Source organism: Euprymna scolopes, chromosome 8, assembly GCF_053919585.1.
Source record: "Euprymna scolopes isolate OS-2025 chromosome 8, ASM5391958v1, whole genome shotgun sequence".
NCBI classification, from domain to species: domain Eukaryota; kingdom Metazoa; phylum Mollusca; class Cephalopoda; order Sepiida; family Sepiolidae; genus Euprymna; species Euprymna scolopes.
The window spans coordinates 111,078,912-111,151,000 of NC_136489.1; positions in this window are offsets into that span (position 1 = coordinate 111,078,912).

Consider the following 72,089-nt stretch of genomic DNA (forward strand, 5'->3'; position numbering starts at 1 on the left):
AAAATCTGGAAGAAATTTAAAACAGTAAACCGAATTCTAACAACGTACTGCTAAGATTAAGTCAGCCTAAATCTTACCATATGTTTGAGAATGCAGAAACTAAGATAGATAAGCAACAGACCCGACTAAGCCGAAGATAATTCGAAATATAAATCAAACACTTTCTAAAAGACGTCACATTAACCTAAAGGAATTGAAGCTGACAGAAAATCAATAAACTGATCTCTGTCTTAAAAAAAGAGTGTATACTTTCACACAGATGAGGTTGCAACAATCGAAGTTAGTATCACTGAAATTGTCCATAAGGCCTCCGTGAGGATTGATGACCCGATGGGGGAAAATATCATCATAACATCCCCTCAGAATTATGGGGAGTAAACTGCAGCATCGGAAAGACTTGTCGACACTCAAATACACGAAAAGACCAAAGAGCGGGAGACCAATAGTAACTGACTGTTTTGATGATGCAAAATTATATGCAACTTCTATCGACTCGAGCGAAGACGTCTGTGAATCTGTGAAAACTTGTTGACACTTAGATTTTAGAGAACACTGGTGTTTTTTTCAATAAACAATAATTGATAATGGCATGTCATGGAATGTGAATAATAATAATAATAATAATAATAATAATAATAATAATAATAATAATAATTCTGATTTCATTTATAAACGTCTCCTCTAAAGAGATGGGGTTAATTTCTAGAGGACTCCCCTCAATCCCGGCTTCAAACCAGGAGCTTCATAGATCAAGGGTCTTCCTAGGGATGTTGTTGGTACCTAAATAGCTGAGGTCTGAAAGCGGCCTAAAACATCGGTGATTCGTAGTTGTTTATAATTGTCCTTCCATACGACTTGATACTAATGCTAGCGCACTAACTACGACCGGGATTATTTGTGTTAAAACCTCGCGTATCCGCCTTATCTTCAAGGCCAATGGAACATTTCTCGTTCTCCTTCTCTCTAACGTTCCTGTCTCAGGGTAATTAGTGTCTACAATTTGTTAGTTTTTTGAGACCTTGTCAATGACGATCAAATGCGGATGATTATGTTCCAATTGCTTGGTCGTTATGACACTTTATCATAACTGTACATTAGCATACTCACTTGTTCTCACTTCATCAGGCATCTCCTCAAACTACTTTCTTAGTACACTTCACCCTAACCATCTTACAGACCTCCCAATATACCCGAACTCCATGCGATCGTTTCTTTTGTAGTACTCTCTCTGGGCCAATCCACTACACTCTGATGAAGGGTGCGCAATTGAATCTGAGGCCTTACCACCTATGCGGCCTTTTCAGCAACTTCCTTCTAGACCAACTTTTTGAACAGTCGTGTGTCTAATGCCTGTTCTTGTGCTGCACAAACAAACGCTTCAGTAGCCTTAGCCAGATACACAGCTCTAAGCCATTGCCACGATCTTTCATCAGGCACATCTGCTACATCCTGGAAGACCTTTTTGTGCATTTTCTTCCTGGCCAGTTCCTCTGCCCTTTCTCTGTCCATACGTTTCACATACTCAGCCTTAGTCTTACATAACTCATTGGCCACAATCTTGAGCATCCTCTCTTCATTCTAACCACCTGCTCCTTCAACGACATCTCCTCGGTTCTAACACAATTTTTTACACTTTTCACTCTTCTTCCATCGTCTCTTTTGATCCAGCCTAGCTACGCTACTTCTAATGTCGAATATACCAAACATTGCTAAAACTGTCCTTGTTTTGATATCCATGGCATACAAATCCTGGTCAGATTATTCTAAAATTCCCGCACTGTATCTCAAAACATTGACTGTACATGCATTCATCGCTTTCATTAGGTTTCCTCCATAGAATTCGACTTCGCAGTTAGTTTTACTTCTTCCTGACCTTCTCTTTCATCTCTCTGTTCATGATGACTACACCGTCTAGCACACCCAAATACTTATACCTTGAATCTTCTATTTCTTTCATAATTTCTTCATTTGGCATCACTCCTTCATCAATGAAACCTTACTCCCTTTTCATCACCAGCACCGCGCATTTACTTATCTCAAACTCCATCTCGAGGTCTTCCGAGTATGTCCCGATGAGTTCTACCTATCTCTCCATTTCCTTCTCATTTCTACCGAATATCTTCAAATCATCTATAAATAGTAAATGGTCGAGGCGTCTGCCACCAGATCCAAAGTTAAACCCCAGCTTTTCTCTCCTCAAGAGGACGCTCAGGCATCATTATCATTACAAAAACGAATCTCCTTGGAATTTTCTGCGTTTAATGCCAACCTGCCTCGACACCTCTCTGTTTGCTGTCAGCACCGTTTTCCAATAGGTCATACTTGTCTCCAAAAGCGCTATCATAAATAATTTCATAAGAAACTAAGTATTGTACTTATACAAGTACAATACTTAGTTTTTTTATGAAATTATTTTTTTTTCTTTCATGAATTTTTTTCTGTGTGTCTTTTTTCTGTTCATATCTTTTATGCCTGTGTGATAGTGTACGATACCTCTCATATGCATGAAAGATATACAGTATATTTGCGTCAGAACGTCAGGTGAAACAATTATGGGCCCGGTGTTGCCACAAGCACTACAACATGAAAAATGTCTAATACAAATCACACAGACCGTGGAACCCAGAAGAAAGATCTGAGTGTCATGATCGGCAAGTGTTCCCTCAGGGGCCAGCATGGGGGATCTGGTCGTCATCCTGCGAATGTTGGCCCACTTCCTTATTTCAGAAACACAGATAACGCGGACGATGGATAGGTAAGTAAAATCTCCAATTCCAGGGACCAAAATGATACTAACCAAAAAGAACACAGGCAAGATAACCAACAAAAACTAACCCGAAATAAGAGATGGAAATGAAAGAGAATTGTCTCGTAATGGAATGCTATTATAGAAGCTATCCCAAATATTGATGTGGAGGTTATAGAAAATAAAAATACCATACAACAGAACAAAGGATTGCGGACCAAGCAAGGGTGATACTCAAGAGAGGTTGGATCTCAAAACTGGAAGTAACGGAAATACAGCGGAAAATAAACAAAGAAAATGAGCATGCAGCATCCCCCACTGGAATAGCAGGTGTAAACGCCTTACAAGGAGAAACAGCAAAAGTGGTTGACCTACAAATACTAGACGCTACAAACGAGGAAATCGTGAACAATGAAACAGAAGGTAAATGAGAAGAATTAGAAAAAAATGAAACACGTTATGAGCAACGAAAAAACAATGCTTAAGGAACCAAGAACAGAAGGAATTTAAAACGAAAACAGAGAAAGTTTACAAGCTCACCCCACACATCACAACTGACCTAAACAATTTAATCTACGTAGGCGCCAATATAGTAAGTATGACGTTCAAATAAGAAAAAGACCTAGAGGATAATGGATCGACAAAACTTGGATGGAAAATAAGGCTAGAAAGCCAAACCAATAAACATAAAAAGACGCCAAAACGATAAACAGGAAAAAAGCGACGTAGAGAAAATTGTAATTTGGAACTGTGAACAGAGGATAGAGTCTAAACAAGAAACACGAAGATTGGAACCAAATAATAGCAGCAAAAGAAGGAAGACCAAGACGATCTAAATACAAATCTGAATAAAGCAAGCAAAACAGGACATTTGAAAACAATAAAAGCCAATTCTATCAAAACTTGAACGGAGGACAAACAAAAAAAGAACGACCAAACACAACAGAAACAAAACTCTATTGCAGAAAAGATATGGGAAGAACGACAGAAACATAACAAAAATGCCGAATGGCGTAAAGACATGAAAGAAGAGTTACAACATATCGAAGAAATAGCAGTGAATGGAATCAGTTAGGAAACCCTAAAGAAAACCATAGGAAAAATGACAAACTGGAGAGCACCAGGACATGACGGGATACATGCGTACTGTTTCAAAAAAATCACAGTACTACACGAAAGACTAGACCAAAGCATGAGAAGATGTATACAGGAAGCAACCGTACAAGCTTGGATGACAAAAGGCAAAACCACTCTGATACAGAAGGATACAGGGAAATAAACCACCCTCAGCAACTATAGGCCTTTAACATGCTTACTTACTATGTGGAAAATATTAACAGCACAATTAAGGGAACAAATCTACCACTCCCTTAATAATCGTAGACTTCTCCCGGAGGAACAGAAAGGATACCAGAAAGGAAAGAGAGGAACACATGATCTGCTATGGCATGGGTCGACTATAAAATAGCATACGAGAGGATCCCGCAAACATGGACAATAGAATGTCTAAAAATGTATAAAACACCACGCAAGATTACCAACTTAATAGAAAACGCAATGAGAACTTTGGGGCTGGAATTGACGGCTGAAGGACAACACATAACAGAAATTAACATACAAAGATGCATCTTCCAAGGAGATTCACTATCACCATTGCTGTTTATAATAGCCATGATACCCCTGAATAGTATACTGAGAAAGTGCCAAGCTGGATACAATTTCTCTAATACAGAAAAAAGAAATGAACCACCTAGTATGCATAGACAACCTAAATCTTTTTGCAAGGACCTAAAACGAACTAGAGTCACTAATAAACACTACCAAAATCTTCAGCCATGATATATAAATGGGGTTTGGTATGGAAAAGTGCTCACTATTAGTTATAAGAAAGGGAAAACTAGAGACAACAGGGGGCATGGAACTACCCAACCAAACGAAGAGGAGGACCCTAGGGGAAAACTACCCTTATAAATACCTGGGTGTTCTGGAAGTAGGCACCATCAAAGCCACAGAAATGAAAGACAGGAGAATAAGAAAACTTCTAGAAACTAAATTATATAGCAGAAAACTAATAAAAGATATAAATATATAGGCAGTATAACTAATAAGGTACTCGGGACCGTTCATAGGATGGACTAAAGAAGAGCTTAATCAGAATACCAGGAAACTCATGACCATACGCAATACATTACATCCAAAGGACGATGTTGACCGACTATGTAAAAGGAAAATAATGCGACAGAGGGCTAGTTAGTACAGAAAACCGTGTGCATGACACAAAAAAAAGAATAAAAAAACATAACGCAAAACACGGAAAAGATAATCATGGCAGCGAGAAACGGTGAAAAAATTGACAAAACAGAAAACAGAGAGATAAAGAATAAGACGAGAAAAAAAAAACGAGAAGAAAAACAACTGCATGGAAGATTCATAAGGATGACAAAAGATAAGAATAACTAAAACACTTGGACGTGGATGCGAAAATGACACATAAGCCGGAAAACTGAATCCCTAATAACCGCAGATAAGATAACTCGATAAGAACTTACTACATCAAAGCAAAGATCGATAAAAACAAGAAAACAGTAAATGCAGACACTGCGGACAAAGAGACGAAACGATAAACTATATATTAACTGAATGCAGCACAGTGGCCCAAAATGAATACAAGAACAGACACGACCAAGTGGGATGGGCAGTACACTTGGAATAATGCAAATAACTACAGCTCGTATGCACAGACAAGTGGTACAAATATAAGCCGACAACAGTACTTGAAAATGAGAATCACAAAATCCTATGGAACATGTACATACTAACTAATAAACCCATCCAAGCAAGAAGACCAGATGTCGTAATAATTAACAACAAAGAAAAATCCTGTAAAATCCTAGACTTTGCTGTTTCAGCTGACCACAGGGTAAATATAAAACCAAAGGAGAAACGGAGCAAATACACAGAGCTAGCCAGAGAGCTAAAAGGGATATAAAAGATGAAGAAAATCAAAATAATACCTATAATAGTAGAAGCACTAGGAACAAGCTCGAAAAACTTTGAAAAAGAATGGGAGAAACTGGAATCAAAGGAATGACTGGAAAAATACAACGACCAACAATAATGAAAACAGCTGTAATATTAAGAAAAACCTTGAATGTGGAGACTAGCGCACACGAACCAAAAGCGTAGACCAAACCGCTACAGATATAAAACATGAAGCGCTACTTGGAACCAAGAACATTGAAGCTACATAGCTATAATTTCTCTACCTCCATCACCCTTTTACTACACCACTGACCCTCCCCCCCCCAAAAAAAATGAGTGAAACCAAATAGTAAAGGAGGAAGGAAATACCGAGGAGAGAGCACTGACCATACCTCCACTATATAAGTGCGAATAGAACTGGGACCCTGAGGAGGCTTATTGCCACTCAAATTCCAGTAAAGACTAATGACCGCTGCCAACGAGAAATAAATGGCAAGCAGCTGTGTGAATAATGCAAATTTATTTGCAAATGGCATCGAAAGATGTGCAGAGGTCTGAAAATCGGGGGACACTTGTTGACACTCAGCTTTCAGGGAACACCATAGGCTGTAATCAATGAGATCTTTGATAACCTGTGTGAAAGATCTTTGTGAGTCCATAACAATTAAAACGGTAGAAATATTTAGGATAACACTGAAATGCAGATACTAATACACATGAGCTACATGCGGAAGCTGGGCATATAGAAACTGCTACAGATGTAAAACATAGAGAAAACTACATCGAATCATAAAATCTGAAACTGTATCAGTATAAGTTAACACACCTGCGTTTTTACTGCCCCAAAAGAAGTGTCATCATTTAATAGTGTAACGTTGTTCACGGATCAACACATATTCTGTGCAGCTTCAGTCGCAAGGAGACCAAAACAAAGAATAAAAAAATAACTCTAACTCGCTTGTGTTTTTAGCAGCAACATTTTTTTTTCATTGGTACAGCCGTGACGTCACCTACGTTATCTACAACGGTCTCCATCTGTTTCACGTTCTTGAACGTTATCTCGTCTCTCTCGTGATCGTTTTTTCTCTTTTTTTATAGTCCTTATTATTATCTGCGCAATGTTACACTGGCGCCACAATAAATAATTGAGTGGTCGATCAAGAGGGATGGAAAGATCGACGAAATAAAACACTGATCAGATCTCGTCTCGGTGAGTGCGAAGATGATTGGAATCTTAAGGAGGCTTATTGCCAGATAAATTCCAATGAAGACTAACGCCTGCTACAAACGAGAAATTAATAGTAAACGGCTATTGCGATAACGCAAACTAATTTGCAAAAGTTATCGGAAAAGGTGGTGAGTATTGAAGATCTGTGGAGACTTGTTGCCACTCAGGATTCGGGGAACACTACAGGTTGTTTACAAAGAGTATTTTTGATGACAGCCAGTGTGAAAACTCCAAGTGAGTAATAAGAATGCATGTCTTTAGATAATGTATAAACGACTGCACTTTAAAGAAGTAAACTAAACATACGGATATAAAACCCGATAAAGTAATGAAAATGAGAAAAAGTAAAAATACGCTTACAATCGGACAAACTAACCCAACTGATAACACTGGATGAGAAAAGGGTTCCGAATCGTAAAATTCAATGACTTAACACTAAACTGAATGAAAGTAAATGATACTGTGGCGTGACTTCCTCTGGGAGCGGTAGAGCTCCCCACTGGAGGGAGAGTAAGACTCCCGAAACACTGAAGAAAGCCGGGCAACTATGCTTGTATTAACTGTTAAGCCTTATTTCGTTCCCGGGCAGCGACGGCCAACCTCGCCGAAAGGAAGAGTTAAGTTATGAATTTTATTGTTTTTATGAAATTTTATTGTTTGGTGGAAAACTGGCAACATATGTCACCTTGCGAATTGATAACGGAAATTCGGGTTATGAGCTTAACTTCTCTTGACCGTGAGAACCGACACTACGACCATTCGCAGAATCACCAGTACACACGTAGGGAAATTGAAAATTCCCCTGGGATGATACTTATTGGCGATTGGTCTAGTGAGCGACCATACCTACCCTATCACCTCCCAATATTAGCGAATACCCGCGCCAAAATCAGTGAGTTTGAGAGTTGAAGCTGGGTTTTGAGATTATCTAACACTAATCGAAGAGTCGTCTCGCCCCTTCCCCGACCGCCGCCACCGCAAAAAAAGAGAGCAAGATTCAATAGTGTTTTGAAGAAATCAATATTGGGCATTTGTGTATAAGTGTATAGTATATTTTGTAAATTTGAGTTGAATTAATTCATAGAATAGAGAAATCTGAGTTTGTCTTTCTTTTGTGTGCATGAAAATCTATTCACTTCCAGCATGATATGTCATGTCGACTCGAAGGTGAAATCAATGCTGAAACCGACCAACAGATCCTGCTACGCCGAGAGAACTTGCGGAGAATTCCCTGTGAAAAACGATCACGACGCGTGTGTGAGGGTTAACACCTGTTACTAATGACCTGGAAAGGTCACAATTGGTGATCTGTGATCAGAGCCCGTTTACAACATGGAAAAGCTTCCAGAAACATCCAATTGTAAACACGGCTGCTGAGAGAATAAGATCATTTCAAATAAGAATCGAATTCATCCTAGTCCCGGAAATAAGCCAGCGTGTTTTTTTTTATCTAGTTAGCCACCATAGCTAATGTTTTGCATGACGACCTAACACAATAATGATAACTAGCAGAACTTATCGAAATTGCACGGTGGTTGAACATTTTTAAACACATAAATAGCATGAATAATAAAATAAAGTAAATCAAATAAGGACGAATTGAAAACAATTTTAGCAAACTTTTTTAATCTTTTAAAGCTAAAAAGAATTGATTTTAAAATGTAGATTTTTTTTCAATGAAAATTCAACACACTTCACAGTTTTTTTTCTGAATAATTGTATATAAATTATAAAGGAACAGGTGTCGATTCACTTGCACATTTATTTAAAATTAACAAAAAACTATTAAAAAATACTTAGTCTCCTCTCAACATGACTTTTTTTAATTATAAAACAAAATAGCCAATTTGAAACCATAAACAGATAGCCGTATTTTATTTTTAAATTTTTGAAGAGAAAATGGTATTGATGATGTTGAACTTATAAAAGGCGACTACAAAGGGACGTAATTCGTTTCTCATTAATTTATGTTTGCGATTATGATGTATTTGTGTGGCACTGTACGTACGGACGGGTGAAATAAGATTTAGATAAATAGCAGCAGCAGTAGTAGCAGTAGTAGCAGCAGCAGTAGTAGTAGCAACAGAAGACTGAGAAGCAAATATACCAACTCAGAAAAACTAAAAAAAAATAAAATATCACAAGATCCACACGAAACTTTAAAAACAGACTTATCAGAAAAAAAAGCATTCAAATATACGATACAAAAAAAGCAGTAAATAAAAATTAATACTGAATTGTAAGGAAAAAACAGCGTGGAGCAAGAAATGTGAATTCGATGAAAAGGGTGATATATAGTTGAAAACAGCAGGGCAATGAAAAAAACTAGAAATATCTGATGCAAAAAAATTAACGAATATAATAGAAAGATAACAAATATATATATATATATATATATATATATATATATATATATATATATATATATATATATAGACAGAAACTGTAACAAATATGCAGCAACAAAATGGATGACGAAAAAAATGTTCACTGCTAAAAAATAACGGTCGATTTGAAGATGTCAAAAAGATTTTAAACGCGATAAACTTTGCCTGAAAAGTGACAGGAAATGCAGGTGTCGACTGGAATTAAGAATTACGCCATAGGAAGGCGGGATCAAAATGACGCAGAGAATATTTGTCAAAAAGACTTTCAAATATAAATATAGTGAAATAAATTAGGGAGTAAAGACAAATATAGACTTCCAAATAAAACACCTTTGTAAAAATGAATTTTATTGAATTCAACTGAATTCAAAACGGTAGTTATTATGCTAAGACATTTAAATTTCGTTAAAATAGGTAAGACATGATTCTTGTAATATGAACACCGCCATTTTGAATATACCAAACGTTTATGCAATTTCAGTAAGTTTTAAAAAAGTAGTTGTAAACGAAAACTGAAGAATTGTTTGATAAATATGCATAGAAGAATCTGTGCAACGTTGGACTATTCAATCAATATATATTTTCCGTTTGTTTAATTCCCATTCTTTCTCTTACTACACACAGACAGAAAAAGAGTAGACTCTAAGATAAATATTTTTTCCGAAGATTAATATAAGCTTATTTATTTTATTTATACAGATAAGAATAGTGCTGAAATAAGAGTAGCTCATGAAAACTGCATCTAACAACATTGAGACATGTACTGAACCAAAAGAACCATCAGCTTTATAAGAATTTCTGCGAGGATAAATCGTTGATAAACATGAAGGTAGACTTAGTCAACACAAAATAGCAGGAAATATTTCATTACTCCTTTCTACGTTAATAGAGAGATCGTACAATACATAAAGAGAAGGCAAATAGTGCACAAAATATCAGCCCCCCCAGGTTCTCTTAAATAACTTTGCGTCTTGTGAAAAGAAATGCTGAAGAGGATCCTCGGTGCAAAGTCTCTGACATTGCAACACAAGCTGGTGTCAGTCCGAGAACAGCTGTCAAGTATTATCGCAAGCTGTACTACTATGTGAAAGCTGCGAGAAGGAAACCTCTTAATCATTCTTCCAACATCAAGCGCAGAAAACATTGGGATCGTGACATGATGATGAGACCTATGACCTTTTGGACTAATGTGATTTTCTCTGATGAGTTGCGATTTATAGTATTGTCTGACGGTGGGGGAGTATGGGTATGGAGGCTCTCTCAACAAAGTTTGACTTGAAAAGACTGCAACCAACGCTGAAACATGGAAGTTTGTCGGGTATGATATGAGATGCAATTTGGAATGATGGGGCCTGATAGAGTGCGAAGAAAATACAAATTCTGCTAAATATCTTTCAATATTACATGGGAGAATCCTACCAATATTCTCGGGCGATAAAATGAACCAAGGTAACTCCCTATTTATTGAAGACTGGAGCTCCTTGTCACGCTGCTAGGGCGACAGAACATTGATTGAGACAAAATGAGATGAATAAACTTCCATGGACAAGTCGGTCCCCGAACATGAGCTTAATTGAAATATTTAGCCGGAACTTTCGCAATAAGAAAAGAAAGCCATCCTCTTAGCCTGAACTTGAAACATAATTGCGTCAGACATGGCAAGAAATTCCTCAAGAGGATCAACTGTCAAATGCCATGCCTATAAGAGTCCTATCATTAAAAACAGCAAATGGAATGTAACCCAAGCATTAGTTATTAAATTTGTTTAATTTATTAATGATTTTGTTATATAAATATGTTTATTGAAATAAACTGTTTCTATAGGTGTCTATTTTTTCTGTCATGTCTGCATATATATATATATATATATATATATATATATATATATATATATATATATATATATATATATATAGGGTAAACACATTAAATTGTGGTCCTAAAAAAGAAATACTACAGCTTTATTTTTCAACACTTATTAAAACAACTCCATTCAGGTTACTTGACTGGATCGCAGAGGTAACATCTATTTGATATATCTGCTTCTATTCTCATTCACGGCCTCAATACAGGTCCGGATTCAGTTGCATGTCTTTTCAACAAGCGCCGGCTTGAACTCAGCGAATACTCGGCAGATGCCGGTGATCAGACAGGATTTGGTGTTGTGGGAGTCGTAATACCCCTTCTGAAGCCAAGCTTATGCCTCTTTGGACTTGTAAGCCGGCGTTGAGCCATGCTGCTACACTCAAGTCTACCAGCGACCACAGGATTCCACAAGGGGATCAGCACACTCTTCAGCACATTAAGATACACTTTGGTGTTGACTTTCAAGCTGTTTTCGAAGATGTGAGGTGGCATGATGTGACCCTCACTTAAAGCCACACTATAAACCATAAACGCAGGTCGTTCGATGCGTTGAACCGCGACCTGAAGCATTGAACCGTCCGGATTTGCATTTTAAGGGTGTTGGCAATGATCCTGTTGTCATAACTTAGATCAATAGAGAGATTAAGTTGCTCGTCGAACACTGTGTCACATTCAGACATGGAATGGCTTCTTACCGCGCTTGGGATTTGTACACAACCGGCTAACTAGTAAATGGTCTGAACAAAAAATGAAAACTGTTTTTTTTTTAAATGGAAATGAATCATGTCATCATTTCTAGTGCGACAAATTTATTGTTCAACGTTGTATATATATATATATATATATATATAGTCATCGCCATACAGTACTGTTTCGCTGAATCACAGCTCATCAGTGCGTATAGACATAATATAACTTCAAAACTTATAAATATAAAGACGGTTTAAACGAGCTTTTTCTACCACACCTCTTGTTTCACACCCTTTTGTCTAATTTATGTTTTTTAACATTGGATTAGAGCTAAAGACAAAAAGGAAGAATATACATGGCTTTTGGCTTCCTTACTTACTTTATAGTACAGACCGATTTTCTTTAATCATTATCAATTTAAAATATAATTGAAAAACTAGCTCTTACCTCCCTCAAGAGAGCAAAAATCGAGGTGAATTACGATTAAGAAAAAATATATGAGATAGCACCCACACTTACAAAGCTATTTAAGCGTTGCTTTTAAACACCACGAAAACCTCATTAGTATGCCGGTATTTAAAAAAAAATCAGGTGATCGGTCATCTCCTTCTCAATACAGATCAATATTTTTTTTTATTTGTAGCAAATTCTAGCATTGCTACAAATATAATTTGGTGATTTCCTTATTTCCTCTGATGAGAAGAATTACAAGAATAGCATTCTTTGAGACTCCGCGGAATAAAGTCTTTGTAAATTGCTTTTTGGAGTATTCAGTCGAACAATAAATTTTGATTGTAAAGTTCAACTTACAGATTAAATTTTCTTCTCTTATATATATATATATATATATATATATATATATATGTGTGTGTGTGTGTGTGTGTGTGTGTATGTATGTATATATATATATGTATGTACATATATATATACATATATAGTTCTATTATTTATTAAGGTGTGACTCACCCATTTATGAATGTATCAAATTAATATTATTTTGACCCCAGCGATTGGTATAGTTCTTTTTATTTTTGGTGTTCAGTTAGTTGAGTTGTCATTATTTAATATTTGCTTTTATTTTTCTTGTTATTATTAATTAAAGTTTATTCTGCCTATGCAGTTGTTATCTTAGCCCCTTCTATATTTTCCTATGTTTCAAGCTTCTTCAACGTTTAAACATCTTATGCATAGGTCACTCTTTACCCAACTAGGAAATAAAGGTCACATAACACGATTTTGATAACATTCTTTTGAATAGAGGCCAACTAGCATTCGTTGTAAAGTAAAACTTTTTCAAAGTTTTAAATCAAACGGAATCCAAACGGTCCTCTAAATTTCTTTATATAATGGTCTGTTGTACTCCTTTCCTCTCGATTATTTTTTAGTCTTTGCTCTATTTGAGCTCCTAGTAATGAGTCTCTAATGCTGTTTTTATAGTACAACCAATGAAAACGCATTCAGAAAAAATCACACCAAAAGTCGAATATATACAGTATTAACAAGTGCAGGATAGCAATGATCTTCGTCAGGCTAAATATGACAACACTATTTCATACATAGTTTATATAACACTGAGTAACAAATCTTTACTTTCTGAATGTTGTCTAGATTTCTCCAGCTTATTTAGAGTATTTTGTCACTGCTGAATTAGGAAATGCTATTAGTTCCTCTCAATCAGGCCAGGCTTCCTGTGCTTTGAAAATAAAATCAGATCTAGTGACAATGCTTACATTAATATCAGCTGGTTTTTGTCAATACATATTATAAATATATTTTTAAATAAGAAATAGTTTTGCCAAGAATATATACGTATTGATTCCTGATGGAAACATCGATTAATGTAAACTGAATGCAGGGCATTTGTACACGTAAACAGCATATCGTTTCACCATTATTCAACTTCAGCACTTGAACTTCCGGTTGTTCGCACTCCTGGAATATTCAGTAGCTGGGAGATCTTTCTTCAGATTCCAACAGTAGTCCGCCATCATGGTTGCGTCTTAGCTATTCTGATACCAAGTGTCCATCTTACTCAGGTCCTGATGAAATTTTCCTCCGTCCTGATTACGCATTGAACCCAGCTTCATAGGAAATTAGTTCAAATAGGCAGTGCATCTTGGCGCTCATGCTGCAGCCTAGATTTCTGAAAGCAGTAAGCATATTGTCGACATGTTTTATGTGGGTTTGTTGCCAAAAATGTTCTCCAGGAGTAGAACAAATGTCTTTCACGCTTCCAGTTCCTGTTCTATTATTGAGTTTTCGAACTTTGAATCTTTAACGAGCTGCCAAATCTGAGACCATCAAATCTGCGAGCTTTCAGCCTGGCTCACGTAACTGAAGCAGACACATACTTGTCCAGAGCCTTGTGGAACTACTTGATTAAGTCGAGCTTAGTGTGCAGCGGTGGAGAGAGTATTCTGTCTCTGCTCATCAAAGTGCCGTTATGACGTTACTTTCTTTGCAAGTTATCGATTCTTAAAACATTGGTCAATACTCCTTCGTGTTTACTAAGTATCAATGTTTTGAAGATTTCGAAGTTTGTTCTTGCTTAAAACTGACTCCTTTTAGACATAATAACCCAGAATTCTCGGATCTACATATGTCTTCTCATTAAAAAACAACCATTTCCAATTAAAACACGTATTCGACATGCCATTTTACTCCCAGCAGCTTCTTGTCAAATGCTCCGCAAATGCATGCATGTGAACAAAAGTGTAAAAAAAAAACTATATTTGTGAATAGCTTAACAACGTGTGTAAAACAACTGTGATTGTTGGATAAAGCGCATAAGATTTGCTCTGAATCAGCTGTAAAAATGCAGACAACTAATTTGTTGTTGATCAGTGTAGTAGATTTGTACCGAGAGCAGATATCATTAGCTGTTATAAAGTGTTTACTGCGATAGATAGTATTTACGTATGAGCGTAATTCTTTTTCTATGTGTGTGATAGAGCGAAAGAGATATCTCTGATAAATACATATGACGATTATATACCCAAGTACAAGCAGGATCGATCAGTCATTGCCTGCTTAAAATTCTACAAAACACAAAGACTGGACTGAGGTTTAAAATCATTCAAAATCTAAAACCTCATCCTATTTTTCCTCAATTTCTTCATTCAATTAGATATGGATGAATACACCATCGTAACGCGTGTATTACTATTATATTTCATCGGTGGCTGCTCGGATAAAACAGAAACCTTTTCGACCTCACGTCTCTAACATCTACTTCGAGAAAATAGATGGATCTTGTTTCAGCTTTGGTCGTTATCGTCTGCTTTTCTTTTTCTCTATGTCATGATCTCTTTCTGACGTCCTCTTACGTAGATCTACGCCCTGGGCGTCCTTTGATCAGTTATACCACAATTATGCGCATGCGCAACGATGTCAACTAACCTTTTTGATTTGCAAACAAGAGACGAGTGATGTCGTCGGTTTGTGAGTGGAGAAACGTTCTTTCTGTGACATGAAGACATGTGAAAAATGTTTTCGCTAAGCAAACTTTTCAACTGTCAACAATGACTATTCATTGGTGTTTTTTTCTGCAGGCAAATAAGTCAAATAAACCATTGTATAAAATATTATCGGTTTCTTGAAATGTGCAATGGCTGAAGAACCATTCCACTATAATAAAAGCATTCTTTCGAAACATATGTACAAATATTTTGGCTGTCATCATACAAATCTTGAAAAATCATACAGTATGTACCAAAATGTTCGCGCTGTATATATATATATATATATATATATATATATATATATATATATATATATATATATATATATATAAATGCGAGCATAAAAAGTAAGACGATTAAGCTTATACATGGAAAAGTAAAGGATTAGTTGTAAAAATTGGAAAAGAAAATTACACGTTTCTCTGGTAAAAAATATAATACATTTATACTTTAAAATACTGCAGCATTAAGAATCGATTATGTAATGTTATAAATTGAATTTATAAAGAATTCTTAATGCTGCACAATTTTAAGTTATAAATTTATTATATTTTTATTAGAATATCTTGTCCTTTTATTTTTCTAGTTTTAACAAATAGTCCTTTACTTTTCCATGTTTAAACAACCATATTACTTCTCATGCTCGCATTTTGTTATTGTAATCCATAATTTTTTCCAGGCTTCTAGTAAATTCACTTGTTCTCTGTTTAATTTCAATCTTATTTTTTGTCCCATAAACATAACATACACATATGTAAAATTACAATGTATTACACTAGCTTGCTTTCAATAAAATCCCTATATTCTTTCATTCTCCCTGTTTCACTTGGTACTTCTCTTTTAGCGAGAGCGGTGAATTTGTAGCTGAAGTGACGTGGTTGTTATGGAAACCAGTCATAAAAATGTCGCTCACCTCCTTACGTTTTTTGTACGATTTTCAACACCAGTAAGTTCATCATAATTTTTGTTTTACTGAATGAAAATCGAAAGTTATTCTTTACAATATGGCTGAGAATGTGGTTTATAAACTGTAATTGATTGAAATTTGGTCGAACAATGAGTGAGCGTGAAGGTTTAAAGCAGTTCTAAATGACTAAAACTGCCACTTAACCATATATTCAAACAATATCGTGTTTTAATGATATATATATATATGTGTGTGTGTGTGTGTGTGTGTGTGTGTGTGTGTGTGTGTGTGTGTGTGTGTGTGTGTGTGTGTGATTATAGACAAAACAAATTTCATATATTGGTGTACACTGATTTATTTTTTATGTAACAAGGAAAAGCTAAATTGGGGGTTATATTCTTTTTATATTAAGGTAATTCGAAGCCTAATGCTCCTCATCAAATTAGGGGTTGTGGACTACGTTGACAATATTTCAATGCGATTCTAGCTAAGATATTCTAGCTAAGACTTCTAGCTAAGACATTAATCTGGCCAATATTAAGGCACCTAGTATATAGAAGAGTGATGAATGAAGCGTGTGCAAGGTATCTAGGGAGGGTAGACTAATGTAGGTGAATTTAAGCTTACTGAAGAGAAATTTGGGGCTACAAGAAATAGTTTATATGAGAAATAGGTTGATAATATAATATATGGGCCTTTAAAGAGAGTTTAAACTCAACAAATATATACATATATATATATATATATATATATATATATATATATATATATATATATACAGTATAACTCCTATAATTTGAACATCCGCTTCGTTCAAATTAGAGGAGGCTGTTCAAGTTTCGTGATAAAAAATGTGCTGCAGTTAACTTTAATTTTCTTAGAATTAAGAAATTATAAATGAAATTCGTTGCTATATGATACTTCAAGTATATATTGCAAGTAAGAATTGTTAAATATTATTACCAGGGACAAAAACATTGAAAATAAATTAAATCTACTCTTACTTGTTAGGTATTTATTACCTAACTTATCATCTACAGAAATCATACATTTATGTAAAATACAGTCTTTTTTATTTATTCATTGAAAAAGTCTCATTGCAGTTTCTATTTTCATCGATTGAGCTCTCGGGCGCACCCATTGTATTCCGTAACGATCACGAAAATCTACAATTTCTTAGTTCTGTAGCTTCTTTATGATTATATCTCTTCGGAGTGGCATTGCTTGCAAAACATAGTTGTCACTAAAGTAAGGACTTTTTTCTAGAAATTTTATAACCGTCTCCATAGATTTTTTTTTTTTGCATCATCCCATGATATTGCTTCATCAGAGTGTTTTTAGTTATTTACATTAGGGTCAAGAGAATAGGAGCTGTTGCTATTTTCATCACCATTACTGCCTTCAGGATATTGATCAGTAGGTTCCTCATCTTGTTGCACCCACATATCAACATCATTTCCATTAAGTGATTTAAGAACAGCGTAATTGGTCGGTAACCGTTTGGTTTCAAGAATTTTTTCTAGACCAGACGTATTCTCTGATTCTTTTAGTTCAAAAGCTTTTGGTGCTGGGCATAATTTACCCCATGCTTTTGTTTACAGTTAGTGTAAATTAATTATCAATAGCTAATCTAATTAATTACATAGTGCCAATATTAACATTTCTGCGAAATATCTGACTAAACCATGTAAACAGTTTTACTGCAACTCCGCTAAAACAAATATGCTAAAACAAGTTCAATGACAAGACAGTTCAAGTTTAGACAAAGTCCCGGTCTAGAAGAAGTCCAAATAAGAGGAAGTCCAAATTTAGAGGAAGTTCAAATTAAAGGAGTTTTACTGTATATATATATATTTAATTATTGTATCGCTGTAGTTTTTATGTAAGCTACCGAAACTCCCCTGTATATAAAACAGTACTAAATGACAAACAGAGTGTAATATGGTGTTTTTTATTTATGCAAACATTATTCTCTACATATGTCCATAGATGTTTCCGCTGCTGTCTGTTTAGAGGAGCATCATTTTAAATGGACGTTCATAATAAATATCATTTCTGAAATGGGCGTATCTAATGAATATCGTTTCTAAAATAAACGTTCTTTAAAATACAATTTCTGAAATAGACATATATTATGAATAACACTTCGAAAATAGACATTATGAATATTTTAATGGAGGTGTATTATGAATATAATATATTAAATGGACATATCTGATGGATATTTTTTTTCTGTAAATAGACTTATCAGCTAATGAGCATTATCTTGAATATACATAGTTTATGAATACACTTACATTGTTATTCTGACGTTTAATTTTGAATTCTCCAGTTAGAGAACTGCAACAGGGGTGACATATATTTAATCTAATTATGTATATGATAAGATATCTCTTCACAAAGAAGGCATCAAAGCAATGATAAAAGTAATTGAGTGAAGGATCCTTTTCAACAGAGGGATTTAAAAATGGCTGATTGCACAATATGTATATCAATTTTAAGAAAGAATGTAAACGCTTGAGACTGTTTTAACTATCGTATCATATACAATTCTTGTAATGACTTCCTTCTTGTTAAGAGCAGTTTATTGTTAACCTTGTCACATTCTAGGTCGTCTACCCTTTTTGATGCTTTGAGAAAATGTCTGTTAATTGGTAATTGCGTGAGGCACACCTAAGGGGGAATGCCGCCGGGGTTGTTTAGGCATCTTCTGTAAGTCAGTGATTCCCCCAGAGGCGCTGACTTTTCAATCCCAGTTTCCTACCCACGTTTCTCATTTTCCACTGTGGAAGTGATATGTATACATTAATTGGAACACGGCGGATTCAGAGGAGTTTAAACTCAAGAAAAACACCTCGGTTCCTTACGGATATTGTAGTTCCTGTGGCGATCCTTCATTAAAACTAACAAAGCCAAAACGATCACATCAGAAGGCAATGTGCATTGTTTCAGTTACAGACGAACAATAATGCAGCTACAATAGTCACGCACAATGGCAGTTTATAGAAGGAATTATTTAAGATTACGCAAGAAGAATGTTGGAACTAATTGGTAAATTTGTTACATCAATATGCTATTAAAATTAATGAGTGCAGATAACGGGCACGTATTATGAGAAAACATAATGCGTACCTATGAAGTACTAGCAGGGTGACTCGACGTTACCCGGGATTGAATGATGATCAACGAATGTTTTACACGCCTATATTTTTTATTCACATGGAAATCGGTGAAATCGCCCATTTTTAATCAAATCAATTGGCTGCTCTAGTTGGGGACTCATCGCGGTACACCAGGAGAAAGCTAACATGTCTTTCGCAATGACTTAGTTCACAACAAATCGCAGTTTACGTTGCACTATAGAGAATTTGCTGTTGATTTTATAAAATGATTATTTATATATAATGGTTTGAATGAAAGTTTAAAATACAAAATACAAGTATCATATTTCAGTTGTGCTCTAAAAAGAAACATTTGCTTTGAACGCGCCCTTGTTATATCAAAGAATATACTGTAGATTTTATGTGTCGATCCTTTCGGCTTGTGTGGAAATAAAACTTATCAAATCTACTTGTACTGTTAGGCTGTGTAAGGTGTTAACTTTCGGCAAAATTGCTTGTTACTTCTACCATCGGACTTTTCGATTATCGATACATATCGAAGATATTCCGATAAAAAAAACATATTAAAGAAAACCGTCAGGCACGTAAAGTGCCTTCCTGTCATATTTCATAAAAAATGGGTCCAGCTATTTTCTAGTCTACAGAGAACAAACTCACAGATACGCAAACACGCAAAGTTCCTTTGATATAATAGTAAAGATAAATGTAATTCTCCATCTCATTTGAATAAAAAAAAATATTCTGGCAATTTTAAATGCATAATAAAATTAAAGAATTATTTCTATTGAGTAATATACGAGAGTCGTCTTACTCATGATAAATTTTATTCGAACGAAACTAGTTTTTAGTCCCCCGACAAAAGGAGAAAGGGCCTGTAAATTCAGCCTTGTCCTTCGTTCGTTCATCTCTCCGCACTTTTCTAAATAACTGCTCCTTGGAATCTTTTGAAATTTTGCACAACGTTAAACATTATATGAGTAAAAAGTAACAGAATGTATTTTACGAGAAAACTCTGGTTATCCTCCTAGGGGTACCTTTCAAGTTGAAATGGTTAAAATTGACACTTTTTTGCTTATTAACAAAAATTGATGCCTTCGATTTTTATAAAACTTTCTGAAAAGTTGTAACTAGCTGATTTCTATATAATTTTGTTTGCCTATACTTCTCCATAACTCTGGGGTGTGCCCCAAGTGCTCATTTAGGGCTAATAAAAGCACTTAATTTGGGGGAATCTTTTACCAGATTTGTCCAATTTTTTTTCTATTTATCGGTTTTGCATGGTGCTGAACTCAAATTTAAATATCTTAAGGCTTGAGGTCTTTCGGGGCTATATAGGAGGTGGTGGAATGATGGACTTTTTTTTGCATTGTTCAGAACTCAAATTTACATAAGTTAATGCCAGAAAACAGCATTGTTTGTTCATTTTTACAAGGATTTGACGTCCCCTGTGAATTTTGGGGACAAAATGGGAGGGGTGCAATGCTGACCTTATATATATATATATATATATATATATATATATATATATATATATATATATATATATAATTTTTATCCCTCGTTCACTGTGCACTCACGAGGGACCATGCATGCTTCACTTGTTCAATATGATTCGAGTTAAGAACGTCGAAATACAAGATGTGTAGGTAGTCACCATTCAACGACGTGTGTGCTAAAATTATGTATCAGTACAATAACTGATTCTTAATAGGTGACAAACACACGTTACTTAATGCTGTTATATCAATGTACTTGGTTCAACAGTGATAAATTATTGTCATTTCATCACGTAATCGGTCAGTCTAATAATCATAACAGTATTGATGATCCCATTATTATCTTTAAAAAAAACAGTGATGACTTGAGTTTAGTAAACAGCAAGGGGCGTGATAGAGTTTTATGTTTGAAGTAGTGGAACATAAATGAAAGCCCCAGGTGACATCTTCAATGACTTAATTTTTAGAAAACATGAGTTTGTTATCCTGGATAAAATAAGATGCCAGTATCAATCATTTGTGTAGAATAAGCTCGTATTATGATATAACCTTTTTAATGCTTTGCGTGGACTAATATTCTCGAATGCAGATTACAATTCTCTACGTGTATTTGAACAGTTGATCACATTCCACTCGTAGTTGGTTTCCCAGATCAGATTATAAGATCATTCGTCGATATTTATGCAGATGACACAGCTATCTATCGCAACACTTCGAAGCGCATTAATGATTAAGATATTTCTGATTCTGTATCTTCTGACCTAGAATATAATGATATCTATCCCAGACCCATTCTACAACTTTCGCTAATGTCATCAACTGTTTATCAGACCTAATAAATCCCTGCATCCAGCAAGATTCTATCTAAAACTGAGGTTAAAAGGTTCTTATTTCCAAGTAATATATATATAAAATTATTAAATAGGTCTATCCTTTTCTTGTGGTATGGAATTGATCTCACTTGTAATGTTACAATAAGAGGCTCCAAAGCTTAAATCTATTCTTACCGGAGCAATGGATCATGCGAAGAGACTTGATTCTGGTGTACAGCATCATCAACAGTTATTTTACTCTACCTTTTGATTATTAAAGTCATTTATTATTGAAGTCATTATTAAAGGGCTCCTTCAGTCTTTGACAGACTATGGATACCCACGAAGGGGTGCCTGCGCGTGAAATTTTTGTGATAGGGGGTGCGCAATCTCTAACCACACATCTCCTTAGTCGACATTGTTTAATACCAGTGGCCAGTGAAGTGTGTATAAGACGACTGGAAACAAATGACGAGATAAGCGAAGAGCTTATACAACGCCTAAAATTCCAAATGGTTACCCATCTGGTACGAACCAGGCTCGACGTTGCTTATTTCGGTGATCTGAAGAGAACCGGTGTGCTAACGCGATTATGCCGTATATAAAAGTTATCATTAGGGCTATGACAACAGCATATTCTCTTCGTTGTCTTCACTGTCGAGTATATATCCGATACAACTAGATTCAGTTAATAAACTGAGAAGCACATCACTCTATAAAAAAAGCATATGAGCTATCAACGGATATACACTCGAGAGTCAAAACAATGAAAAGAATATGGTGATGCCCTAGCCCTAGATTTCATATAGCGCTAATTCTTAGTCTCAACATCAGTGGAAAAAAGATGTACAATCGTTAATTTAGGCTCAATAGAACAGAAAGCAGCATTCTGTGCCCGTGCTTCTGCACCGTGGACGAATCAACCAAATGAGGTCTTGACAAGGTTTACCATATTCACGTGTAAACCAGCTATGTACAAGCATATAGTCTGTACGTCGATGGAAATAGCTCTCATCGATCTCTTTAAAAGACATCTTTCATGTTGCTATTTTTGGAGGAAATGAATTTGATTTGAAATTCGCGTAACTAAAGATATAAATCAATTTACACTTTTGTTTCTTGTTAAAGTAGATTTATTACACTTAAATCTAATGGAAAAGGCTACATTTAAATCAAAATAATAGTTTTCCTTTCCGTCTGGCTCTTTTCTCAGATGAACGCACAGTACCCGTAAATTCTAACTTCTCCATTTTGACTGTCTCTCGGTAAAATGCATTTCTGTTTTCAAACCACCGTTTTTTTCTGTCATATAATATTTGTTTGTCTTATACATATTGCCGTTTGGGTTTGGTTCAAATTGTAGACCAAATTAATGTTTTTAAAATAGTTATTCTATAGTCTGTTTCTTCAATTTACTTACGTCACTGATATAGGATTTTTACGATCTTCAATCCCTTCTGAAAAATTAGCAGCATCGTTTTTTTTTTTGTCGTTTTAGATAAATTGTTATAATAATAATAGACTGGCACTTGGAATAGGCTAAATTTCAACCAAATCCCCGTGAAGATCAATAGTGGCTGTCAGCAAGGAATCAATTGAAAGCAACTGTTCGATAACGCATAGTCATCTCTAAAGTTTATCGAAGGAAGTGGAGCCTAATTAAAAATTTGGGGAGATTTGTTGTCAGCCAGACAGTTTATATCGGTGAGTAATATATGATGATAATCTTAGTACAGCATAATTATAAAACCATAGGCACCATAGATTTATTTATTGAAAAAATAACCGGTAAGCTCCGGTAAGAAGCAAAACTTTGTAATAATTTGATCGGAGGTTTGAATTGTCCGAACAGCAGATGGGATAACGACATCATAAAGACCATTGTTTTTTGCTGCTGAGAAATCAATATTAAGCGACTGGTGCAATGACGCAAATTAATTTGTAAAGGTGTTAAGAAAAGGTGGAGAGAAGTTGAAATCTGAAAAGATTTGTTGTCACACAGACTGCAGGGAACACATCTGGTTATTACCAGTAAGTAATCTAGTATGATGACCTGTGTGAGAACAAGTGAGCACAATTAATAATAATAATAATAATAATAATAATAATAATAATAATTATTATTATTATTATTATTATTATTATTATTATTATTTAGTTTGATAATACTTTCATGAATACGAATGGGATTCATTCTCAGAAGACTCTCCTCTAAACTCGGCATCAAGATAGAAGCTTTATATATGAAGGGTTTGCCCAAGTATATTGGTGGTACCTACAATAGCGGAGGTCTGAAGGGCACCCAACATACCAAGGAGCCCTTGTATATATTATATTCCTATAATAATAATAATAATAATAAGAAGAAGAAGAAGAAGAAGAAGAAGAAGCACTGCTGCATAAAATATGTTCTGAAAACGTTTTTTTGTGCTTTATAACACGAAGACTTAATTAGTCTGTCGTACCGTTCCATGTATCATTAGTGATTAATTCACCTTCAATGTGTAATTTCGATCCAATCACCGTTTCGATTATTTTGCAAGGCATTAGCATGACAGGTTTATTTAATCTGCTCCATGTATGTAAAATTATGCTCGATATGTCTGATCCTGAATCTGACTAAACTTCACCTTTTTGTAGGTTTTACATGTATCAAGCGCTAGCGCCCTAGCTTGCTGCTTTATTAAAAAATCCGCGTACAAAAATGATCCTTGAGATACATACATAAAAAGAAGCTTGTCAGTCAGAAAGAATTTTAGTATCCACAACGCTTCATTGATTAATGACTAAAATAGTCTAGCGGAGAGGGAGGCGAATAGATCTATAATCGTGTGGGTAAGTAATTTCATCAGAATTCCTGTAAATCAGTATCACAGAAGCAATTGTCCGCCAGTCAAGGATATAAGATTCGGTAATTGTTGTAGAGTTTTAGGAGAACCGGGGCAACCTCAGCAGAGCAACGTGTTAATAGTAGAACAGAGATGATATTAGACTCACACGCCTTGGAGGTGTCTAGTTTTTTTTATATATAATATCAGGAACATGAACAAACGTGAATTCCAGATCACCAAGTGTAGCTTCTGTCAGTAAATAGACATTTGGACCGAAGTAATATGTTTAGTCCAAGTTAGAGTTGGAGGCTAACAGAATGATAAGTAGATCAGTTTTCTCACTTCAGGGGCTTACCCAGCCCGTGCCATTCGGGGCCTGGGCAACAAGTGTCAAGCAAAGACCATATGTGGGGCAACCTCACTTATAAGACCTTGGTCAATGTAGGGGAAACCCTTCATATCAATTGTCACTCTCCAGCTCCCCTACTCCTCGGGGAGCTGATTCCCATTTCATCTTCACTCCTCACATTAAAAATCGGCCTTGTGCATAATTTGCTCGGTGGGGGAACAAATAAATACCTTACCTGGCCTTTGGGCCGAGATCAAAGTGTAGTATATGTTCTTCAGATGCTGCACTTCAATTTCTTGTTATCTGTCAGTGGAGGAGAAGTCCTTCACGACTGAGGCATTTTTTTTTATTTTTGTTCCTTTTCTCCACGTTAAAAAACGACCCTGGTCTTTAACTCTGTACTCTGGGGAGGCATTGTATATAAGGAACCTCATAGCTGGTTAATAGTAAAGGAAACATTGAGTGGCCATTATTATAAATTTTACAGAAAACGAGAGTTCCTTATTCTTGTGAATTAATGTATTTTTCTGGCTTCTCCCTCCTAGCTACGGCTATTTCACTGTTACAATTGTTTCTAGCATCTGTATCTCTTTGTCTGTTTTTACTTGACTAAATGCAGATTCATCGAAATGCGCCTGTCTTTGAGCAATGGCAGCTTGACAACGAGAGGTGAACCTTATAGGTTAGTGTGGCTTGTTATAGAACTCCCGTGTGTGTACATTCGGTTCAATTGCTGCTTCGCACCATTCAGTTTCCTCATTTGCATATTGTTCAACAAGGAGGCACAATATGGGGCTTTCTTATATGATCTCTGATGGCTTACAAAAAGAATTTTGGAATTAATTATCAGTTTGAGCAATAGCCTTTCAATTTTAGGTCGAGAGTTTTGGGTGTTGTCGACAAATATCACAAGTTGGTTAGCGCTGCTGGATGGGCTATCGGTATTTGTCACACAATCCCGAGAAACTGTAGTCAGGAATATGTCAAGTAGTGATGCATGGTGATCTTTACGATCTTGGAGGCTAGTCGAAAATGTGTTAGTCTTTGTAAGGGAATGAGATATAGACAGAGCATGCGTTCTGCTACCAACTCTGTGGTGCTAGAGAAACCGAGCTAATTACTATTGCGGATAGTAAAATCGACAAGTACGTGTAATTGGGCGCTTGTTCCTATAGAGAGTGATGCATGTATGCTGGCATAGATATAGTTTATTAGAGTGTAGTCTTGGCTAGAAGGAGAATGGTGGAGGAAATATAAGTAACTAACTCACAATGAAGACCTGGTCATCTGATTCTAAATGTTGTTCTCTAGTCAATAGAAGAATGTTAAAAATATAAACTTTGTCCGTGCATGTGTCTATTCATTTTCTAATACGTAGCGACGCAGTTTTGTAGAATCATGCAATCACACCTCGAAATAACATAACTTTAGATGTAATTATCTACCTAGAAAAATGATGCAAAGCTGGAACACTTCCACCATATCTGAGGTATTGCGAAACAGAACACTTTTAACGGTCATGATGGAGTACAAAATTAATTTCGAAATGGATTTGGGTGATTGATTCACTTACACAAAAAACCTTATTCATAGAGGAGACATTGTTACTATGTCGATATTCTATTTTTATTTCATTGAAATATGCTGAACCAAGTACCAGCTTTGCTTCCTCTGGGAGAAACGGCCAGAACTAAAAATATACAATCTTTCTCTTCTGATCTACCGGGCATCAGGCAGACTTCCTAAATACATAATTACTTTGCAGAGTTTATCGTTTTATGGAATCTAGCATTGCAAAACTGCTTGCCTACTGATTACAACTTAGTCATTTTGTAAAGTCACTCTTAAAAGTTATTGTTCTGGCAGCGCTTATAAGCAAACAAGCGCAGTTTATACAATTGATTGATGTGAGTACTTCCATAGTGTTCTTCATCTTATGGCTGCTGATTATGTACCACATAACTTTCAATGTTTAGTATCCAGTATTAGTGGTCTTAAAAACAAAAACTCGCTTACAACGAGTAATGGTTTTTAGCGTCAAAAAGCATTAAAATAGGTTGATGCGCTGTAAGAGATGCATAGTCAAACACGTATTAAGATAAGTATATTTGCTTCAATGCAAGTCAAGCATCTACCACACAAGAGGAATCAATAAGAAAAACGTCACCTGCTTCGACTACCGAATCACGTAATCCTTTTATTTTCTTGTCTTGATTCTGAAGTATTTCTCTCTCTCTGCCTCTGTCTGTCTCTCTCTCTCTCTTTGTTTTGTTATCTTTTCCTCTCTCTTGTCCTTTTTCTGTATTCATCTCCTATATTATTATTCCTCCTCTGTTCTAATTATTCAAAGCACTGCCTCAACTCTGGCGAAATTCTAACCCGAACTCTCTTCTTTTGAATTGTGTGTGTGTGTGTGTTTTTTTTCTCGAGGTTAATTAAACTGCTAACATTTCATTGTTATCATTTTATTTATTAGCTCTCCATACCACAGTTTCTGCTTTTCCATTACTTTATATCGCCTCTCTTCAATAAAGTCACTTTCAGATCCGTATCCCGGCATTCAATGCTTTGGCCATTAACAATCATGAATACACACAGAAAACACAAAGTAACACAAAGACACACACACTAAGACCCCCCACATATATATATAAATATATATATATATATATAAAACCAAAAGGGTGTAGTGTTTACTTGATATACGCAAAGGTAAATTAATTAAATTTAATATAAATACCAGTATTTATAAATAGATAATTTAATCCCAACCGAATTAAAAAGATAAATATGCAATAGAGGGTAGAACTTATTATAAGAGAAAGAAAATTAAAACTGTAAGCTTAAATTTACAACCAAAATTCATTGTTCGACTGAATAATAACCTTACAGTTTTAATTTTTCCCCCCCCTCTCTCTCTCTCTCTCTCTCTCTCTATATATATATATATATATATATATATATATATACTTCATTTACTCACATAAAATTAATATACGAAAATATAGATTTACGCGTAAACTTTAAGTATTTACTTAAAAAGTGCTCAATACGTAGGTAGAGCTAGTTAGTAATTTATAAAATATATATGGCGATTAAGCTACACTGAATATTCGGCGTTTCATCCACTCTAGGATTCGTCAGGCTTATGCGCAAATTCTGTGGTTGCTTCTCGTTTTTATATGGTCCTTAATATTACGTAGGCATGACTTCCTTCGATTTCAAAACCCGATACTATGACCACAAAAGTACATTCAACAATAAAAAACACCGTATAAAAACAACACTAGCGAATAAATACTGGGTACTCAAAGAAAGCGGACATTCGCCGGTAGTCGAATGGAAAATAATAAGACAAGCTAACACGTGCAGGCATTTAGACGACCCATGTAAATTATGCCTTCATGAAAAATTTGCTATCTTGTACTTTAAAGAATCCCAAAATCTATTAAACTGTGGAAGAGAAATAGCAAATAAATGTTTTCACAAGATAAAATTTACTCTAGGATAGCGATACAAAATAGCTTTAAAACTAACTAAAACAATAGAAAAGTAACAAATAAATAAATTTAAATAAACATGAATATACATAAACGATCACACATATATGTATGTATATATATATAAGTACATATATGTATGTACACATATGTGTATTTATATATTAAAAAAAGGAAAATGGCTGCCTTAAACCACTAAGCTAATTCTAAAACAGATCCTTTGTTCGATAAAATGCATGCCCATTGGCTGATAGGAAGGGGCGCGGTGGATACTAGAAAGCTGATAGGCTAACTAAAATCCTCAACAGAAGAGGACCATATAGAAACGAGAAACAACCACAGAATTTATGCATAAGCCTGACGAATCCTAGAGTGGATGAAACGCCGAATATTCAGTGTAGCTTAATCGCCATATATATTTTATAAATTACTATATATATATATATATATATATATATATATATATATATATATATATATATATATATATATATATATAGTTTGTTTATTAGTCAAACATTATTGGTAACATATTTCCATACATGTTTCAGTGGAGTCCCAATTTAAAGATAACACTTCATCAACAAAAAACGAATTGTGTCAGGGTTCAAATCGTTTGAACATTAGCAATTATTACTACCTAGACTGATAAATATCGATCCTTTTTTTGGTCTGATGAAGTGTTCTCCTTAAATAGGGATTCCATTTAAACATATATGCACATATATAACCAATAATGTTTGTATAATAAAATTACTATATACCAGCTCTGTCCTACATTGAGCACTCCGTAATAATCACTTGGATTTACATTTAGGAGACCAATCTATACAACCACTATATGCATATATATCTAATATATAAAGGTAAAGTGTGTGTGTGTTTATACATCTCGCAAAGACGTCCGACAGACGCGTCAGAACGTGACAAAATTGGTATCGGTTTACAACTTGGTCTCTCGGACGAAAATATCGAAGAATTAGCCAAAAACATTAATTCTTTTACCAACAACTTGGCCGTTTTTTACAAAGAGGGGTCGATTTTGTAGTCGATATTTTCGCAAGTAATCGCCTCCTTTCGATTGACTACCCTTAATTTCAACGCTCGCGACTTCCGGTTTCGCGATGGACGAATCAGCTAAGACGTTAGTTTTTTCTTCATCTTCTTTTCCTCCGTCGCGTTACGGGTTCGAGCCTGCTGCCTACTACCACTTTTTTTTTAAACATCTCTCTCCACCCGGGCTGCCTACTGCTGTTTTCATTCGCCTCCTTACACAACCTCTCTCCACCGGGGCAACGCCGGGTACATATCTGTACTCCTATAAATTCGTTTTTCTTTTGTGTGTATTGATATTCATATTAAAAACACGCATTTCTATTTATTTAAAAGAAAATACAATTTTCTTATAGATGGGTTGTGGAATTGCATTTACTAGCCAAAGATCTAGCTAATTCGCATATTCTTTAAAACATCCATTTTAATTAATTCCCTATTAGTTGCTTCTGTTTTCTAATGGGATGATCATCTTTAGTTAGCTATTACGTGTAATTATATTCATGCAGATATTCTACATGATTTATACTTGCATAATATTCGCGTAAAAAGTTTATAGTAAACACAAAATTGTTTCCAAATATATTTATGTATACGTATATGTTTTTGTTTAACAAATTTTGCCTACCAGACTTCCACTAGAGTTTTTGGCCTACAGACATGAAATTTCATATATAAGGTATTTGAATCCATGCAAAACTTTATATTTGGGTTTTAGCCCGGAAACATCTGTGGAAAAATATGAAAATTAAAAAAAATTAAATTTCGAAGGTGAAGGTCGAACGCCGGCATTGCGAATGCATAACGTAGTAGCATCTGCTTCATGTTTTAATTTTAATGCCCCCACATATGGTTTTGCTTGCAGTATCTGCCGGAACAGATACTACATCTTGGCCCAAATCCCAAGAAAAGGGTATTTATTTGCTGCCCCACCGAGCAAATTAGGCACAAGGCCAATTTTTAATGAGGAGTGAAGGCGAAATGGGGACAACTCCCCTGGTAGTAGGGGAGCTAGATAGTGACATTTGGTATGAAGGGTTGCCTCTATATTGACCAAGGTCTTATATGTGGAGTCGCCCCCATATATTGTCTTTGCTTGCAGTATCTTCCGGAATAGATACTACACGTTGACCTTTGCCAAATGGCCAAGAAAAGCTGTAGTTACTTGCTCCCCCACCGAGCAAATTAGGAACAACGGCGACTTTAAATGTGAGGAGTGAAGGGGAAATGAGGACCAGCTCCCCGGGGTGTAGGGAAGCTAGACAGTGAAAATTTGTATGAAGGGTTGCCACTTTATTCACCAAGGTCTTATATGTGGTGTCGCCCCAACAAATGGTTTTTGCTTGCAGTATATGCCGGAACAGATACTACGCTTTGATCTTGGCCAAAAGGCCAAGAAAAGCTGTATTTATTTGCTCTCCCTGGAGCAAATTAGGCACAAGGAGGATCTTTAATGTGATTATTAAAGGGGAAATCGGGACCAATTCTCCGGGGATTTGGGGAGCTTGATAGTGACAATTGTTCTGAAGGGTTTCCCTTCATTGACCAAGGTCTTATATTGTGGAGTTGATATTTATTTGCTCTCTAACCTAGCAAATTAGGCAAAAGACCGATTTTTAATGTGAAGAGTGAAGGGGAAATAGGGACCAACTTCCTTGGGAGTAGGGGAGCCGGATAGTGAGAATTGGTACGAAGTGTCTTCCCTACATTGACAAAGGTCCTATATGTGCGGTTGGTATTTATTTGCTCCCCCACAGAGCAAATTGGGCACAAGGCCGATTTTTAATGTGCGGAGTGAAGGGGAAATGGGGACTAAGTCTCCGGGGAGTAGGGGAGCTGGATAGTGACAATTGGGAGGAAGGATGGGCCCTACATTGACCAAGGTCTCATATGTGGGGTTGGTATTTATTTGCTCCCCCACCGAGCAAATGAGCCATAAGGTCGATTTTTAATGTGAGGAGTGAAGGGGAAATCGGGACCAACTCCCCGGGCAATAGGAGAGCTGGATAGTGACAATTGGTATGACGGGTTGTCCCTACATTGACCGAGGTCTTATATGTGGGGTTCATATTTATTTGTGATTTTTAATGTGAGGGGTGAAGGGAAAATGTGGACCAACTCCCCGGGGAGTAGGGGAGCTGGATAGTGACAATTGGAATGAAGTGTTTCCCCTACAATGACCAAGGTTTTATATGTGGGATTGCTCCCACATATGGTCTTTGCTTGCAGTATCTGCCGGAACAGATACTACACTTTGATCTTGCCCAAAAGGCTAAGAAAAGCTGTATTCATTTGCTCCCCCCATCGACCAAATTAGGCACGAGGTTGATTTTTAAGTTGAGGAGTTAAGGGGAAATGGGAACCAACTCCCCTGGGAGTAGAGGAGCTGGATAGTGACAATTGGTATGAAGGGTTGGCCCTACATTGACCAAGGCCTTATATGGTGCAGTGCCCCCACATATGGTCTTTTCTTGCAGTATCTGCCGGAGCAGATACCACACTGTAATCTTTACCAAAAGGCCAAGAAAACCTTAAAACGCTAAGAACAGCATCTTTTAACAACAGACCTTTGATCTTAACCAAAAAGGCCAAGCAAAAAAGTGTTACGGACAGACCGACCGACAGACCGACCGACCGAACGACCGACCGACCGCGACTAAAAAACATAGGAAGTAAATATTTATTACGAGTCCGTTATTAAGCTCACACAATAAATGGGGGGCGTTTATGAAATTGATCCCCACCTCTAAAATCAACCATTTACACTTTTTTTCTTTTCCCATGTTTATTTCATAGATTACAAACTTAACATTCAGATTATAAAAACAAAATTAAAAAAATATATATGACGTTCTATTTGGTGCCTACTTTATGATCATTACCGAGAAAAATATTGCGACTCTCTCACGCGACCGGTGTTTATTTACGTCTAAAAAAAGGGGTGGGTGGGAGGGGAACTTTCTTAATCCCCCTTCTCTCTCATCGCCTCGCTTCCAAGAATCCCAACTATAAGAAAATGCCATTCCAAGAGTGGACCTTTTCCAAGATTTTATGGAAAATGTGTTATAGTAAAGTTACAATAACTTACAGTAAAGTCAAACCCGTTGAATTCTCAAATGTTTTTACTCAACCCTCAATTAAATTAATTAAACTTTGTATTCAATTTCGTTTGAATTGTATATATATTTTTTTTATTTTTCCGGCGCAAAAAAATAGGACATTAATGTGTTATCCATTTACAGCATAATCGAAAACTTATAAAAGTCGTCATCAGGTTGGATAAAAAAAGTAAAAATTTGCTCTAACACTCTTTTTTTTATATACAGGAATATACATTAGTTGCATGAGAGAGTCGCAATGCTTTTTCTCGGTGATGGTCACAAAGTGCAGGCTCAATTTAGTAGAATGTTATAATTGAAAACTGATCCCCGATGATGAAAGTCATAAACAACTTTTTCTATTTTTTTTTTTCGATCTGAAAGTTAAGTTTTAATTGATGAGATTAACGTTAAAAATGCAAAAAAAAAACGTAAATTGTGTAATTTAAGGTTGGGGTTCAATTTCCTAAACGTCTTCTCAATAAATAAATAGTAATTTTAATTTTTATTTTTCACATAAGCTTTTTAAGGATTAATTAAATTTTTAGGGTCTAATTATCTGCATTGCCCTTCTCCCACAAAATAAGTCAGTTGTAAAATCACGTGTATTTTTTTTATTTTAGTAATCAAGTAAAAAATGTCATTTTTACTTGATTAAATAATTCACAATAATAAAATGAATTTTAATGTAATTATTTTTCTGTGCAGGAATTTATATCACTAAAGAAAAATATCGTCAAAATTAAATTTAACTTGTAAATACTATACAAAAATAGGACAGTAACATAGATGCACAAACATCTAAATGATTTTTTTCTTTTAATTTTTATTTTATTTACTATGCAATACTTTTATATTTATAATCTCCGTGGATGGAAACTCTATGCAGATATTCTATGAATTTTTGTAATAATTTATTTGTTTTTCAAATTTTACGTTCTGTCTGTCTGTCTGTCTGTCTGTCTGTCTGTCTGTCTGTCTCTCTCTCTCTCTCTCTCTCTCTCTCTCGCTTTCTCTCTCTCTCTCTTTGTGTGGGTGTGTGTTTGTGCGTATGTGCGTGGTTGTCTCTTTCTCTATCTATCTCCTATTCCCTCTTCTTCTGTCTCTGATATATATATATATATATATATATATGTATATATATATATATGTGTGTGTGTATGTGTTTGTGTGTGTGTGTGTTTGTGCGTGTATGTATGTGGTTGTTTATGTGCGTACAGGCATGTGGCTATACCTGAAGTAGAAACGCATCTTCCTTTTTTTCCTTGCTATTTATATTTCTTTCTTTTTCTTTTTCTAAATTACTATGGACGTGTTTATTTCTGATCCTAAAGCCCCCATCCCCTTACCCTAACCTTACAATAAGACTACCCTTTTACCCCCCCCCCCCTACTACGTTCATATCTTTTTGACATTCTTCATTTCCTGCTTTCTCCTTCGGTCTTTGTATAACTTTATACTTTTTTCCACTCCTATTTTTCACAAAAGTAAAGGAAAAAAGTTACTTTTCTTTTTAATTTATGTTTTAAGTACTTCCCCCCCGCCTCTTGAATTTATTAAAACTTACTCCCACCCTTTCGTGTTTTATTGTCTTGTTTCCCCTTACATAAGTGATATTAAATGTGTTCTTATATTAAGTCTGGACCAAACTGAGTTTTCTAGTTCAGGTACACTTTCACAATTCTTATTAATCTGCATTTTCTTTTTTTTTTTTTTTTTTTTCTCGTCGGATTTCCTCATTCCATCTCCCTCTTTCCTTGCTTTTCTTTCTTTCTCTGTATCTCTCTTTCTTATTCTCTCTCTCCCTCCCCCTCTCTCATTCTCCTCTCAGTCTCTCTTAATATGGTCTTTTCTTGGAAATGGAAACTCCTCCCCATTTTCACACTCATATCATGGATTCCTCACTCCTGCCAACATCATTTTATTGACTGTAACTCACCCCATCCTTTTTTCTGGACGGTTCTTATTACCGGATAAACCCACTGCTTCTCCACACAAACTTTGACACTTAATTTTTACACCCTAAAACCTCTTCCCGTTGGTTATGCCCGGTTCCCCCGTCAGCAACACCGCTGATTACACCGTCTTTCAACCTCGGCGGACCACCCATGTTACGTGATTTCACTAGTAAGCGTATCTACTTACCTCCCCTTATTTTGTTTTTCATCTAATGCATAATCAAACAAACAAATATATAAATGTAACAAAACATTCTCCCTTTTTATTATTTTTCACCGTTTTTTTAATGTTATTTTTTTCGCCTTCCTGTATTGCTATTTCCATTTTTTTTTTTTTACCTATGTGTCTTTCATTTTTACAGTCCCTCTCCTGCATTCTGGCTTGCTTGCCAGGCTTTCTTTCTTTGATTTTCTCGATTCTCCCTTTTTCTCCCCCGCCTCTTTCTCTCTCTCTCTATGTTACCCTTTCTTTATCTTATTCTCATTTCCTTTTATACGTCCCCCTTCAATTCATTTGTTGACCTATCTATTTCGCTACCCTCTTCATTAAATTCATACATGTATAACATTTTCATCCACTGATTGTCTCTCTTTCACGTATTCTTATTTTTTCCCCTGTTTCCTTTACTACTAACAGGCTGCCTGATTTTGCCCGGTCGTAAAATACGTATAATAGTATATTTTAATTATTGCAGAATTCTCATCAGATTTATAATAAACAGAAATGTCGTAAATATTAAATATATATATATATATATATATATATATACAGAGAGAGAGAGAGAGAGAGAGAGAGAGAGGAGGGAGAGAGAGATACAGGATGTCCACAAAGTCTGGCTACATTATGTAACCAGACTTTGTGGGCACCCTGAATGTAAACACACACACATACGTGCGTGTGTGTGTACATATACGCGCGCGCATGTGTGTGTACATATATATATATAGATATATATATATATATATATATATATATATATATATATATATATACAGGGTGCCCACAAAGTCTGACTACAGACTTTGTGGACACCCTGTATAAATGTAATTCTTGGTTCGTTCGTTATTAGTAGTCTAAATAACCACTGAACGGATGGCTTTCAAATTTTGGCATAATATGTTTACTGTACCCATTCGTGTGTTTATACACTTGTGCCCGATATTATTCATACCCCCTCTTGAAAATTGAGTTTATTAGGTGTAACTTTGTAAGAATTTATTGTTTACGTCCATATTGATACATATTCTTAATAAACCTCTTCTGATCATTTTCGTCATTTTAAAATCTCGGGATACTTGTAATAAAAGATATATACAGCTATTTATAAAATCTGCAATGTTCAAAAATAATCATACCCCCTTATTTTTTTTTCAGTATTAATCCAGTTTCTGACTGTTTGTTTCCTGTTTGATTCTTATTTTGAATGATTTTATACAACCTTTGATTAATTCCATTTCGTTTTTTGCATTTTTCAGAAATTAAAATGATATCAACTGAAAACCAATAAAAGAATAAAAATTATTAGAATGGGGCAGAAAAAAGAGCTTAGTAATGATCTTAGGACTAAAATTGTGAATTCACATAAGGATGGTTTAGGTTACAAGTCAATTTCCAAGAAATTTGAGGTCCCTACAGCAACAGTACAGAGCATCATCAAAAAATTCCAGAGCCACCACACAACAAACAACTTGATTGGTAGAGGAAGGAAAAGGAAACTGTCTGCTAGAGCCACCAGGAATATTGTAAGAAGTGTTAATGCAAATCCAACCACCACTACTAAGGACATTTTAGAAAATCTGGAGTCTTCTGGCATAAAAATATCAAGGCAAACATTGCAAAGGACTCTGCATTAAAATGGTCTGAAAGGAAGAAGACCAAGAAGGACTCCATTGCACACCGGAAAACGCCTTGCAGCACGTCTAAAGTTTGCTAGGACCCATGTGAATTCTCCAGAGTCCGTTTTCTCAAGTATTTTGTGGACTGACGATACAAAAATTGAATTGTTTGGCCATATGGATGCTTCTTACGTTTGGAGGAAGAAAGGAGAAGCTTACAACCCAAAGAACACCATACCCACGGTGAAACATGGTGGTGGTAGCCTAATGTTTTGGGGCTCCTTTTCGGCTAGTGGTCCAGGTAGTTTGGTCAAGATAGATGGAACCATGAAGAAGGAGCAATATTTGGAGATACTCCAGAAAAACATTAGACAGGATGCGGAGAAGCTCCATTTAGGACCAAACTGGGTCCTTCAACAGGATAATGATCCAAAACATACTGCCAAAATAGTCAAGAAATGGTTTGAGGATAGTCACATTAATGTTTTGGAATGGCCTAGCCAGAGTCCTGACCTGAAACCTATCGAAAACCTCTGGCACATATTGAAAACTGAGGTTAAAAAGCGGAAACCTAGAAATTTGAGGGATTAAGAGAACTACTGCATTGAAGAATGGTCAAAAATCAGTGTTGATGCTTGTAAAAACCTTGTTGATAAATATCCAAAACGGTTACAGGCAGTTATTAAGAATAAAGGGCATGCTATTGACTATTAGTAAGAGAGGTATGAATAATTTTGAACTAGTGCCATTATTGTTTTTCTTAGTATAATGCTTCAAACTTGCATAATTTATTTATTTGTTGAGTTTAAATTAAATGCTTATGCTTGATTTATTGTTTGAAATCCCTTTAATATTGTCTATCTTCTGGTTTGAGCAATATTCTTATAGAAATCTCAAAGATCCGAGGGGTATGAATAATATCGGGCACAAGTGTATATGTCTTTTTAATTATAACATTATATTTAATTTTTCTTTAGAAAATAGGTGGTTTTCTTTGCACCGATGGCCATTTTTTTTTATTTGTGCTCATATCACTGCCTGCCGTCATGTAATTTTTCGGTCTCACCACTTACAGGCCTTGATGGTCTTGCTTAATGTAAACAGTATGTTTATTTTTGCTTTTTTTATATAAATAAAGCATCGTAATTTGTAACGATAAAAAAATAATAATTTTTACAGGAACATTACGAAAATAGCCCCAAAAGCCCGTATTAATGTATTCGATATAACTCGAAGCAAAATGAATTTCTCGTACTACCGATGCTATTTTTAGCACAAACAAGGTGTTTTCTTTTTTTTTATTATTTAATTCAATATCTTAGGACTTTACCTTACTAATTATCTTTGAAATAGACCCAGAAAACTAATATTTATCTCTAAAAGGATTTTTACAATGAATTAATTTAACTTCAAAATTTAGCTGAATTGGTAAGATCGCCGTGAAAACATTTTTCATAACTTTTTTTTCACGTGTACAAATATTTTTTTCCTTTGGGAAATTAAGTTTAGTCCTTAATCTTTCAAATACTATCAAAAAGCTGTCGGAAACCTACAAAAAAATTCGTTTATTTTAGCTCATACCTAAACAATGGATATTAGCACAAATCGACCATTGTGGATCATCTTTTTACTATTCAGAGAAAATAAAGATTCAATTAGATTCCTATTTACATCACCTAAATTATTTAGTGTGAAATATGCGTCAAATTTATGTATATATTTCAAATTCGTATCTATTGTATGTATATATATATATATATATATACACTCCCTCATGTAATTTACATAAATTTCGATATGCGTCTTCATCATATATACTCCTAAATCTCTCCTCGTCATCATATATACTCCTAAATCTCTCCTCTTCATCATATATACTCCTAAATCTCTTCTCTTCATATATACTCCTAAAATCTCTCCTCTTCATCATATATACTCCTAAAATCTCTCCTCTTCATAATATATACTCCTAAATTTCTCCTCTTCGTCATATATACTCCTAAAATCTCTCCTCTTCATCATATATACTCCTAAGTCTCTCCTCTTCATCATATATACTCCTAAGTCTCTCCTCTTCATCATATATACTCCTAAGTCTCTCCTCTTCATCATATATACTCCTAAAATAATTGACTCTTTCATCATGGACCATTTTGGTGTTTTCACTCTTGAAAATACCCGCGTAAAACAGGCAAAACTTTAGGCATTTAAGTTTTTTCCCTCCATTTTTTAAAAATTATATCATTCAGATTTTTATACTTTATCATTTTATTTTATTATTCACACACACACACACACACGCATATATATATATATATATATATATATATATATATATATATATATATATATGTGTGTGTGTGTGTGGGTGTATGGTTGTGTATGTATTTTTGTGTTTGTGTTAAGCTGTGCATTTATCCATTTCTGTGTAGGCGTATAGTTGCACACACTCCATTCAACCAGAAAAAAAGTTTCCTATATTGTTTGACTGTTTCGATCACATCAAAGCGATGTGACATTTTAACATATAGGCGTTATTAGGTCAATCAAGTTCTGCGTTGAGTAATTGCCCATCATGGAACCTGTCTGTCATATTTCTAGGTGGCATGAGATAACGTTGTACTGCGCTTCAGGATATGTGGGTAAGCATCGAAGCCTCCACTCTCCCCGCGACAGTCAACATCTACTATCATCTTCGAACAGTGGAAGTGAAAAAAAAGTTCAAGTGATACCTTTTTTCACTAGAGTAATACTGTAACAGTGTCCTAAGTGAATTAAATTTGAAATCGGTATTGCGTGTTTTAACTTGACATTAGCTATACCAAACTAATGAAATGAACGTGAGATAACAATAAAACGAATATCGTGTATGCTACAGGAAACAAAGAAAGAGATATTGAAAGAAATAGACAGCGAAAGAAAATATACAGGGAGCGAGAAACTGAGAAAGGAACAGGCATAAAAAAGATAGAGCGGATCTATACGTAAATTGATATATATATATATATATATATATATATATATACATATATATATATATATTAGCATGGCTACCTGGTGTGGCGCAGGCAGTCCACTTATTTTGTCCCCATACATGACATCATACATGGCATCATACCTGACGTCATATGTTATTATATAACACATAACATATATGCTATCATTGTGAACAAACAAGCAGACAGGAATAAAGATTTATTATAATATATATATATATATATATATATATATATATAAATCTATATATATATATATATATAGATAGATAGATAGATAGATAGATAGATAGATAGATAGAGTGAGATACAGGTAGACTAGGGTAATGTATAATAATAATTAATAAAAGAGAGGATTAATAATGGAAACATAAGAACTAAAGAGAGAGGGGGTAAGAGTTAACGAGAGAATAAGATATAGATATAATGTACAAAGAGGAAATGGAATAGATATAGACAAAAGTATGGGTGCCAGAGAATAAGAAAGTGAGTTTGTTTGAGAAAGAGAGAGAGAGAGAGAGAGACTAAAAGAGAAAAATGGACACACAATAAAAGAACATATATAAACAGAGACGAGAGGAAAATATAGCGAAATTACAAGAGATGGGAAAAGAGAATAAAGGCGAATATAAGTTCTTGTTAGTAAAGAGATAGACAGAGAAGGAGAACGAGAAAGAGAGTGAGAGAGAGTAATGAAGAGAACACAAGACTAGGAGAGAGAAAGATTAAGAGAGTGTGCGAAATATGATTAAAGAGAAACAGAAAAAGAAAATAGATAAAAAATGGAATAGACAGATAGATAGATGGATGAATGAATAGATGGATAAAATATATAAAATATAATGAGAGTGATGATGTAAAACATATAAACTAGTAGAGAAAGAGAGAAGGAGAAAGGGGAGAGAGTGAAAGCTAAGTGTTCAAGAGTAAAATACAGTAATCTAATAAAAAATGAGAACGTTTGTATGCGTGAGGACACTTCTCAAACTGTATACTCAACGAATTCTTGATCTATAATCTTGAAATCATGTATAAAGAGTATTCAGACATGTGGACAACTTTATATACGTATATATATATATATATATATATATATATATATTTTTTTTTTTTTTTCTTTTTTTTTTTTTTTTTTTTTTACACAGTGATCACCACTTATCAAGGCCCGGAAGCCACTCAGGGATAAGGGTTATTGTAAGTACATCACGTTAGTGAGGAGATTTTATGAAGTGTTTAATTAGGGGGGCGGCTCATTAGGAATTTGTTAACATTAGACTTGAAGACATCCAAGTTGTAGTCCGGAGGGAAGCAGGCAGACGGAACAGAGTTCCACAGGCGTGCAGTTCTAATATATAATATAATATATATATATATATATGAGTGTGTGTGTGTGTGTGTTGATTTATTGTGAGTTGATTTTTATAAGATTTGTGTTTTCAAAGTCCAAGTGATAACCGAGAAAATGGCGACGAGTGTCATATTCGTTTTGATGTCAACTTTGTGTTCATACAAAGTTCTCCGTCCCGATTTCGCTGGGTTTTGCGCATGTAGTTTTTTTTCTACAGTCAATACAGGAAATGGCGTACACAATTTAACCTTGCAATATATGCATCCTTGTTGAGGAGGTCACATGGGATATTTTGATGCATATGTTGTTTAATTTCGTGTAGATATGACTGTGTTCAATGTTAGTCGGTAAGGCTAAATTTTTATTAGTTGTCCTTTTACAGCATATATGCTCTTAAATAATGTATACTCTCGTTATAGAACATGTTTAGCTATTTCAATCATGTAAAAGTTCGCGTAAGACGAGCGAAACGTCGGGCATTAAGATTACGCTCCTCCATTTTTAAAATGACGCACACATACACACACAAACACACACATATATGTCTGTGTGTTTTTGTGCTTATAGTAGTGATGGGACGGTTTCAATATTTTTCCCCCGATTTCGATACAATTACCGATTTCGATACAATTACCGATTTTGATACCAGTTTGTTTAAGACACTTTAATATATAGTAGTAGAGTTTATTTTACAGATTGCCGTCGAAAAAACTCGTGCATTATATACGAACTGTCACAAACATACAACATACACTTTTCAAGTTTTAATTTTAATTTTATTGGCAATGTAAAATCAATACAAATTTATTATCATCATTAATATGAGTCATGGAAAATTAAGTTTTAACAAGATCAAGCCTAAAAGTAAGCAATTAAAGGCATCGTTTTTGGTATCGGAAAATATGCACTAAATTTTACGATTCCAATTCAGATATCCCTAAATGTTCCAATATTTTCGATTTCCGCATTCAGATTAATCGTACCAACACTAATATATAGTCTGTTTCTTGCTAAAATAATAAATTTCGATACTAGTCATCATTTCAATACGAGCCGAAATTTGAGGAATCAAAGAAATTGCTTTCGAAAGGAGCATAGCATAGTAATCAGGTGTCTTCACTATTCTGACAGTGTTGCATGGTATCTAGGGCCAATGCGTTCCAGGCCAGTCGCCAGGTGAGCGAGAACTCCATTCAGAACAGATCTTCTTCGATTATTCCAGGCGCACACAAGCGAGTCATCTACAGATCCTTATCAGTTCCCTGAATAATTCCTTTCTGGAAAACTTTGAAAAGTCACTGAACCTAAAAAAGCTTTTTCAGTGCGGCACAGCACTCTAAAGAACTGCGTGTCGCCCTTCGATCTACGCCTACCCTCGACAGAATGGTCGAGGATGATGTTGAGAAAAGCACCATCGACTGCGGGGTTTCACGCTTATTCTTCTGTCAAGGGTCGTCTTAGGAAGGTTAGTCTCTCTGAGTTTGGTGGTACGCCAAGTCGAGCATGTCCCACCGTCGATCATCTGAACGTTGAATGCAGATCTGTCTGTAAGTCACGTGCCTGTTCCTGTTCCAGTGAAGCGAGGACAAGAGACTCTCCAAGGTCTTGAGTTTTGTCGAAGTACAATCAACCGGTAGATGATGAGATGAAAGACGTAAGTGGCGCACACCTTCGCTACTTGCTTTTTGATTTTCGCTGAAAATTCAAAAATCTATGATAAAAATAATGTTTTTATGACGAGTCATTTTTATAAATGACTGCAAAGTAAAATATCATTTTATCAACTATTGTGTCATCTTTTGGTGTAGCCTGAGTTCTGTTTTCATAAGAATGCATCCAGGAATTATATCACCGCTTTCTAAAAGGATTAGGTTTATCCTCTTAGATAAAAGATACTACTTATGATGCATGTGATATAGTATCTCTTTTGTTTGTAAGAAGACTATCTTCCCAAGAAACAGCTTCTCGTTTTATATGAGGGAGTTAGTAGTCTACTGCCTGTCTATAATTTTTTTCCAGTATAAACAGCACATTTGTTGGGAGGTTTTGTACATTTGTCATCACATATTCCTTCCGATTAGTGCATGCTCGTGTATAGCTTAGTATATATACTTCGTCCATGATATAATTTTCGCAGCACACATACGCATAATATATATATATATTGTATTATTTACAGTTATTTTATACCTACAGATACTTGTATTTTATACTTACGCATTCATCAGTGTACAAAACTTATAAATACAGCTGATTGAGAGACTCGAATCCAGGCACAAGGTAACTATCGACTTCGTGGGCTACCATCTTTCTTCAAAGCCAGCGACAATTAACGCATGGATGAGAGGGAATAAAGTACTTATGGGTGCCATACCAATACATTCACATTAAATGACAAGAGATACTGTTCAACGACAAGATGTCGGATAGAAGATTCATATAAATGTATATTAATGTTAATATGTTTATATATTTGTATGTATATTTTTATTATTATAAAACTATGTGGAGCTTCAGGGCCTGCTTTGCTTGCTTGATAGCTTAAATGTTGTCTTTCGAACCATTGTTGCCATGGAACCAACTTGCCTTTAATAAATTTCACGCTAATCTCCACAATCCAACCATACTGAGTACAAATAAATTTCTGTCGTTGCTTAACTTGTAGACATAGTTTTATGATGAATGTGCAATAGTATTGGTTTTATACACGTTCAACTTATTTTCCGGTTTCGATTCCAACTGATGGCACTCAAATAATATATATATATATATATATATATATATATATATATATATATATATATATATATATATACTTTTAAAACCATGACTATATAGAGAGAATTAACTCTATAGGAATAAATATAAAATATGTGTATATTAAAATATCATATTTAAGCATATTCCATGACAGGCCAACACCAGGAGTCCCTGCCAGTATATATGCGTTTTGTCAAGTCATAATTCTTTGTACAAGTGATTCGAAAATTTTAACGGACACGAAATATAAATCTAGACACACAGACAGATGTCTGTCTAAAATTTTACAAACATTCTGACTCCATCACGGGATTTTAAAAGCAAGTCTCTTATTATTTAGCATTAATTTTAGTCAGTGTCACTTTATACTGTGAATTAAAATAATAAAAATAATAAGAAAGTAAACAAAATGCACAACAAATTTAATCAAATGTGAACGCCGTCACAACACTTTGGGCGCAACGCTAATTAAGAGTAACGAGACGCCAGGGTGCAACTGACAGCGCCTTCTTATCAAGTGAGGTCGTTTCAAGTAGAAAATAATAAATAAAGGAATTAAATCTACAAGTTGATATCGCGGATTAGACCAAGAGTAGGCTGCATAAAGCGTTAGCTTATGGCCTCCAACTGGTAAACTTTCACAAATAGCACTCAGCTAGCTTCAAGTATTCCCTACAATTTTCCTTACTCTCTATCGATGCCGAAATCTAAACACAACTTCCATGTTTTTCCCCAAAACTGCTTTGCTTGTCTGCATCCGAGATGACTGAAACATACATACTTTCAAGTCCGATATAAACAATTTCTTGAGGCCCGACTTCATGAATACCTTACACTCATTAACTTATATCCTCGAGTGGCTTTCGAAAGGTTGTGACTCACTTGTAAATAAAAAAAAAGTCTTGCCAGTGTAGAAAGCAAAAAAAAAGTGTAATATGAAATAACTGCATCTATACTTAAATAATAATTATAGCATCTGTACTGTCTCTATACACACATAGCAGAAAAAAATCACACACGCACACACACACATACACACACATACACACACATGTATATATATATATATATGTATATACATATATATATATATATATATATAGCCTGTTTATTGTGCAAACATTATTGGTTACACATGTTCTTGCATGTTTCAGTCGAGTCCAAATTCAGGAACAATACTCCATTAGACTAAAAAAAAGAATATATATATATATATATATATATATATATATATGTGTGTGTGTGTGTGTGTGTGTGTGTGTGTACCAGCTCTGTGCTACATTGGGCACTCTTTAATAATCACTCAAGATTCATTGGATTTACATCTAGAAAACGAATCGATGCAACGTGTGTATATATATACATATATATATATATATATATATATATATATATATATATATATATATTAGACTCTTCTGTCAATTTCAAAATTCACAAAAAACAAGTTGTTCGAAATCAACAGAGACGATTTGTTTATAGTTATGAAGTGTTTCTGTAGAAGTATGCACACTTATACGCCTATACGCATCTCTCTTTCTTTCTCTCTCTTTCTTTCTTTTTCTTTACTTATATATATATATATATATATATAAAAGGAATGAAAGGTAATATATATATATATATGTGCGTGTGTGTGTGAGTGCACGTATATATATATATATATATATATATATATATATATATTACCTTTCATTCCTTTTTAACAAATTGAATTGCCCGATCGTAGTAGACAAGATTGAAGCGATCAAGATTATATATATATATATATATATATATATATATATATATATATATATATATATATATATATATATGATGAGTAATAAAATAGATTAATCCTAATCTTATAAATACAACACTTGTAAATTTAAAAAAAAATCCATTTTGAATTTGGAGACAGGGACGGATCTCACAGGTAAGGAAGACAATTTTTATAACATTGCATCGGTTAGCCAAATAAGTTATAAGTAGGTAACTAGATCCAATATCTGGAACATGTTTGGTTCTGGTGCTTAACGGAGGTGGTGTTTGATCAACACTGCTGGGGTGCGATGATTTAATGAACTGTTTTGTTTTTGAATCCCCGAAACAATTTTTTATGGCAAACAACTTAGTATCCCTTAAATTAATATTTGGACTATAGTGAATCCGGGGGAGCAAGTTGATGCATTGATTATAGGTGATTAAATGACTTACTGACTTAATAGTTTTACAACGAATGATAAAAAAATATGAAAATAATTTTTTTTTATATGTATAGTTTATATATAATCAAAAATGTCCATTATATTCCAATGTATATAAATTCGCCTGTTTCCCCCTGTTTAAAAGATGAAATCGTCCGATCATGGAATATAAGAGGCAAACAAAGTCCACATAATTTTATAATTATAATTATATATATATATATATATATATGCGTGCGTGTGTGTGCGTGTGTGTGTGTGTGTGTGTGTGTGTGTGTGTGTGTGTGTGTGTGTGAAGATATATACAAATATACATGTTCATATATGCAGGAAATAAAATAACAAACGCGAACATTCTTTAAATTATGGAGTTTCGTATTTATTTCTAAACTTTCGCAATATAACTGATTTAAAGAAAAGTTAATTTTATTCGGAAAATAAACAAAAACACTTTTTCACGCTATAACCAGATATTTTAAAACATTCACCCCTATATTTTTCCTGTAATGAGGCTAGGTGGAAAGACGGAGCTTCTGGTAGTTCCAACAACGTACAACATACAACGCCTGTTTTTCCCCATATATTCATTTATATTTAACCAGCTTTCTTGAGCCCGGAAATTTTATGATAACACGTCTAACAACGTCATTATAATACATCTATATAATATATGCATGTAAAACATGGGAGAAAACAAGATGGCTGACGAGAGCTGAACATTATTTACGTGTTACCATTAACGGTTTCTCGTTGTGTTTGGCTTGAAACCGACGGTAGCAATGTTTTTCTGAACTTCTGTATAATGAATAAACAAATATTTAGCTCTTATATCGTATTCTCGTGAGAGAAAACAAGATGGCTGACGAGAGCTGAACATTATTTACGTGTTACCATTAACGATTTCCTGTTGTGTTGGGCTTGGAACCGACGGTACCAATGTTTTTCTGAACTTCTGTATAATTAATAAACATATATATATATATATATATATATATATATATATATGGGGGGTATGTACGTGTATGTGAATAAATGTAAGTATGATAGTATGATGTTATGGAAAAGGGAAGAAAACCCTTAAAAATTTACATGTAAGTTATTTTTTTTTTAATTACATAAAACGTTACTGCGTTAATATATATTTAAGTTTATATTATATTACGGTACATATAATTTGTTATTTAAATTTATAATGTACCTGGTTAGTATCAGAGATTTAAAATTACTCAAGATAAAAGATTAAAAAAAAAAGTTTAAATTAAAATTTAAGATAATCTTTTTTTTATATAAAAATGTTAAAATTGGAGTTTCGTTTAATTTAATGGATATGCATTATTATAGCTGAACACAGATAACACATCTAATATAAGGTTTGCCAGTGGATTTTTTCTGCACCAAAAGTTAAACTGTGAACACGATTTCTTTAATAGTTGTCGACACGTACATAGTGTAAAAATAGAAATTGTTAATCCAATAATGATTTCCTGCATACACTGATTTACTTTTTTGTGAAACACGGTTTTACATAATATTTGAAATCAATGATTTGGTTTCAAACAATATTATGAACCATCTGCTTTAAAATATTGCTTAATCTGAGACACGTGGCTTGTATGGATTCATTTTGCAACTGAGAATTTTGGAATGGGATTATCTTTTGATGTTTTAGAGACACTAAATAATAAATAAATAATAAATAAATAACATTTGCTTATTTATTAGCCTGGAGTAAAATAAAAATAGGAAACAATTCAATAATGGACATATCAAAAATAAAATAAAATGGAAAAAACTTCTGATAAGTAATTACTCCGAGCAAAATAGGCTATATATAATTTCTTAAGAAAAAGTCCTCAGGTAAAACGCTTGTTAAATTTGGGATTAAATCGAAATATATTTATACATACATTACACAAATTTGACACATTCCCAGCATTTGAGCGAATTTAAATAATTAAAATAGGCCCGACCAAAACAAAAGGAGTGAGTATGTATTAAAAGTCTGCCAAAAATCAAGTAATTATCTAATCAATACGAAATTTTCACCGATTATTAAATAAAAAAATGAACTTGTTTTTCATAATCGATATTTATTTATTTATTGGCCTACAAAACCCTCCTTCTTTATTTGTGCGACCACATGTATGCTTTAAATAATTAGCCGAAGCTGAGCAAAATATATTGTATTGTGAGAGGGTCAGAATTCGAATAAAAATAATAAAATATAATATGGTATGTTTTTGCTCCCTCATGTGTCTTAATAAAAAATGAATGCTATTCCAAAAAATAAAATATAACAAAAAACACTGCGCACGTATGAACATCTGAATTTTGACTGTATTTTTTATGTTTAATCTTTTATGTTTTAAAGTGTTAAATTTTTGAATGTGGTAATAATAATTATTATCTTTCAGATTAGAAAAATATTATACATTTGCACTCTTTTGCGAGAAACGCTACTTTTAAATTTATTATCGTATACCATTACTATTACTATTAAATAGAAAATGATTTAAAGAATAACAATTGATAACTAACTGCGCATTTTGCTAAAAATACGATAATACCTTTCGGCAATTTCTTGTCTATTGTGGCCCAACCGTGATAGAAGATGCAGAAGCTGTGTTCAACACATACGACGCCTAGCATTCCCAAAATGGTCACCCATATGATACTTGCCAGCCTCATCGTTGTTTAGCCTCGTGGTATATATATATATATATATATATATATATATATATATATATATATTTATATATATATATATATATATATATATACTAACTTTAAAAAAACTAACCTAAAGAAAGACACTAGATATCCAGGCTAAATAGAACACACACAAAAAATCAGGTCAACCAGAGGTCAAATAGGCCTTTGTCCTGTAAGTGCATGTTCATTGGCTGATAGGAAGGGCGCGGTGGATACTAGAAAGCTGAGTGGCTAACTAAAATCTCAATAGAAGGTGCGTATATAAAAACGACAGACAACCACAAAATTCGTGCATAAGCCTGAAGAATCCTAGAGCGGATGAAACGCGGAATATTCATTGTAGCTTAATAGCCATATATATTTTATAAAGTACTATATATATATATATATATATATATATATATATATATATATATATATATATATATATATCGCGTATAAAAATCCTCAAATAAAATCAAACGTTTAAAATGGCTGGATAAATATAGTTTATTTATTCCCCTCCAGGTTTCCATACTAAATATTTATCTATCATTAAATTTTGTTTGCTTTTAATTTTTAATTTCGCTTTACTAACCTATAGAATAGGTACAGTCAAAACGAAAGAAGGGAGTAAGTAGTTTCTCATCGATACAAACCTGCCATATTTCAAATATAATGTAAACACATATCTTGCTCATCAAATCACCACAATCAACTAATAGAAACGATCATAAACTGTAGCCTCTTGCATTGCACGTGACGATATGCCTTATTTGGCGTAGAGAAAAAAATATATATTAATTCGATTTTCACCCAAACAAGGCACAGTGCCATTTTAAAGTAAGGGGCTACCAGCAGGGACATAAGTTGTAAGGATATTATGATGGAAGATGAGCAGAAAGATGTCTGTTCACATTACGCTTGAACTTCTACATGTCAGAACAGTTGGGAAAGCAGAATCCCGAAAGGCCTTTACTCCTAGTCTGAAATGGAACACGTACATCAAGTCTGTTGCCAAGGTCGCTGGAAAGATGGTGGGATCCTTCTACCGCTCCAGAAGATATCTCACTACTGATGCACTTCTCTATCTATATAAAAGCCAAGTACGTCCAAGGATGGAATACTGCTGCCATATCTTGGCAGGAGCTGCAAAAAACAGCCTATCCCGCCTTGACAGAGTACAAAATAGACTACGTGGCTTAGTGGGGAATGCCCTTTTCTCTACCCTGCAACCTCTCTGCCACAGAAGAGACGTTGCGAGCCTATCCTTCTTTTATCGTTATTTCCATGGCAGGTGCTCGTCTGAACTCCAATCTCTGGTCCCCCCTCGCCAATCTTTCACGAAAAACACCCGTCTGGCCGAATCCACTGTGAAAAAAATTCTCCCACTCTTTATCTGTGCCTAAATCAAAACGTGAATTCCATGAACAAAGCTTCTTTCTTAGAACTGCATGCCTGTGGAACTCTGTTCCGTCTGCCTGCTTCCCACCGGACTACAACTTGGATGTGTTCAAGTCCAATGTTAACAAATTCCTAATGAACCGCCCCCTTAAGTAAACACTTCATCACATCTCCACACTAACGTAATGTACTTGCAATAACCCTTATCCCTGAGTGGCTTCCGGGCCTTGATAAGTGGTGATCACTGTGTAAAAAAAAAAGAACTATTGGAGAAGAAGGCTTTCTTACACCTAGAGATCTCTCCTGTGTAGGGGTAAGATTTAGCTGCTTGTCGGGGTTGTCGGGAGTATTTACGTCGAGGGGGTACAAGTGCTTGTAGTTCGTCAGAGCATCCACCATTAAAATACTTGTAGAACAGGCAGACGGATGCAACATCTCGTCGATGGGACAGAGGCTGAAGCTTAAATGACAGTTCGGAACCTATACTTTTCACGTCAAACAAGGAATATCGCAAATTGGAATGCGATAGAGAGATAGTTAAAGGTTATACAAAGGTAGACTGATACAGTATAGGTTAAAAACGGTTTAGAATTCAAAGCCGAATCTGGTTTGATACGTTGCGAGTTGAATTTTAAAATAAATATAATAATGCTAGAGATACTAGAAGTAAATAAGTGACTAATTATAATTCTTTATATTAGGACGGTGACGAGCTAGCTTATGTTGTTGCAAAGACATCTTAAATTATTACAAACTAAATTAATACAATATAGATTAAGCCTCGTTAATTTTGTTTCTTCATATTTTCTTCTTTAGTTTTCACGAGGCATTGGCGATGTTTTATTTTTTTTTTTTTTTGTTAAAGATAGAACTGTTGTTTTCGTGATTGGATATTGAATTGTATGAATGATATGAAATTATTTTCTATCTTTTCATAGTATTCATCCTTAATTTATTAAGTCATTAATTATTATCCTACAGTTATATTTTGGTTTTGATATTAGTTTTAAAGTCACCGAAATATACCTCTCATTTGCTTTTCAAAATTTATTTCACTTGACATATTTTGCGTTAGGATTTGAATTGAAAAATAAGAGCTTGCACGGTGTTGAAGTTTCCGATACGACATGTCGTGTTTTTATCTTCTGTCAGTTAAAGAAAAATATTATAGTCTGGATGAAGCAATTTAAATTGTTGTACAAATATTCTTCCTATCAAAACAGACACTTAAATACACCTTACACACATGAGAAAAATATTATGTATTAAATAATACGATAGCGTGTGATTTATTTATTTATTTTGTGTCACGCTTATATCCGAGTAGCTTAATTTTTGTGGACTTTCATTTCTTGTCATAAAAAATGTTATTTTTTTTTTTTTATTTCGGACTATTAGTCTCATCTTTATTAGTTGTTGTTTTTTTTTTTTGGTTTTTTTAATCTTTTTATTTGTGCACAACGTTTCGGCCAACTTCCTCTGGCCTTCGTCAGGTGGTAACCGCGACGGATAGGAACTTCGAATCTCCTAACTGCATTCTCAGCCATCACTGCCATCCGTAGTTGCTGTCGTCTCACCACATTTTTGACCAATTACCTCTGGCACGCTTTGGGTGAGATTGAAACCGCTATCTTCAGACAATGTTCATCTGGAACCGTAGAGATTTAACGTCTCTATCAACTGCGCCACGGGCCCCGAAGAAAAAAAAAATTAATTCCAATTCAGGAATACTATATATATATATATATATATATATATAAAATGTTACCAAGAATTCTTCATAAGTTCTGGTTTCGGCTTCGATTATAGCTGATGACACTTAATCATCTATTTTTTAAAAAATAAATAATTTTATCACGAATTCTTCATAAATTTTGATTTCGGTTTTGATTATAACTGAAAGAACTCAAGTTACAATATATATATATATATATATATATATATATATATATATATATTTCATATGTTTGGTTTCGGTTTCAATTCAAGCTGATGGATATATTTATTTTTATTTTGGAAATATTTATGATATATAAAAATCGATAGAGCATTAACTCTTTAATCTGTAAGAATTAAAATATCATATTTGAGCGTACTTTACGACCGGGCTACGCCGGGCTACACCAGGCGCATCTGCTAGCTTAATTCATCAGTTTTAACAAAAGATCTACAATAATGTCAGAGCGTTTCCACTTACGCTGAACATCTACAAAAAACCAACATCAATATAGTATGCATGCATGAGTCCGCTGTGGAATTTCCACAGGTCTCGTTCGGTACGTATTAAGTTGGTTATTTATACTGTGATAAAGAGAATATTATTAGTATTAAATACAGAATGCATTAAAATAAGACACACACTAAAATACTAGATTAAACTTGTGAATGACGGTGGGATGATAAAATTTCTATTTGATCACGATTCATTTTAAAATAGGCGAAGTCGAACATTTTTAATGTTACCAACAGCAGAGAGACATTTCTTTCTAATGTTTGCTTGCATATTTTACATTTACCAGTCGACTATCGAATTATTTTTTAAGGTCGGTTCGGATAGTGGTCTCGCGGGGACAGGAGTAGACGAATGCATTATAACACAAGTATGAAATAAGGCCATTATAAAGATTATATATAATAAATGACACACCGAACAACAGGAAGGTAAAATGAAATACCAACCAGAACATACACATGCAAATATCTAGTTGGGAGTTATTTAACTATTAATTTTATTAATGTAAGGCAGATGTGAATTTTCCTGGCTTAGATAATAAACAAGTATATGTTGTCAATATAAACTTTACATATATATATATATATATATATATACTTTTATATCCATGCGTGTGTGTGATTATTGTGTTTGTCTGTGCTTGCTTGTATGTGTGTGTGTGTGTGTGTTTTCCATGCAGCTCTTTTTAAAAAGGGTCCTAAAGTGGTGTTTATTGCGTTCAGTTGTAAGTTAAGAAATAAATCTCGCTCATATGATTAACCGTCACATGTGTTTATTTGTAGATCGATGACGTCTAATATGTTATTTTGGGGGTAAGTTTTTGCACACAATGTATAGGGTGTGTAATACTTGCAAGGCCAACTAAAACGTTGAAATATATTTGAGAAACATTTGATAACATTTGACACACTGGAATCCGCACCATCAGAATTTTGGGCAATAATTTTGTGAATCACTTGCAACATTATTTCTACGCCAAGTAAATCGAATTCCATCAGTCGCAATAAAAATGTTCCTTGAAAAAAATAGAAAGCACAACATACATATATGCATATATATATATATATATATATATATATATATATATATATATATATATATATATATTGCTCAGTTGGTAGAGTGCTTGCCTCGCATGCAGGAGGCTCGGATTTCAAATGAGGGCGAAACTTGAGTCTTAGACTTCCGCTTCGTTGACTGGCATTGCTCTTGTGGGCTGCGGCGTTTCTTGGGGCTGTGGAAATAATTATATATAATTTCTCACATTCTGAAAATTCTATAACAAAAATGGCTCGTTAGGTTAGCTCTGCTGGATGGCGTCGTCCTTTTGAGTTCAAAATCCCTGCTTGTGAGACATCGGCTTGGTTTTCAGCTGGTTGCATGGCCACGTCCCTTGTCGATATGAAGGAGATCTATTCCACAGCTAATTTCCTCGCGGTTTACTTGATCTGCGTTGACTAATAGAATTTCTTTTGTACGGGGTGTTGGCTCAGTTGGTAGAGTGCTTGCCTCGGATGCAAGAGGCCCGGATTTTAAATCCCGGGTGCGAATATATCTGACTGATGAGCCCAAATGAGGGCGAAACTCGAGTCTTAGACTTCCGGATCGTTGTCTGGCATTGCTCTTGTGGGCTTCGGCGTTCTTTGGGCTGTAGAAATAATTATATATAATCTCTCACATTTTGAATATATATATATGTGTGTGTGTGTGTGTGTGTGTGTGTGTGTGTGTGTGTGTGTGTGTGTGCTAGCATGCAGTCCCGGTTTGCCCAATTATAAAATACTCTTTAATATGGTGTTTTAATTTATGCAATTATGCATTTATTATTATGAAACGAGTTCTCTCTTGATTGCTATATTGCATTAAATACATAGTAGTGATTTTAAAAGGTAACATAAATTATGACTCGGTGATATCAGCTAGATTCGAAACAATTTATTTCTTCACCGTTATTCGCCACCATCTGAGCTAAGGCATCATGTATATCCAAATTTAAAACTTAGCCGACTTAAACATATGAATGTATATCTGCGAATACGGTGATGATACACATTAGTACGACATACGCCTTCCAATTTCGAATATTTTAAATTTGACCTCTTAGCATCGTTTGTTTCCGGCTAAAACAATTTCAATTTGTTCCACAAGTTCGAGTAGCCAATTTTCCATTTTGTAAGTATGCAGACCTACAATTATGTAGTTTGCTAAAGACGGTCCTGATAAAGTCATTCATATATTCCTGTGGAAATATTCTTAATTCACTTATTCACTTATATATATATATATATATATATATATATATATATATATATATATATACTATATATGTATATATATATATATATATATATATATATATACATTTAAATACATATATTAGTCCTCGCGCGAAAGAGCAGGACACAAAATGTTTTTAATAATAATAATAATAATAATAATAATAATAATAATAATAATAATAATAATAATAATAGAAAAACAATAACAAAGACTTTCGCTGGCAGGGATTACTATTGAGCGGAACTAGTTATACAGTCCTTTTGAATTGTCCATCTCTATTTTTCTCGTTATCTACTGAATATTTTTAATGAAACCTTAATGAACTTTTTAAATTGTAAAGATGTTCTATTCTGAAAGAATTTATTAAAAATTTAATCTAAAAAAGTTATTTTAAAGATTTTTTTTGTAAAAATTCAAATTTTCTCATTATTCAGACATGTATGACAAAGAAGGGGTTGCAAAAATTGTCGTGGCATGAGGAGAAATACAAACTGAAACAGAGAGAATATTCAGACTTGTAATAATACAAAAAGCGGGTTGCAAAAATGAGTTGTGGTGTGAGGAGAAATACAAACTGATAGAGAGTAGGGGATTTTCTATAAATACATGCAAAACCACATTCATTTTTTAAATCAAAATTTATAAATTAAATAAAATATAATCTTAAAAAGATATGATAGAAGTTAGAAAAGCATTTCATCCAAGGCATGAAAATTATTAAACAATTGTTTTTTACTACAGGCATTAAAAATAATGGTACAAGATTCAATTTGAAATTTATTTATCTTCAAAGTGCACTCTTATACATTTTACAAAGAAAGGTATTACATTATTATACCTTCAAAGTATGAAAATAAAAAAAATTAAAATTAAAAAAAAAACGTTTATAAGTGTTTTTATATAGATGTGCATGAGAATACTTTGATAAGTATGTTTTAATTTAAATAGGGATAGTATAATAAAATTTTTGGGTCTGCGTTCGCGCCTGGCCTCTATAGAATGGAAATAGGTACAAACTTTTATAAAGACTTTTCATATCTATCTGCGTAAGTATACTTTAATAATTATGTTTCAATTTGAAGAAATATAGTATAATAAAATTATGGGGTGTTTGTTTGCACCTGACCTCCATAGAATGGAAATATGTCACAAAGTTTAACAAGGATTTTTAATATAGATCCATATATTGTGTTAAGTGTTTAAGTGTGAACAGGTATGGTATAATAAATTATAATGTTTATCTATTTTATTTTTACTTTCATCATATTTTGCTTTGGTTTTGACACCCCCAAATTCAACCCAAATTTACAAGCCTTCCTTTTCATAACCTATTATACTTTCATAAATCAGAGTCCATTTTCTGTAGGCTGTTTTTTAACCCAGTCAACAACGGGTACATTTGCTAGTGAATATATATATATATATATATATATATATATTTCTGTGGAAATATTTTTTATTCACTTATATTTCTTTTTTTATATATACTAATCTTTATTTAAGAAGCTCAGTTTAATTAAAGAGCTTATGATGAATAAATGACAAAAGTCTATATTCCAAATTTCCTGATGTTGACCATCTTACAATTTATTACGTTCATTCAGTTTATGCTTACAATTCTTGACAGTATCTCTTTCGTAGCACAAAATCGATCACTTAATTATTAATTATTATTATTAGATTCACTGATTGATATAATAATTAGTGATCGATTTTGTGCTATGAAACAGATTCTGTCTACATTTGTAAGTGTCAAATAAATTAAATGAATAAATTGTAAGATTGTGAACATCATGAAATTTGGAAAATAGACGTTTGTCATTCAGTCATACATATAAATATATATGCACACACACATATATATATATAATTATAAAAATCAAGTGACCTTGTAACGAGTGATGTAACACACTTTCCGGTTTAAGACATCCGGTTGAGCATGTGCGCATAAACATTAATCCATAACAACGTAAACAAATAAACACAAATCGCTTCTTTTGCAGATTTTGACCTGCACACTGAAATGTTAACGTTATTATTTCGAAATTAGTATTTAACATGGGAAGAGGGGGGCGTTTTGCAACTATTCTTTATTGCAACTATACTGTCGCTATTTTTTTACAACTAAACAACTTTAACCCGTTGACGCACATAAGAACAATTGTAATAAAGCCAATACTACTATCAATACTATTACTACTACTACTCTCTATCCGTCCCTTTTCCTTCCTTCCTTCCTTCCTTCCTTTTTTCTTTACATTTCTAGATACAAAATAGTTGTGTGAGAACGGTGAACTTGTTGACACATTTACTAATATATTTCAATATTAGTTTCATTTTATTTTATTTATTTAGGTTTTATTTTTTTTTTGCTTCAGGTTTTATTAATTTTTTATATTTTAAGTTTCTATAACTTGGTTGAAGGATTCCAATATGGGTTTTTCATTCTTATATTTCTTATCGGTAGGTTCGTGTGCGTTTTTGCTGCTAAATGACTTTCGTCGGCGTCGATTCGTAGCAAAATCATGTTTGATTTTCGATTTTTGAACGATTATTTGGAAAAATAAGTAACTTTACACGAATAGGGAGGATTGTTTTTTTTTTTTTTTCATGTTTGAGTGATCCGTACGCGATTTTTCATTTTAATATACATTCATAGAAATGTTTCTGTTATGTCAAAAAAAAACAACTATTTTCTTTACGTCACAAGTGTCACGCTCATACATGAATTCCATAGCTAATATAGCATACTGACCACACCGGTCACGGGTAGTCTAGTATTTATAGATCGATAGATATAGATATGAACCAATTCAATAGTGACATCCATTCATGCACCATAAATATTCTATTTTTTCTACTTTTATTTGAGTTGCAGTTTATATTAAGAAGATAGTACGTAACAAAGATTCGACATATGGCAAGCAACTCATTCTCTCCCAAAAATCTGTCCATAATATCATTTACCACCTGATTTTATATAAAATTAACACAGATTTGCCGTATGTTTGCGTTTGATTTCAGTGCTGATTTATTATCTATTTTTATCAAATCTCGATACAATCTATACCGTCATTTATTAAGTCTATGTAAACAGATGAATTTTATAGTCACTATTTAATTTTGTTATTTTCGTCCGATGTAATTTTCATAAAACACGTTTCTCTCTTAGTTGTGTATCGATTTATATCTGGTATAAAATACACTGGAGCAGTTAGCTCCCTTTTTGTTTAATTTAATAGTTTAAAGTAATATGACTAGTAATGAAAATATTGTTAGTATATTCCAAAAATCAAAGCCATTTTTGTAGTTACCAAGTTCTAAATTTTTTCATAGCTTCCAAAACAGCTGAGCATATCTTTTGCAAATTTTACATAAAGGTAACTTATATGCATAGAAGTGTTCTTAGATATGTTTTGTATAAAAATACATCCGATAAGTATTGAAAAATGTATAAATGTGATACTTAAATACTCTTTCTTTCTTATAAATAAAAAAGGATTATATAGTAATGATTCGAAAAGTTATAAAAATATAATTGGATATTATTCAACAGAATAAGAATCAAAATGTTTAACACTGTCGACTTAGTCGTTATTAATACCTCCATTATCGTTTACCGTCTAAGTTATCGACAGAATCATATAAAAGTGTTAAAATCACGCTCTGGATGGCTGACATTACGCTTGGGCAACAGTAACAGCAGAAGTAATGTTTTATTCGACATACCCTGCCAAGGTCAACTTTTTTGTTTAAAATATTTGACCATTTAAAAACAATTCTTGCCGACTAAAAACGAAAGCGACAGTATGCTAAAGGTCTAAAAAAACTATATATCACATATAAACTACATATCACATATAAACTATATATCACATATAAACTATATATCACATATAAACTATATATCATATATAAACTATATATTACATATAAACAATATATCACATATAAACTATATATCACATATAAAATATACATCACAAGTAAACTATATATCACATATAAACTATATATCACATATAAACTATATATCACAAATAAACTATATATCACATATAAACTATATATCACAAATAAACTATATATCACATATAAACTATATATCACATATAGACTATATATCACAAATAAGCTATATATCACATATAAACTATATATCACAAATAATCTATATATAACATATAAACTATATATCACAAATAAACTATATGTCACAAATAAACTATATATCACAAATAAACTATATATCACATATAAACTATATATCACAAATAAACTATATATCACTTATAAACTGTATATCACATATAGACTATATATCACAAACTATATATATCACATATAAACTATACATCACAAATAAACTATATAATCACATATAAACTATACATCACAAATAAACTATATATCACATATAAACTATAAATCACATGAGTAATTAATTAACGCTCATTTTCAAAGTTATATGAAGATTACTTAACTTTCATATAACTTTCGCATATCTTTGACTTAGTAAATGAGGCAGTTTGATTTTACGATTTTAAATAGAAAAACTATGCTTCTAATATTAATATAAAAGCGACAAATCTCAATTTTATAGGTACATAGAAGACAATGAACGTAGTGGCGAACGATTAGACACCTTTCGATTTTATTTAGAGATTGTCAGGTATGGAATAGCACCTTTGGCGTCATTGTAGAGAGTTTTTGAGGGCAAATTAGTTGTGGTTGATATTGCAATAAAACCATTTTGTGATTCATGTCGTCGCAATTAGTGTGTCCAACATCATAACAGATGACCGCTGTCGTTTTTTCTATACATCCTTGCATTGGACCCGCTTCGTTACATGCTTAGTTTGGTACTACATGGAATTGCTTCGTCTGATAGGTAGTTAAACATAGTTTCGATATTCGTCAATGACATCACTGTTATTGTATCCATTACAGGGTTCAAAAGCACTGCTGTAAGTCGACCTGTCTTTGATTGAATGTTTGGAGTAGTAACACTACGCTTACGACTCGTTTATGCTCGACAAATTTCCTAGTTTGAATTCGTTGACGTGTAGTTCAGACAATAGTTTTGCAAAATAATTTATATTTAACGTCTTCCTGAGTAAGGCTTGGAAGGCACCGTCTTGAAGTGTCGAAAAACTGGATTTCCTAGCTCTAAATTTTATAAAAGAATTCGCGATCAAATTCTCCACCAATTGTCCATCACCGTCGTTATCCGTTTTTTTTTTTGTCTCCAGTAAATTTAATCGGTCATCTAAAAATAAATAACTCAGCAAATTCGTCAGTGACCAGCCTAAAATCAATTCGTGAAAGGATTCTGGTAGTTGTAGAATTAGATCCACATCGAATGGAGCAAGTCGCAAGGTATGAATCTTCTAAAATGTCTTTGACCTTGCACGGAACGCCTTACTCCTTGGTGCCATAAAATAACTTCTGGATGAAATACTCACCTTAGTGTCTCTGGTAAGACACGTTTGAAGAAGAATCGTCCGATCACGCGTTCTTTCAATGCCAGGAGTCTGACGATTCTGAACGAATATCACCGAGGTAACGACTTGTATTCTGGTCGCCTTCTGCCGCTATATGTATCCTGCATAATAAACGATGTCTGGCCCTCGTAAACAGGGAGAGACAAATGGTGTTCTTTTACGATCCACATCATCTTGCAAAAATGGTCGATGTGTTGGAGAGAAACATATGATTAATTCTTTTACTGAGCAGGATCTAATTAGTTTATTTATACACCAGCTGATAGTTAGGATTAGATTGGACAGAAAAAAAGTGTATTCCTTATTTATTTTTCAGATGCCTATACGAAAAAGAGAGACGTATGAGCACGTGTTGACTGTTTAATCATAGCCACAGTCGTTCCTTGTCCAAGCGGATAGTCGCATTTCGGATAAGCGAAAATATTTTAGCGAGTTGAGTGAATGAGTTTGCTTTATTGGTAAAAGAAATCCAAGATGCCTACGTTCCAGTTTCATTTTTTTTTTCGTCAGTCGACCCCAAATTGTATTTACTTTAAAAGGACACCTCCAATTCAGCAAATCGAATAACCTGCTTTCTAGTTTCTTCTACTTAAATCTCACAACCCGTTTAGAAATTTACCTGCTTGTTTTTGGTTCTGAAAAACAGTTGATATATAACATTGCATTGACGCGTGTATGGCGGCTTTATGCAAATACCGGGCCAATGGCGAAATTGCGCCACGGTAAAGAGAAAGAAAAAGGGTATAAAAATAGAGAGCATGTTTGAGGAGTGGAGCACGTTACGGATGTGAGTAACATCACAGTTGTAACCAGAAGTCATGCCTGGCGAGAGAATGAGGAAAAAAGGGGTTGAGTTATAACTTGTCCCATGTTCCTTTCGACGTACTCCTCCATAACGTGTAAGGTCTACGTATGTACTACATTACAGATAAACTATTATTTCGAAGGCGTTGGGAAGCTATTATTATTTTTAATTTGTTTCTACTCGCCGTTTTATTTTACGGAAATAAGTGTATATACAAGGTGGAACGATAAAATAGTCGCCCTAAAGAAAACAAAACTACAGCTTTATTTTAAAACTTATATCAACAAAATCAATTTAGGTAAGTTGATTATGACGTAAAACTGATATTTACTCATTGTAGTCGCCTTCGTTCTCAATCGGCGCCTCGACTCGTGTCCGGAAATACATGCCTTTTCCACAAGCTCCGGCGGGGGCTTGGTGAATACTCAGCGGATTGCGGAGATCAGGCTGGTTTTGGATTGTGAGAGGTTATGTTGGTGATGTTCTCGACGTATCGCCAAGCGAAGTAGTCTAGCGAGTTCAGGGCGTTTTTTACTTTAAAACGTTAGGTGAGATTTTTTCAAGAAAACTTACAATTTTCGCTTTTTTAAAGAAAATTAGCAGTAAACTTTTTTTTTTTTGTAAACGTATTTTTTATATAAGAAAAGATGAATGCTTTTTAGGAAAATCGTAAATTGTCAGGTGAAAGCAGAGAAAAGTTTTTAATTTTATAAAAATAAATAGACCCGGTCTTGTTTATGAGAGTGGAAGGACTTTTCAATTAGAGGGGGAAATATGAGCTACATAAATGTGTCAGTGTCAGCGTTCATAAGTTACATAAGATGGTGGGTAAAAATTTAAACAAAATAAATTCATATGCGACATCTGTTATTGCAAACCTATTGCAATTTAGTCTATCGGGGAATTTCGGCATCCAAATTATTATATAGATAATTTATATAGATAAAATATAAACATTTACTAGAAATCACAAGATTCCATCTTCATCAAATGTCTCTTTTTCATTATAATTTAAACATACCTACCTTACAATTACAATAACCAACATAAGCATCTATTTTATAACAAAAAATAACCTTAATCACTTACCCAGATTAAAAAAATAGTTACAAATATCAACGATCTCTTTTAGATTAAAAAAATATCATCATGACTGAGGTTTTGTGCATGTAGAGGCCTCCTTACGGGTTTTATATGAAAAAAAGCAGTATTAAACAACTCCCTTTGAAAGGCACTTATTTGTATTAACTTCTTTGTAAATATAATTTCTTATTTTTCTTTAAATCTTGTATCACATCATAAATTTTTAAAAAAATTCAAGCTTATAGCTAATTTCTCCCTTATAAAAATCCTACCAAAGCATAAAATCATTATTTTTATTCCTTTTAAAATTTAACCAATTACACAGCAGAATACAATCATTTAATTAACATTATATATCATTACATTATGCTCATTTACAATAAATATAATTGAAACTATATATATAATATTAATCGAATAGGCAAAAAGAATAATTTAATTCCACCTATTTCTTATTTATTTTATTTTTACTTTTTAATGCCACGCAATTTCTTTTTTCTAATTAATTCCTATGTTAATCAACGATATGTACTTCAATAAGCAAGTTAAAATTTGGTGTCCATTTATGCTGACGAGGAGAATATATCCAGAAATACTTAATTTCTCGTTGGTTTTATTTGTAAATATCGAATTAATAAAAGTATATCGTTTCTGAAACGACCGTACACATTTGATCTTTTTATGTTCCCCTATAAAATTGGTTGATAATTTCACAATTATTAATCTTTCACCCTTTTCCATTAATATAGCGCACGGTAATTACACCTATTGAGTTTATCATATATCTGTAATACTTTTAATATATAATGTTATGTATGTAATGTAATATATTCTAATATATTTACCTGAGGCTTTCGTCTTTTAGAGTCTAGTCTATTACCTTCTATAATATATATATATATATATATATATATATATATATATATATATATATTCAATAATTCCTTCAACACTTGGATGCTGAACAGTTGAAATAATGTTTTACTCGCTAGCTTAAAATCCTTACAACTTAAAATTGCTTTCACAAATCGTGCGTTTTTTTATACAAGTAAATAATAAGAGAAATGCATGCCTTTTTAAAGATGAAGATACAGTTTAAGCAAAGTGGATGCAATCACGACTCTCCGTTAATAGTGGATTGGTTTCTGTGTAAAATCTAAATGCATTAGGAAACGAATCAACTTTACTGTAGCATTTTTTGTTCACTTCGGAAGATACTGAAGTATTCACAAGACACCAATAAACATAGCAATTACGAGGAATGAACTGATGTTTTTCAGTTTATTTTATTGCAGATGAAAAAAAAATACTCAGATTCTAAAAGGATTTTAAGAGATCACGCATCGGCTCTGATTTAGCGATAAATTCACAAATCCCCGAAAATGCTATACACGTAATACACCCAAATTAATGCATTTTATATTACGACAGCATTCTGAATGTTTCTTTTAAATAATGGACGAGTTACATTCCCTTTTATTTGTTAGTCAACGATGGCAGAGCTTTACATTATGTCAGTTGTAAATGTAGAAAAATCAAGCTCTTCCGAACCGGGCACTATATTGGAACAAAAATGCAAATTAAATTGTTTTTGTCTGTCCGAAAACAGAATATATTATTCGTTGTCTCCGAGATGATACCCCATTTTGCTCCTAGAAAAAATTTTAAGGAACGGCAAGTCATATAAACTTCTTTCTATTTACTATTCGATACACAACTAATTACAAAGAAAAGGGTAATCTTTCTGCAACATAGTGTGGTCGATTGTTTGAATCATTAAGATGCAAAAGCAGTTATACTTTAGATTAACAAAGACATAAGATTCCGATTTCGTATTTATATCAGCATTATAGATTTCGATTTTTATATATTTCGATTTTTACATATTTCGATTTTTATATATTTCGATTTTTATATATTTCGATTTTTATATATTTTCATTTTTATATATTTCGATTTTTACATATTTCGATTTTTACATATTTCGATTTTTACATATTTCGATTTTTACATATTTCGATTTTTATATATTTCGATTTTTACATATTTCGATTTTTATATATTTTGATTTTTATATATTTCTATTTTTATATATTTCGATTTTTATATATTTTGATTTTTATATATATTTATTTTTATATATTTCGATTTTTATATATATTTATTTTTATATATTTCTATTTTTATATATTTCTATTTTTATATATTTCGATTTTTATATATATTTATTTTTATATATTTCTATTTTTATATATTTCTATTTTTATATATTTCGATTTTTATATATTTTGATTTTTATATATTTCTATTTTTATATATTTCGATTTTTATATATTTCTATTTTTATATATTTCGATTTTTATATATTTCTATTTTTATATATTTCGATTTTTATATATTTTGATTTTTATATATTTCTATTTTTATATATTTCGATTTTTATATATTTCTATTTTTATATATTTCGATTTTTATATATTTTGATTTTTATATATTTCTATTTTTATATATTTTGATTTTTATATATTTCGATTTTTATATATTTCGATTTTTATATATTTCTATTTTTATATATTTTGATTTTTATATATTTCTATTTTTATATATTTCTATTTTTATATATTTCTATTTTTATATATTTCTATTTTTATATATTTCGATTTTTATATATTTCTATTTTTATATATTTCTATTTTTAAATATTTCTATTTTTATATATTTTGATTTTTATATATTTCGATTTATATATATATATATATATATATAAAATATAACGTAATGGTGAGAAGCCTTGACTATCATTTGGCTGATCGGGTTTCGATCCTGGCTTGAGGCAGTTACCTGTCTAGCCGTACTGATGAGCTGATATATATATATATATATATATATATATATATATATATATATATATATATATATATATATATATATATATATATATAACTTGGTATCAGGTAGGGTTGTTTACGAGAATGTACATAAAAATATGATGGTATTAAACATCAAGTGAATAATCCTAATTTAAATTTTGATCAAAATGCATTACATAATTTTGATTCAAGCAAATTAAAGACGCAAGCTTAAGGTATCTTAAAGAAAAAAAATGAAGTTTATTGACTATCTAATCGATGGCTAATGACTATGGATCAAATTTAATGCAAATCCGAAATATTATTTTCAAATCTGAAGTTGAAACACATTACTTCACCTTATAAATACCACAAAGAAATTAACATTTGGGGAATACATATTATTGGATGTATTTCATTTTTACTGTTATAATTTTACAAAAATCATAGCAATGTGTCTGATGTTAACTCTTTTTCCATGAAACTTAATTAAAGTATTCACAGACCGCATGTCGTCCATTACATATAACAGCTGTATTCCTAGATATATAGTTATTACTTATTTAGTTTACAAATGAATTCTGTACATCAAAATATATGAACAATAGCAGGAAAATCCAATATTGCCCGGAATTGAATGATACTCAACGTATGTTTTACACTGGTCAAATCGTTTATTTTTTAATATATAATGGCTTGAATTAAAGTTTAAAATGAAAAAAAATCACTTATCATGGTTTAGTTGCGGTCTTAGCAGAAACATTCATTTCGGGCGTGCCCCTATCATATCAAAGAACCTGCTGTCGATTTTATATGCGTGTCACTACTGTTTGTGTTGTGATAATTGTTTGAATTTAAGCTTAAAATGAAAAAGTCAAGTATCATGGTGCACTTGTGCTTTAAACAAAAGCATTCATTTCGAACGCGCCTCTGCCATATCAAAGAACAAGATTAGCATTGCTGCATCTAGGATGTAGCTTCTGGGCGGATTTTATCATGTAAACAGAGCAAGAACACCCGCTATACATGACAAGTTAGCCACCTTTTTCACCTATATCACAATTGTCCAGTTCACATCTAATGATTTACAAGATAGTCAAAGAGCACGGTTTAGAAGTTAGGATTTCTTAATTTTTCAATCCAGTGCGAATCATTATGATGCAACTTGTTCTTATTTCGCATATTTTGGCGTTTTCTAATTAATCTAGTTTCTAACGTTATCTAGTTCTTATAATATCGGTGTTGTACTGTATTACTACTAATTTTAAGATTGCTTTGAGACGAAATAATATTAAAATGAAAACGTATTCTTTTCGAACATCACGAAACAATTTTTATTCAGTAAAATAGTATATTCGATAATTCATTCGGGCTAGTGTTTCCGTCTTCGAATTCTCACAACGTGTAAGCTGATATAACCTCCGAACTTGGAAATCTTCATGTTGAACTTTAATCACTTGTGAATTTTTTTTATTCAATTTTCACCCAAAACCAGGCACAGTGCAACTTTGAAGTAGGCGGCTACTATCGGGGACATAATTTGCAGGGTATTATGAAAGGAGATGAGTACCAAGATGTCTGCTCACATTACATTTGAACTTCTGCATGTCAGTACAGTTGGGAAAGCAGAATCCCGGAAGGGAGTTCTAAAGTCTAGCAGTTCTGGGAGAGAAACTATTGGAATAGAAGGTCTTCTTACACCTAGGGATCTCTTCTGTGGAGGGGTGGGATTTAGTTGCTTGTCGGAGGTATTTACGTCGAGGGGGTACAAGTGCTTGTAGTTCGTCAGAGCATTCACCATTAAAGTACTTGTAGAACAGGCAGTGGGATAGAATAGTTCGTCGATGGGACAGAGGCTGAAGCCTAGATGACAGTTCAGGACCTATAAGATTGGCGACCCTCTTTTGAACACTGTCAAGGAGCGAGAGACAAGTAGCAACAAAGGTTGCTCTCCTTCCTTAAAAGGGTCCATAAAATTACTTATTATAATCTGTTTAAACTGACTACAGTTTGAATGTTAGTTCCTCGGGAGGATACTGGAATTAAAATTACGGATTACTTTAGAATGTCACCAGATCATTGCTAGAACTCTACGCTTGTCTGTTCAATATAGGGTCTCCGGTACATTCTATACAGATTCCCAAGTTTAACAAATGCAACGAATAGAAGTTGCTTCCTAATATTATATATTTAAATGGAATGTTCTCTGCATGTGCTCCTTCTATGTAAATATCCACGCTTAACCCGATAAGCAGCAAAATCCCACTGCTTCAGTCTAGATTCCCCTAGATGTTAGAAAACCATACAACATTGATAGTTTTTTTCTTTCTTCTGAATTTTGAATTGCAGTCTTCTACTTCCCTTATTTTAATAACATGCACAAATAAATGCTTATTAAAAACAGATATCTCTCTGCTCAACTCCCTACATAGTGTTGCTGTAAAGTTGGTCTCAAATAGTAGCCTTTTACACCCAAGTAATATGTTTTGTTTGGAGTTAATAAGTCTAAAATAAAATAAAATGTCAAAAAGAATTCCAAAACATAGCAGCAAAATATTGTCTCCATACTTATCATTAGTGAGAGTAATAAATATAGCGAGCAATGTTTAAAGGAATGAAAGGAAGCCGCCGGCTGCTGAAGCTGCAGGCCGATTGTCATGATTTCTAGGTTTGATTTTTTATCAGTTTCTTATTGAATGAAGTAAATGTTTTCATGCGACTTATACGGCTTCCGGAAGCCGATGACTTGATGTGCTGAAATATTCTGTAAATAAAGAGATATTTATTTTTAATCGTGACAAATTTTATACACCTTCTAAGATAAAAACTTTACGAAACCTAATGTTCTTACAACGATACAGGTAGGAAAAACAGAATAAGTAATTATTAATAGACTACAAACTATATTTGTTTTTTTGTAATGCACATAACCACTGCTTTAATAGTTGTATTATTAAAAAAAAAAAAACTCGTCTTTAATTTGATTATTAGTATATTAAATATCTCCTGCCTGCCTGTCTTTTGGTTTGCTGTCTTTCTGCTCTCTCTCTCTCTCTCTCTCTCTCTATCTTTATATATATATATATATATATATATATATATATATATATATATATATATAGTAATTTATAAAATATATATGGCGATTAAGCTACACTGAATATTCCGCGTTTCATCCACTCTAGGACTCTTCAGGCGTATGCGCGAATTATGTGGTTGTTTATTGTTTTTATATGCTCCTCTCTCCTCTCTCTCTCTCTCTCTCTCTATATATATATATATATATATATATATATATATATATATACATATATATATACACACATATATATATATATATATATATATATATATATATATATATACAGTAGAACCCAAGTATACGGCATTAAAAGTTAGTAACAAAATAGAGTACAGTACATAATACATATGTAATAATAAAATAACATAAATAACACTGTAAGGCGGGGAAAATACCGCAACCAGGAGTCGGAAAATATCGGATTCCACATTGTAACCTAAAAACGTAGGAAAAATATAAAGACAGATCCTGTTTAATTCATACTATTGTCCCAAACCGCTTTTCCTTAAATAATTTAAATAAAATAAGATTTTTTTTTAAGTGTACATAGGTATTTAATTAACGTATTTTTAAAAGACATTGAACAAGCCAACCTTCCCACACACATACACTTATAGTTTCCTTCCCGTTATGGGTAGGTTTCTAAAACTGTTTCCTTTTCACTTACGTATGGTCTATGATCAATTTCTTCTGCATGTTTTCTTTTAATATCCTGGGGATATCCTTTGCAATAGGGACGAAACGTTGAGCACCATTTTAAACATTCTTACAACATAACGTCAACCATCGCTGGTATTTTTATATTATTTTTATTCATACATACATATATATATATGTGTGTGTGTGTGTATGTGTGTGTGTGTGTGTGTGTGTGTTGCTTAGTGTAGGAAGTGATGATTACTGCAGGTCAGATGATTCGATCCTACTCACAAAGCTACACTTGACTTCGTAGGCATACATCTTGCCTCAAGGCCACACAATTTACACAAGCATTGGAACAAAAGCCATGTAAACTGCCATAGTAAACATATAGACTTATATATGTATGTGTGTACGTGTATGTTGTTTTTTCTGTATGTGATCTATTTTGAAATATCTTTAGAAAGAATGTGATTATATTTACTAGTTTTCTCAGTATTAAAATGACGCCCATTTATATAAGTGCCCAGTTACTTATTTTACCAATAAATCCCCATATATATGAATTATGCTATGTTTCTGAAGAGTTCGCTTTCGGTGATTACATCTGTATCATATTCTTATTTCTTTGTCAAATTGTCAAGCCGTGTTTTCCATTTATTCTCGAAAACTAATGGATCTATTTGGCTAATATTTTTTTACTAACTCTTGTAGGATAAGCCACAGCGAACTAAGTATTATGATATCTGTTCTGTGGACAGTTCAGGATTAACAGATATTACAAGGGATTAGACTTGTTTTACTTTAGAAGGTTTGGAAAATATTGATCAGGTTTGGCTGATTTTTAAAATAATCTTTGTTATAATAAAGTTCAGCAAACTACGTATTATGGTATATGTTTGACTTACAGTTAGGGATTAATAGATTAATAGGGATTAGTATTTAATGACAAAATGATAAAAAATGTAACCGTATTCAACCATCTATTTGGCATTAACACTCATTCTTATTAAACGTGCTATAAGTCTGGTACATATATTTACACACACACGCATATATATATATATATATATATATATATATATATGGATGTTTTCACCAGTCTTTATTACCCACTGTAAGGGTGCTAGCACATGGCTTTTTTTGTGGCAAATTTGCACAATCCTCAACCATACCTCTCTTGAGCCGCCATTGTAAAACACGGATAGTAAGTGAAGGTTCAGTACGACTGGAAACAATATTGCGATGAGCGGAGAGCACATACAGCGCCTAGAATTCCCTAATGGTCACACATCTAGTACTAGCCATGCTCAACGTTGCTTAACTTCGGTGATCTGACTAGAACCAGTAAATCAACGTGATTGTGCCGTATATATATATATATATATATATATATATATATATATATATATATATATATATATATATATGGGTAACAGTAGGAAGTTAACGCCTTTATCCTCTGCGCCACGCGCCCGAGTACTGAGCAAAGTTGGATCTTTTGTTCTTATGAATCCAATTTTCATGGTCTTCCATAGCTGCGCTGCATGATATTTTATATTAGGTAGTATTATATAAGACGGATAATTGCTGGGGTAGTCTGTACTACATCAGGTGTTTAATTGCTCAGGATCGTGAACATGTTTACACTAAAGTTTATGGCACAAGTACGGTTATTTATAAGATCATTGCATATAGCAGGCCCATATGTATTCAGAACCTGAAAAATTGAAAGATTTGCAAAACGAGTATTTGATCGTACGTACAGTTTTAAACGAAAATCCAACCTTTGTGATGTCCGCACAACGTAGTGCGCACGGATAATACATTTAAATAAGTGAATAATAGAATTATTATGGTGGGGAAAGAGCATTTTTGCGAATGAACGACAACAGATATAGATGCTTGTGCCACGAACTTTAGTGCCGACGTGTTTACAATCCTTAGTAAATTGCATTCGCTTTTCCATTAAAAAAATCCTAAAAACCAGTTAAGCCCTTCTCTTTATAAACAAAAAAAAACTTTAAGGGCATAATTTTATTTCTATATTGTTCTTTCCTCGTTTATATTTTTTTATTATACTTTTTATTCTATCGCCATATTCATGACAACGTTTTAATCGTAATTTTTCCTCGATCTAGCTCTGTTGAGCGAGGAACGAACCCCGGTTAGGTAGCCCTTTTTTTCATTTTCATTTTTTTAGATTCACCGTGTTAATTGCTCTTTATTCAGTCATTATAAATGTTGTATATATATACATATATATATATGTGTGTGTGTGTGTGTGTGTGTGTGTGTGTGTGTGTGTGTGTGTGTGTGTGTGATGCTGACGAGATCTATTGATGAGAGTTGGGATGGAGAATGCTTGTGTTCAGGATCCTTTTTGCTATTTACCAAAACTGATGGGAACCAAGCCGCTGCTCAGCGACTTTGGACTTGACGGACTGAGAACACAACTGTCTCGCCTTCTTTATTATTTTTTCAGTGGTTTGAAAGCAGCTTTAATGTCAGTACATCTATTACGCTGGACGCAATGAATAAAGTGATTTCTGTGCGCAATAGCAGCAACGCATTCTAAAGAGACTACGGCTGGCTGTTAGGTTTTTGCTGGACTTTTTTTGGAGAGTATCAAACTGTCTATACCTACAATTAACCTTTCCGTCATGTTTGATATTATAGAGGGTACATCCTTTTTAAACAGGGAACGCGGATGTAAATCTGATATAAATCCACGGTAGCTATGTCATTCAGCCATAGAGCATCGATATCCTGTATTATGGAGAGGTATCTGAGGACTTATTATATATCGTTTTCATTTTAACTGATACAACAGAATGGTCGGAAGATCCCAGTGGAGACAGAACGGAAGATGAACATAACTCAGGGCAAGTTGTGAGTAAAAGATCTAGGAGACTTGTATACTTTCTCTATTCCCCCGCCTCTCTCTCTCTTTCTTTCTCTATCCTTTTTCTCCTTCTTTTTCTCTCTATTCCTTTATATATTCTGCCCAACTCTCGCTTGCTCTCTCTCTCTCTTGCTTGCTCTCTCTCTCTCTCTCATTTTCTATACCTATCTATCTCATGCGCTTTCTACTTTTTTACATCAGATAAGTAACATGATTGAAATCTAGCTAATCGTAGGAAATATTGGAAGTAATTTAAATCGCCCACATCAAAAGCAAATGTAAAAAATAAGGTTAAAATGTAATATAAAATGCCTTGTTATAAAACAATTAAAAGGAAACAAAAATAGCATTGGCAAAGTTCGCTAAGCTGCTCGGTAATCGAGAAATAAACAATGGTACACGTATATAGTTTTTCAAAGTTTGTTTTTTGTTGGGGGATAGTGGCTGTTGTTAGTGTTTACATAGGTAAGTGTAAGGTTATCAATATTTGATTTTTTTGTTTATTAGCAGTTATTATGTTTGTGTATGATTTATTTTTTTAAACGATTTTCTCTTGTAGAGAGTGCCGCCATATTTAAAAAGGTCTGGAGCGTCCGTTTATATATTAAGCGGTATATTCCGGAATAATCGAATTGTCGGCTCTCAACCAATTAGAATGAGCGGCATTTGAGAAGGAAGGACTTATTATTTTTGAATCGGGAAATAGAAAGATTGAGTTAAGTCTATGAGTTTATGATCCAGTTACGAATGAAATATCTGTAGAATGTGGATATTTGCTCCCAATGATGACTGAGGGCAGAAGGAGGACTTAATATTTAGGAGAAAAATAGGACCTACTTCCTTTAACGATGCTTCGATGGCAATGGTGTTGCTCCTCGAATTAAAAGTAGGATTTTATTATAACGATTATAAAATATCGTTCAAAAGTTACATTATGTAGTGTCTAAAATATCGTTCTAATGTAACATAATGTAGCGACTAATAGTCTAGACATGATAA